The 70,653-nt window shown below is 40.2% G+C and overlaps 5 protein-coding genes across 5 annotated transcripts; 2 read left to right on the top strand and 3 right to left on the bottom strand.

Annotated features, from left to right (window-relative positions):
* The first annotated feature begins 19,271 nt into the window (after positions 1 to 19,271).
* Positions 19,272 to 22,085, top strand: marcksl1b (MARCKS-like 1b). The gene is made up of 2 exons (XM_008421405.2): positions 19,272 to 19,575; positions 20,576 to 22,085. The coding sequence occupies exons 1-2, from the start codon at positions 19,498 to 19,500 to the stop codon at positions 21,140 to 21,142; spliced, it is 645 nt and encodes a 214-aa protein (XP_008419627.1). The 5' UTR covers positions 19,272 to 19,497; the 3' UTR covers positions 21,143 to 22,085.
* Positions 22,086 to 27,994: 5,909 nt separating this feature from the next.
* Positions 27,995 to 36,429, top strand: hdac1 (histone deacetylase 1). Its single transcript, XM_008421404.3, has 12 exons — positions 27,995 to 28,152; positions 29,921 to 30,033; positions 31,056 to 31,173; positions 31,258 to 31,332; positions 31,471 to 31,609; positions 32,818 to 32,959; positions 33,037 to 33,129; positions 33,209 to 33,317; positions 33,396 to 33,776; positions 33,851 to 34,006; positions 34,693 to 34,738; positions 35,633 to 36,429. The coding sequence occupies exons 1-12, from the start codon at positions 28,104 to 28,106 to the stop codon at positions 35,658 to 35,660; spliced, it is 1,449 nt and encodes a 482-aa protein (XP_008419626.1). The 5' UTR covers positions 27,995 to 28,103; the 3' UTR covers positions 35,661 to 36,429.
* Positions 36,430 to 37,080: 651 nt separating this feature from the next.
* Positions 37,081 to 40,168, bottom strand: eif3i (eukaryotic translation initiation factor 3, subunit I). Its single transcript, XM_008421403.3, has 11 exons — positions 40,027 to 40,168; positions 39,652 to 39,744; positions 39,479 to 39,566; positions 39,310 to 39,375; positions 38,990 to 39,139; positions 38,262 to 38,389; positions 37,944 to 38,054; positions 37,760 to 37,849; positions 37,611 to 37,684; positions 37,413 to 37,505; positions 37,081 to 37,329 (listed from the first exon to the last, which is right to left on the bottom strand). Exons 1-11 carry the CDS (start codon positions 40,027 to 40,029, stop codon positions 37,248 to 37,250), a joined length of 978 nt encoding a protein of 325 aa, XP_008419625.1. The 5' UTR covers positions 40,030 to 40,168; the 3' UTR covers positions 37,081 to 37,247.
* A 2,194-nt stretch (positions 40,169 to 42,362) lies between these two features.
* Positions 42,363 to 50,031, bottom strand: txlna (taxilin alpha). Its single transcript, XM_008421402.3, has 11 exons — positions 49,876 to 50,031; positions 49,335 to 49,535; positions 48,989 to 49,231; positions 48,805 to 48,896; positions 47,949 to 48,119; positions 46,913 to 47,107; positions 46,697 to 46,816; positions 46,536 to 46,610; positions 45,795 to 45,887; positions 45,618 to 45,713; positions 42,363 to 44,716 (listed from the first exon to the last, which is right to left on the bottom strand). The coding sequence occupies exons 2-11, from the start codon at positions 49,531 to 49,533 to the stop codon at positions 44,399 to 44,401; spliced, it is 1,602 nt and encodes a 533-aa protein (XP_008419624.2). The 5' UTR covers positions 49,534 to 49,535; positions 49,876 to 50,031; the 3' UTR covers positions 42,363 to 44,398.
* A 477-nt stretch (positions 50,032 to 50,508) lies between these two features.
* Positions 50,509 to 66,449, bottom strand: kpna6 (karyopherin alpha 6 (importin alpha 7)). The gene is made up of 14 exons (XM_008421401.2): positions 66,296 to 66,449; positions 63,375 to 63,508; positions 63,191 to 63,283; positions 62,946 to 63,045; positions 59,950 to 60,044; positions 59,733 to 59,864; positions 59,549 to 59,637; positions 59,308 to 59,407; positions 58,670 to 58,833; positions 58,496 to 58,574; positions 58,064 to 58,189; positions 56,834 to 56,961; positions 56,545 to 56,729; positions 50,509 to 55,644 (listed from the first exon to the last, which is right to left on the bottom strand). Exons 1-14 carry the CDS (start codon positions 66,297 to 66,299, stop codon positions 55,457 to 55,459), a joined length of 1,617 nt encoding a protein of 538 aa, XP_008419623.1. The 5' UTR covers positions 66,300 to 66,449; the 3' UTR covers positions 50,509 to 55,456.
* Between the last annotated feature and the right edge of the window lie 4,204 nt (positions 66,450 to 70,653).

The following is a 70,653-nucleotide window of genomic DNA, read 5'->3' as shown; positions in this document are numbered from 1 at the left end:
GATGGATGGATGGATGGATGGATGGATGGATGGATGGATGGATGGATGGATGGATGGATGGATGGATGGATGGATGGATGGATGGGTAATTAATGGGGAAAAATCTATAAACTATATTGTGCATTTGTAAAGCTAACAAACATATTGAAATTATAGTATATCCTTTGTTTTCATGTTCAAACTGATGTAACTTTGTTTTTTTCCCCCTCAGTTTATATCATCTATCAGCAAATTACCTCACTCCATAATCCTCCTGGTGGCAATTACACTGGTCCGCAAAATGGCGTCGCCAGAGTCAATTATCGTTCAATAGGAATTTAATACTTTTTTTTGGAAAATTGTATTTTCTGTTGCATATTCATTACGCATATTCACAATGCAATACTTGGATGTTTTTTGAATTCTAAAAATGAAAAAGTGTGAAAAATCCAAAACTATAACTACAACTAAAACCAAAGAAAATTGCACTAATAATAACTAATGAAAACTAGCAAACGCACTCTAAAAATCAACTAAAGCTAACATGTCACAATGAAACTACACCAAACTATAATGACGTCTTTGTGAAAGGAAACAACAGATCTCCACGGTAACGTAAACTTTTCTTTTTGTCTATATTAAAAATGTCCCGTTAGTGTCCTTTTTCTGCTTGTTATTAACATGCATCTAGAGGGCTTTTTTTACTGCTTCCTTTAATATATAGCTTTCCTCCCATGAATCCAGGTTTTTTTCCCTTTATTCCACGATGCAGGACTGCCTCTCCTCCCCCATCAAGCAGAGCCACGCATATTAAACAGCACGAGCTAAAAAAGAGAGAAAAAAGAAAACACATATAGATCCTGAACAGTGTATTATATTTGTACACCTGGGCAAATTGCACACTGGATTGTGTTTACTCTACCAGCCCGTTTCAACCCGAGTCTCAGGCATCGCAGTTTATGGCACCAACAATTGGACGCGGGCAGCCATTTGAGCAGAATTAGGTCAACACTTCTCCACACAACACCCCTCCTTCTCATGCTCTGTGTCTTTTCCTGATTACTAACTAATTTCTTCTTGAACCGTGTTATCGGCTCCCTGTACTGTATCATTTACAGCGGGGTTAAAGTGCAACGCCGTGTAACGTAACACTTATCCGAGTGTTTCAAACTGAATTTCAGTAATAACAGTAATCATCACCGAGAGCTTTTCCAGTGAATTCCTCTACTGTAATTTATTTATTTATTTTGTAATGGAGTTTTTATAAAATGAAAATTGAAAATCCATGATTTATGACGGAGGTGTCGCTTTTCTGTGTGCGACAGTGATTGCAACCGGAACGCGGCAGGCAGGCAGAGTCGTGCAGCCATCTTACAATCCTTTGATCGCTCTGTGTTTTCAGTCTCATCCTTGGGCATGCTGCCTTCCCTCCCCCCACTGCTCCATGTGCCAGCCTGGAGGCTGCGCTGGGAGCGCAAAGCCTGGATGTGTGTGTGTGTGTGTGTGTGGGGGTGTGTGTGCGTGTGTACACTGATGCCAAAAGCTGCCCGTCTACTGTAGCTCTTTAGGCTTTGCTGCATTATGTCAGGGCCGCTGACCTTTTCCTGTATATGCTGACCCTTTAATGCTTTGAACTTACTGTTATGCGGACTGTGCCATAAACGGTTCTGTAAGAATGACTGATGAGACAACACAACACTCGATATTGGTTCCACCAGACTGAGACAAACAAGATTTTCCAGGGAAAATTTGGAATCAAAATATTTTGCTTTTATACATAAATGTTTCCTGAATTAGAATCTGTCTTTTTAAATGATCAATCATCAAGTTTGACCTGCTTCTCTGATTAAAAAAATATAACGAAACACTTAAATACAAAGAGGTACTCTCAAAATATTGAATAACAAAAATTATGACAAATCATCTTTTTACAACACCTGAAAAACCACGAAACAAAATTAAAAAAAGAAGTCCTACCTATCCACCCATCCATATTTGATGTGTATTGACAGATTGATGGCAGTTAGTAAAATGTAACAACTGCTACTGGTTTTCAGCTGTTGACTGTGTGACACGTTTGTGATGTTTTTATGTTTCCATAGCAGTTTGAACGGCCTGCTTGCTGAAATTTTCCATGCAAATAAACTTGATTGATTAATTAAGAAAAAACCAACAACTAAATGATTGAAAAAAAATGTTTTCACAAACTAAACAAAAGCCGTTTTAACTCTAACATCTTTTTTTTTAAACATACAACGGTATGTAACATTTTTTACAATACAGTTTTTACATACAAAGTTCTGGTTGGAACCATCATATTTGTGTGTTTCCAGTACACCAGTAAACGCGACGCACAACAACGATGGATGACAAAGTCGTTTTTCTTGGCCCACTGGGGGATGTGCCAAGTCTTGTTTGTTTACAAGACGATCTGATGGTACGCTGGAACAGACAGGTGTGCTAGTTGTGCTAAAAGTAGCTAGCCTGTTATCAAAGTTAGAGCCTAAGGTAGCATCTCAGTGCTAAACATGTAGCAGCACCACAGACATCCCCAATGCTAATGTCAGCGTCTAAAGTCCCTGAATGGTCAGAGGTTCCTAAAACAGTTGAATGCTGAATAGGCATAATATCACTTTACATCAGTGTGATAGTTGAATAACCTAAATAACAGATTAAAAACAATAAATATATTTTCTGTTGAGCTCATATGTGTATTTATTCAATAATTTAGCAGCAAAAAGCATTTCTGATTTGAAAATGTTGCACTCTAGGAAAAGGGCCAAGAGTGAACTTATACTCTTCTTTTCATATACACCAAATGCAATGATGAAATGTTGCCTCTAACAACCATAAATGTACAAAGACCCTCCATTGACAGAGTGCCCAACACTCTGCCTGGCCTATTTTTCGTGGGGAGGGGGTGGCATCCTACTGGTGTCTCCACTGGTCCAGTGCTAAGCCACTTGGAGTCGGTCGTCTTCTTCAGAATGACCTGTCACCAACTCTCAGACGGGTTACACACATTGGCGCTTTGTCAGCGTCGCTTGGCTTCTTCACATTGCAACACACTGAAGACTGTTTTGAAACACAGTGAATAATGTCGGAGTGTTGTGAACTTTTTAAGACTAACAAAACTGATTGTGTCTAAACCAGCCAGAAGCCAAAATGAATCGGTACAAAAAGATAACCCGTGTTGAGTTTTAGTAGCCAGTGTGGGTTGTTGGGGCAAAAGTAAGTTATTTCTCGAGAGCTCATTCAGCCAATTTGGTGCTTCATTCTTTAGAGGAAATCTGATTTGTATCTAAGTGGAGGTATTGTTCCTGGAGGAGGACTGTAGCAATGATGCCACTGGTGTCAACAATATGACATTATTGGACATCTTGGGAAGGATCCATTATTGGCTCAGTTAAGTCTCATGTTAAAGCTGCAGTATGTAACTTGTTTATGTCTTGACAGGACAATATAAGGAAGAAAATCTGTGGAAAAAAACTGATTTCCTCTGTCTTCTCCCAGTACTAACTGCAGAAATGCCCCACTCAATCAGAAACAACAAATCAGAGTCAGGAGGAGGGTTTTAGCGCTGTCAATCACTCTCATGCTAACGCCCTCCCACTTGCTCTTTGCTAAGCTACAGCAGGTTCACTACAGCATAGCCTGCCACCAATGCTAATGCTAGTTAGCATAGCCACCACAAACGGTTTTCCCATAACAATAAGTTGTTTTTCCACCATTAGCACATTGAGCAGCGAACAGGAGGATGATTGACAGCCCTAAGGCGGATTGGTTGTTTTTGACTGGGAGCGGTGCATTTTTGCAGACACCAGTGGTGGTGCTGGGAAGAGGTGGAGGAGCTGGATTGTTTTTATCTGTCTCATACTGGTGTGACAGATTTAATAAATGTGAAAGAAAAAAAAACAACATATTTTTGTAAAAATTACAAACTGCATCTTTGATGCTGTAAATTTTATGTTTCCCTCTCCCTTGGGATACTAGTACTGATACTGTATTATTTAATATTCTCTATAGTTATCTGTTTATTTTCTAACCATCCATCCATCTAAAGGAGAAAGATTTTTACAAAATACGAAATGTCCAAGTACTGATCAGGAAATCACATCGTGACTGAGTTAAGTCATACCAATTTCTTTCATTAACAGGTAATAAAATTAATGTTTTACATCCATCCGTTCATTTTCTTCACCTGCTTGTACCTGTTCAGCTATCACCAGAAGAAAAGTGCACCCTGGAGAACTAACCGAGTCCATTACAAGGTTAACCAAGAGACACACAGGATGGACACCACACACACACACGCACACCCCCACACACACACGCACACACACCCACACACACACACCTACACCATAGCCCAATTTAGAATGAACAGCTCATCAAATATGCATGTTTTGGAACCGTGAGGGGAAACTGCAATACCTGGAGAAAACATGTATGGGCGTGGAAAGTAGGAGAGCAGCAGAAAGAAAAGATTAAATTTACTGTTGCTCTGCAATCAGTTTTAGGTAAACAGGTGTTGTCATACGCCATGTTGTAAACATCTGACTATCGCCAACTCTGATCATGGAGGCAAGGTGTTGTTTAAAGATAACATTCATAGTGATATTAAGGACAGGGCATAGGTTGTAAGATAAATCTCTAAACAAACCATTCCCCTGCACATAAAAGTCAAACATGCCCACTGGAAGCACTGTCACCACATCTCAACTATATTTAGACATCGATAGAAAAACTTTATACAGATGGCCGGTCATAGATTTTGAAGTTGTTCGGATGGAAGGCAGCGTCATCTTTCTTTTCTTTGTCGTTTCAGCAAGACTTCTCTAGGGAGGGTCGTTTCCTCAAATCTCCACTTTGGTTGGAGTTTTTAGAAATGATCTTTTTTAGTGACGGGGTCTTTGTGCAGATGAAAGGCCAAAAATGATTTACGCTTAAAAAAATTTCATTTTCCCAAATATTCGGCTTCATTTGGACTAGGCCTAAGTTTTCTGTGTAAGACAGCCATCTTGGATTTTAAGTTTTTCCCATTTAGAACAGGAAAATGTCAACTTTTGACTAAAAAACGGAACAAAACGGAGGTTAGACTGTTGGCTCCATGCAGGCTTATTGCTTGGGGCCCCCTGAACACACTCACTGCAGAACTGTAGGCGTGGTTTCTTGGATTTCTAACTTTTACCGTCATCCTTGGTCACAAAACGTGGCTATCTAAGTACAGATTGCCATTTTTTAGTATCTATGCTTTAGGTCTACTTCTTATTATTTTATTATGAACACTGGAATTACTCATTTTCTCTTTTTGCAGGCTTACAATTAAAAGTACAACTGTGGAAACTCAACTCATTTCCATTTTTTATCAGACTATTGAGTCTTTTTTGTTTTGTTTTGTTTTGGGGATTTTTAGCGTTTTTACACAAGTGCATAAAACATTCTCATTTAGACCCTGGAAGTACAATGAAAGAATACAATACAATTTTTAATGTAGAGCACCACTTGTTTTTATTCTCAAACCCTAGTTGTTGAGCTTTGAAATGTCAGATTTTTAAATGTGTGTTTAAAAAAAAAAAGGTCACGTTATCATCATTTTAGAAATGAGATTTTTGATGATTCTTCTGAACCTCATCAGGTTTTTCTTGATGTTCGAGCTTTCCAGTCCCAACATGTACACAATACCTAATTTAGAAAGCAAGTGGGAGCAAAGGTTGTGAAACCTGGTATTTATGCACTGGCATTACGTCGCTTCCTCCACTGTAACGACCTTTACCAACACACAGGAAATTAGAATAAAGAAGTGACAAAGCGTGGTTTCCAGACTCCCCGGCTGACTAAGAACGAAAATCATGTAATGTGTAAGTAACTCTTGCCTATAAAAGGTCTCTCTATGTAGCATAAGGTAGAAAGAAGTAAGTCCGGTGAGTAAAAGGAGGATGTATTAATTTGCATGTGTCAGTGTGAGAGTGCATGCGTGCATGTGTGCGCGTGTATGCGTGTGTGTGTGTGTGTGTGTGGGTTTCAGCAGGCCCGTCAGAGCCACTGGCAGTACAGCTGCAATATTAGTGGGTCAGTGTGCCATCAGCCCATTCATCAGCACTTCTCCCTCTTCTCTCTGCCTGAATCTCCCCTCTGACTCACCACACATCCATCCATCCATCCTTCACTACCTACAACTCCCTCCCTCCATCCCTACCTCCCTCGCTCACTTGAGAGTTCAAAGTGTTCACAAGCGGAGTGTTTGAAAAGTTCTGAATGAATTCCTTCAAATTGCCGTCACCAAATGAGGTGAGGTAAATGCAAATGTGAACGGCTTCCCCTGATAAACAGGAAATAGCATCACCCAAGTCTTTAAGTCCTTCATTTACCATATCGTTAATTTGCCGCGTAAATATTCGAGAGGCTCTCGAAAGCTTCATGCACCACAACGTAGGGTTCTTCTAGGCACAAACATGGCTTTTGATGTATGGTGTGTGGTTTCATGGAGCAGCCAGAGCTGAACCACTCCATCACTGCCTTCTGTTGCTAATTTGGTCTCCTCTTGGACAAAAAGATGGATTACTTGCCTCAGCACTTAGACAGACCCAGATGTTTTTGTTTTTGACATGTTTGAGTCCAGGTGGGCGGACTAGCACGTAGCTGGCAGCTTAACATCCTTCTGTCCAGCAGATTCACCCAGTGCCTTCGGTAAACCTACCCCCACTTTTTGCCATTGCAACAGCTGGTTACCATGGAGACTGCACACAGACTGGTGGACGGACATTACTCCTGAGCAAGGAGTTAGATTGGCTTCCTAGCTAACAAGATGCTTGGGTGTCATAATGGATGATGTTTTCAAGTAATTGTGGAAATCCTCCTAGTAAAAAAACTCTTCAAACAGCTAAAATACAGTTTAATATGATTTTATTGAAATAAAATGACAGTAAGTTATTTGCTGCTTATTGTATGTGACTACACAAAGATTCTGTGATTCTGGTTATGAAATTCAAGGACTTCAATAAGCTTTGAAAAACAGACGAGGCAAGAAGCTGGAACGATCCCATCTGGTGCAGTTACTGATTTACCATAAGAACTGTAAGAGATTTTAGTGTTAAAGAATTGCCACATGTACAACCAGACACCATAATCAGTGGTTTCTTGGGGGGGCTGTGCTATCATCAGGCAGTTGCTGGAGCACCTGACAGTCCGCCAAAATGGGACCGTAGTCTGCAGTCATCTGATAGGGTCACATTTTGGTGGAACTGCTCAGAGGTGTAAAGTATGGATCTTAATGTTTTTAATTCATCCTTTGACTATTAATGTACATATATCATTCATTCTTAGTTGCATTTTTTAAAGGTAAACAAACTTTTTCAAGCTTACAAGCTAATATGAGTTCTGGGGTGCTCTTGGGATGCTAGCATACATTCTGGGAACAATCTGGCCTGCCATAGCTCTTTATGTGGCCCTCTAGACTCCAAATTATGTAAATACATCCCTCCAGTTTTTCACAAATCTGCAAAATTCACACAAAATCAGTAGATCCTCACATTGTTTCTGATTTTATTGAACATTTTTCTCAGAATTAGTCGAAAACATTGGGTTTAATTGACTGCTGCCTCAGCCTTTCTTGACGTAAAGTTACAGTCGGTGATCAATACGGCAAGGAATAAAAACAGTCACATTTACCATCATACATTAGTGCAAATATCTTAAAAATTCCTTAGAAATATTTCTAAATTAGCACCACTAAATCTGTGATTTTGATTACAAAAAAGAAACAAAAACAATCAAAATCCTTGAGGGAAAGCTATTTATTAATATCTTAACAGCTTTATGGGTTTTATCAATACATTCTGGCTCAACCGGCCCTTTCAGAACATTCATATTTTTGATATTTCCCAAAATGAAACTGTGTTTGACACCCCTGCTTTTCGTGATTGGCAGGTAAATGTTACTACTGCCGGAGACCATGAAGAAGACGGTAGGAAATGGTCAGAGGATGATGATGAGGCGTGTTTTTTAATATCTTATCCCGTGAACAAATTTATTCAAGTACGATTTTAGATGCATTTTTTTCTAACAGAAACATCACAATTGCAAAATTGTATTTCTTTTGTTTTTTACATTACATTTGCAATGAAAACGCAGCTTAACCCTACGCTGACAAACCTGGTTCAGACAACGGATGGAAGATGTGTTTATTGTTGTTGCAAAATAAGTGAAAATGGCATCCGAAAGGACCGGATACCTCAGCTGACCACTCACTCTCGTTTCGCTCTGGTTTTGATTCTAATGTTCGCTCTGTCTCCTGCAGGATGGGCGCGAGAATGTGAGGCAGAGGGGAGCAGGCAGAAGAGGGGGAAAGAGACGGAGGGGGTGGATATGTTGTTCAGCTCCACTGAATGCACTCACATGTATGAAAGAAGAAGCATTTATTTTAAGACTCTCGCGTGGGCGTACACAGATTTGAAACACACACACACACGCTGCAGAAGTGAGAGCTCACAAGCCCAGAGATAGGCCTGACCTACCTTCATATCAATCTTGTTTTGAAAGCTGCTGAAATGTTGCTTTTCCTTCCAGCTCCTGGATCCTATTTTTGTTTTTTTTTGTTGTTTTTTTTTTCTCCATACCTTAGTTCGACAAAAGCATTACACATTTCCCAACACACACAAACACGTAGACGGATACAGGAAGAAAAGAAAAGAGGCTAACCACAAGAGGCAGGCACAGGAGTAGGAAAGCAGGCAAAGGTGGGTTAAGAAAAAAAAAAACGTGAGAGATTCACTTCTGAGCATCACATCACACAATAAAAGTCTACTTTGTTGTGTCAGCAGTGCCACAGTTATTATCTGGTAGAAACTGTTGTCATGGTAATAAGGTCAACGCCGTGCTCATATGTCAAAAAGGATTTATACTGGCTGACACCATTTCCAGTGCTGCATGTGCCAGGAGTGTGTGTGTGTGTGTGTGTGTGTCGTGTTTGTGTATAAATGATGTTAGGCAAAGACAATTTGAATGTTTTAGTTGATTTTGATTCAATTTAAATTGCAACCCAAATGGCATTTTTACATTTAATAATAACACATCAAATTTATATAGCGCTTTTTAGGACACTCAAACGCTTTTCCAAAGGAAAAAAATAAATCGTTTCCATGTTGTTCAGCTCTGGAAATGCCAGAATATCGTTTAATTTAATACAAAATCTTCTAAATTTTCCTCCCCTGCAAAAGTTTCATTTCAAAATAAAGGCATTTGTTTCAAAATAAAAGAAAAAAATGGGAAGTTTCTCTTGCTTTGTTGTACTTTTTTGTGATATTTACACTGTGATTAATGTGTACGGTGTTATCAGGAAATCCCCTGAGAGCTAACCGCTGATCAGAAATCAGCAGTGACAGAGTAAGCGTGAGTGTACAGAAAGCGAAAGTAAAAAAAAAAATTGCTGCGCCATGTGGAGCAATATTTGGATTGTAAGTGGAAAGCACCAAACACTACCCCCTCTGCTATACACTAAGTAACATGTTAATGTGACCTACTTACATTTATCGCAGCCCCACACTCCACCTCCCCTGTTTCCATACTTCTTTGTTGTTTGCCCCCAGCCTCATCCGCCCCCCACAACCCTACATCTGACCCCTCTGACACCCAGTCACAGAGAAAGCTCACAGCTACTCGTCATTATTATTTTCTTTTCCACTTCTCTCTATTTGCTCAGCTTTGACATCTGTCAGCTCAAATGGTAACCCATATGCTATCTTGTCCGCAAATCGTCGCAGGCAAACAATTTCTGAAATAAAGGCCGGCTGCGATTAGAAATTGATAACTATCCAGAAAAGCTGTCGGTGTAAATTATTTGTTCTAAAAATTCACAATTTTGGAAAGTGATGCTTGCAAAAAGAAGAAAGCTAACTCCACTTCCACCTCTTCTTCTCCTTCCTCCACTGTCGCTATACCCGCCCAGTTCTGCTTGTTTCGCTCGTCCAGTCCGACTTGTGATGCTCATCCAGAGACAGAAAAAGCTGAAAACAATGGAGCCTTTGGCAGACGGAGCTCAACCACAGCTCGGCATTCAACGCCACATAAAGCTTCATTGACTGTGGTAAGACAAAAAGTGTAGTAGTGGTGAAACGGGAAAGAGGGGTGGGGTTGGTATCAAGCATAGCTGAAGAGAAGTAGCTGATGTGGAGAAAAAAACTATTAACTGAAGGCGTTGGTAACCTGGAGATCACCCGATGAAAGGGTGTTAGTGGGTCAGGGCAAAGGTCAGGGAGAACCTGGAGGATACCCAGAGGCAGAAATGTTTCTGTAGATGTGACTAGGAGAAAGCATACAATGGAGACAGTAACACCGTTCACAAAACACTTCTAGCCAGGACGGAGATGTCTTCTGGACGCTGTTCCGGCTCTGATCCGCCAACTTGAGTAGAGACAAATAACTGGATTTATGAATGGTCAAGGCCTCCGCACACTGAGGCCTACTTCCCTTAGATTAGGTCCATGCATACTCAACAAGTCTGCGCAGAGGTACATTTTTACGACTGCGTACACGTTCTTTTGTTGCCCAGTAGACGGTGTTCAGATCAAACAGTTTTTTAAGCATCACCAAGCTGATAAGGTTGAGAGTTGGTCCAACCAGTCGCAAGAGCGCAAATTAAAGGTTCCCGGTTGCTGCCCTGGTGGAGATGAAATGGGGGTAGGCCCCCAACTAGCTCATCAAAACTGCTAGCTTCCATTCACAGAAGTATGTGGGTAAAGTGATCAGTATTGGCTGGCAGATTTAAGATGGAAACACATCCAAGATGGCCATGGTCAAGTCTGTCATTTAACCCATTTGACTGTAGTGAAACAGAACCAATCCACAATGTTTTGTTTCTTCATTTGGTGTAAAGTTTTAAAAACCAAGAAGGCCAGTGATGTTTTTTGCCCTTTAGAACATGTGATGTTCCCAACAAATTGTATGCCCCACATTCATTATTGCCTCCTTTTTTTTGTTTTTGTCGTTTTTAAAGGTTTTTTTCTGGCTCTAGTGGCCTTTATTTGATAGTGGTCAGACAGGAAAGTGGGTTGTGACAGAGTTGGAAGACTCAAGCTGCCTACTTTATTCTAACATTTAATGGAAATGTTATTGTCACTTTTCAGTCTTAATTACAAATTATTTTATGCACCTAAATACAAAACAAGAGACCTAAAGAAGTGGCAAGTAAATTAGCTTTTGTTGTTGTGGTGAATGCTTACCTGTGTGAATGTAACATCATAGTTTCAGTTTCTTTACCTTTTGATGCATCACATCACTACTAGCTGATTGGAAACTACCTTTCTGACGTCGGCACACCAGAGCAATAAAAAAAAAAAAGAGAAAAAAAAGGGTAGTGGCAAGTTAGGTTATTTCCCCTGAAAGGCCGGAGGGTGTCTGAATGTTCACGAAAAAACAAGGTGCATTACTGATGGCATCAGGAATCCCCTTTTTCTCTTTCTGTTTTGGTTTAATCATTCCTGGTTGGACTGATTTCTACCTGCTTAACTTCATATGTCAAAGACCATCAAGTGAACAAAGCAATACTCTTGTGTTCTTTTTGTTCTGTAAGGTTTGAAACAAACATATGAACCTCAGCTGGGATTAACTTCACTTTAGCTGAGGTTTGTGGTTTGGGGTCAGTTTGCCATTTGACTAATTTGTACATCCATTGATGTTTGCCCAGTCCATCAACAGACCTGATACCCGGGTACTTATAGAGCATGCAAGTTTATTTCCTTGGTGAGTAGGCACATTTAAGGAATTATTTAGATGTAAAATTCTATACATTCTCAAATCTCAGAGTTTTTGTGAATTATATTGTCAAAAGACTGATTTTGCTTCTGATCCCTGTTATCAACCCTGATTAAATAAATCAGAGTGACCTCTCGTTGGTAAATAATGTTCACTGTTTTTCTACAATAAACCATGGGGGTTGTAGAAAAGGATCTTAAATAATCCTCTGTAAAAGTCTCCCAACTGTTGGTACAAACTTACACAAGGTCAGTGTTGCCTTTGTGATCTTTAATTAAAGGCTCTTTTCCCACTCTCATTTTTCATAGCTGATCTGAAGCACAGTGGACTCTGTCGTAAACTATGGAGCAACAACGAAGCTGTTTCATGATTTCATCCAAATTCTCTCACGTTATAATGAGTGTGTCCCCTGAACTTTTCCTAAATGCACATAAAATGTTAAAATGAGTGCCAAGAAATTGAACAAGGTGTCAAAGAAAACACAAGCTGCTGCTGTTTAATGCTTAGCTTTACCTTAGCCATGATAAATATTCTTCTTTGGAGCTCCACCTCGCAATCAAACTCATGTACTCTAATGGGTTAATGGTGGAGAAATAACTCACTGTTACAGGAAAACAGTTTATCAAACGTCAGGACTGGTCGTGGGGGAGACGTGCCCTCCTCCCACCCCACAAGATGCTGCCCTGGGCGGTTGCCCATGTCGCCCATTTCAGAAACTACCACTGGAAGTACACAAGATTTTGACTATTTTCATGATTATTTACCCCCATGGTTGATGACAACACTGATCAGAAATGAAACAAAAAAAACACTCATGCGCAACAGTTTTACTAGACTGGTTTGAAATGATTTGCTCAGGCATATCAAAAGGAAGTAGCACGTAATGAAATGAGGCCCTTCTTACACCAGATATTGAGTAGATTATTGAAACTGACTTTTAAGTCATCAATCGTCAAAGAAGGTACAAAACCTCTTTGTACCTTAATCGATCTTACCTTGATTAAGGTAAAATCATTTTGAAACTTTCCCAACCGCTCACTTAAGTAATTGGGGGCTGTATTCACAAATCTAAACCTCTGATTCAGAAGTCTTTCCTTCTCGTCCTGACCCATTTGTAACTTTTTTTTAGCCTTACTATGTGATTCAGAGGACCTTTACCCCCTGAAGTTGTGCAACTGTGCTGCTATGTGGCAGGGAGAGGTTCTTAATGATTATTTGATGACCTCTTATCACTCTCCCCCTGCCACACCTATCACTATTATTCACATCCTGAAACTCCCTCCACCTCTCCGACTCCATCGTCTATTCCTTTCTGTCTTAAGGGCTGTGGCTCTTTTAAACAATCGACCCCCTCCCTCCTCTGTCACTCCACTGCAAAAGCACAAACGCTTACCAAGTAGATTCTAGTGCAAACATCTCGGTACACCTGGAATAAGACGAAATTAACTTACAAGTAACTTTTCAGCCAGATGTAGGACATTGTTTTAAGTAACGAAACGAGCTCCTACACCTTGCTGAAAGTTTACTTGTAAGTTAGTTTTGTCTCACTTCTAGTGTACTGAGATGTTTGCTCTAGAATCTAGACCAAAAAGATTTTTTTTTTCCAGTGCGCACATTCTTTTCTGCATCTATATTAACTCTGCCACAGCTGACGCCCTTAAGCTTTGTGCATGTTTGTGCTTCTGAATGATCCATGACTATATATGAAGGAGTTGTTCTTTGTGCCTTTCACCCCCTCAAGCCCTCCTCCTCTCCCCCCCACCCTTACACTTACTGGTCCCATGACAATGCTTCCCTTAAGCACACAGACGCACATTACACTGAAGAAAAGTGTCAAGTGTGATGACAGGAGACGAGAAGACGACGAGCCCGCGCCCCGTCACTGTCCTCCGCACCGTCGTCATTAGCATCACACAGAGGCTCAAAGTTTCAGGGAAAAAGAAGAAAGGAGCATTTGATCCAAGTGTAAAAGAAAAAAATAAGACGAAGTTAACCCTGATGGCGTCTCTCCAGCTGCTCCATAACCCCCCCTCAGGCCTGGGTTACTTCAGGCGTTGTGAAGAAGCCCATTCACAGCAGAAGATGGCTTGAGGAGACGGGAGGGCCCTGCGTGCCTGGCATTCCTGAGCGCACAGAAGACACATTATTATGACATTTGCATGGCCAGCTCAATAGATACAGCGTGATTTTTGAGTGAGCAGAGACGGTCTCCGCCATGTGACTGCAGTGAGGTGAGGGTAAACCACAAGGAATCAGAGAAGGAGAGATTATAGGAAGACCATGTTTGAAGCACCCTGCATGCAGCCACGTCTGCAAACAACACTGTCCCCCTAATGCGGATGATTAGGAGCAGACTTTAGTAACTCTTCTTTTTCATCTTCTATATCATTGCATGACGGTGGCTCCCAAAGTGACTCATAACCCTCAAGTTCTTCCGGAGTTTGTCATGTTGAAACCATGAACTTCTATTGCGTTCTTTTGAGGACTTTATGTAACAGGAAAATATTGGGATGACATCAGTTTCCATGTTGGGCCACAGATTTTCTTTTGGATATAAGTTCAGTTTTGGTCTTACCTGGCAATTCCGCTCTATTCTTATCTCTCTTCAGAGTTTCGCCTGGGATTTGTCCAATTGAGCTGGATTTCTCAGGATGTATTTCATCTGGGCCAATCGGTGAACAGAAGGAGGAGTTGTGAACAGTGATGTTGAGTTTCTGAGCTGTTTTAGAATTGTAATTATAGAGTTGTAGTTTGGCAATGACAGCAAAGGAAGTGAAAGGAGCTATTCAGCCCGTGTTGGCCACACTTCCAAATTTTGGCCAATTAAAGTTGAAACAAGGGGAATGTTTAAAATGTTTTATTCTACATACTATTATTTATAGCATACGCAATTTCCGGTTAGCTTCATAGCGTAGTTTCCTACACAATCAAGCTAACACGCCACATACGTCACGACCAAATGTTAGCTGAGGTAAAATCAGATCCAATCGATTAAAACTTCCACGCCTCCAGGAAGCAATCGTTTCTCAACAGCTGAGGGTCCGGACCATCTTTACGAAGCAAAGCGTAGAACAAAGGACAGATTTTTTTTCCAAGCTAGTTTTGATCTGTTTTGAATAGAGCACTTTGTCTGCACGTTTGCTGTGATCCCTGTATGATTTGAGTAAAACCGCAGGGTTTCTTTCAGCCTTTGGCTTCTTCTCGGCTAATATTTAACTTGCCAAACATGTCTTTCACCTGAGCTACAGGTCTCTCCAGCTCCCCCAGAGTCACAATAGGCCTGATATGGCTGAGGTTTATAAATTACGTACAGGTGGATTCCGTTTACAGGTTAGCCTGCCTTTGAAGGCAGTTTGGTCCAATGGCTTTTATCTAAGGCAGGCAGAGTAAAAGGGGTCAAACTCCCCTTTTACTACCTTTCACACAGTAGTTGAATTTTGTGCACTGAAGTGACAGAATGCACCCACAGCTGACTCGGACGACGACTTCCCCTCGGAGTCCTGTCATCTGCCACTTAATCACCAGAAACTGGAAGTCAGGAACTGAACCCAACCGAGAAATCCGTCCATTTATATCCTGATGATGTCAATGATGACATCATCAGGCCAGAGCCCCAGAGAAATCCTGGGGCTATGGGTTATGTTAGGTTGATTCCAGTGTTATGAGACCAGGTGTGACCAAATTAACCAGTGTTGCAATGAGACCTGTAATCCTTTTTCTATTTTTCAAACAGAGGTAAGCATGACGGGGGAGCATGGTGTGCTTGAATTCCAAACTACCTACAGAATCTACATTTTGGTTTGTGACTGTGTGTGTCTGTGTATGCCATCATAGAGCAGATTTGGAAAATCTAACAGTTCTACAACAAATCAACTTCCGAAATGCTTTTTTTTCCTTCTTTTTTTTTACCAGAAAAATAAAAACTTACACAGAAAAGAGTTTTCTTATTGCAGAAGTCAGCTATGGTCACATGAACTTTTGCAATAATCTTGTACATATAGCAGTGCTAAAAGTGTGACTTGCCCTGCCTTGCATTTTTGACCTAACCACACTATAACCTATAACCCAGTTTGGTTTTTTTTCTTGCAAATTTTTTTTTTCATAATTGCACTAAAGAACGGCACCTTTGTCTGTAATCTGCGTCACATCAAGCGTAGGAAGCCACCTGAAAGCCGAGCGTTGGGACCGGCTGCTGAAATGGCACATTGCTCCTCCACGGTCTCGCAAAATCAATTAGGCTGATTGGTTGCAGTGAATATCAATTTGTGGCACTGAAACACTGAGGTCTTCTCCTGCAGTCAACTGAGGGGGCCTTGGAGCCTCGGCGGGTCGTGTCGAACGACATGTTTGGATGGAAGTGATCAGATGGAATGTGCGTGATCATCAGATTGACATATTTTGCTGCTGGTATGTTGTTGACAAGAGGGAGACAAACAACACGTCCAGTCATGGAGACAGCGTGACACGCTCTCGGCCCCAACGCGCAGCCTGAGCCTCCGTCGGACCTCGGAAGTGTTCCCATTCCCAGAGTCTGGACACAACATCGGGCAATAGGTTAGGCTCTGTTCAGGTCAATTTATTTGGATTTCAATTCACAACAGGTGATCTAAAGAAGAAAGAAAAGCTATTTAAATCCAATCATACGTACATTCAAATTTGTTTGAACACTGCATTAAGTTCAGTTTTCAAATTAGGTTGAAAAGTTTTCTGTCTAAGACTGGGGTGTCCAAAGTGCGGCCAGGGGGCCTTTTGGGGCCCTCTGCAGGATTTTGGGCGGCTCCTCGACCTCATTTCTTGTTCTAGCACACCTTGTTGACAGAGATGTTCACTTTTTCCATCTATTAGGGCAAATGTTCTTTTTTTAAAACAGATAAATATCTTAGATAACAAATATATTTCTGTTTATAAGGATATCTGAATAAGGAAATAGTTAATTGCAAAAAAAATTTGAAACTGTGGCTCGGTGGAGTATTGGTGTCATAATAAAATTACAAGAATAAAGTAATAATTTTAAGAGGATAAAGTCCTAATAATATGAGAATTTGTTGTAATAACAATACAAAATTGTAATGAGAATTAAATCATAATGTTACAAGAATAAAATTGTAATAATGAGAATAAGGTCATAAAATTCAAAGAATAAAGTCTTACAATAATAAAGTCAAAATAACAATATAAAAAGTCCTAATATGAGAATAAATTCGTAACATTACAAGAATACTGATATTATATGACTTTCCTTTGTGTATTATTTCTACTTTATTCTTGTAATATTATGATTTTATTCTCATGTTTTTACTATTTTTAGCGTAGCCCTAATATTAATTTACTACCCTTTTTATATATATAAAAATCCTACTATTCTGTTGATTTAAAAAAAATTTATATGTATTTAAGTTTATTATTGAACAGACACAATTTAAAAGGGTACAAAAAGTTTGTTTTATAAATGTAAAACAAATTTTGTTGTGGCTCCATGTGCTTCTAACTTAACTATTATGGTCCTCATGGCAAAACGTGTGGACACCGCTGGCCCAAGGCAACCCAGCAGATTGCGTTGACTCATTGACTTGTAGCATGTAGCATGTCCTGAATGTAGCATGTAGCAACAGTGGACAATCTATACACTGTACTGCTAGACAAACGGAGGTCAGTTTTGCGGTTCATCTCGTCCTTCTGGTGGCCTTCAGCTTGTGTTTGGAGAGAAAATCCCTCTGTTCCAGTTGAACTTTTCACCTGAACACACAATTACAATCCATGTCTTGTGTCAGATGTTTTTGTCCGCTGGTCTCATGGTGGATTTTGTTCACTTATAGTCGATGATTTCCATGCCATGCGATCTCGCTCTTTGCTCATGGTCAGTCTGACTCGGTGTCGGACGCGTTGTGAGCCGTCGTTGACTCTGACTGCAAGCGTTTCCAGAAACGCGTCATAAGAGAATTTACTGGAATCCTCACGATCTGCTGAGTCAAACTGAAATTAAAGATGTGAGCACGTTCAGTGATGCCAAAACCAAAAGAGACAAAACCATTTTCTTGCTTATGGGTTAATGAAAAGTGAAACAGTTAAAGTGCTGTGTGTTATGTAACACCTTTAAAAAAGAAAGACAGAAAGAAACGTATCACAGTGCAGGGAAAGAGAAAATGTGTCTTTAAAGGAATAGCTCAAGATTTTCTAAGCTTGATGTGTTGGTCCTGGAGGCTGACGCTAATGGCTGCTAAGTTTACTGTTTCCTTCTCAAATATCTCCATGTTCAAAAATGTTATAGTACTCCATTACAAAGTGACTTTATGAGCCTTTAAGTCATTTCTAAATTAGCATTGGGCAGTTAACTACACAAACACTGAAGATTGTTTATAGGAGAAATGGAGGTTTTGAAGGTGGTGCACCACTAATTATATTCCTGTGTGGAACCCTGAATGTGTCAAACGATTCCAGTCAGAATAACTACATAAGATGGTGTGAAAAACAGAGAAATAGTGTTGATCTAAGCTACCTTTGAATTTTACTCTTTTCCTTTCTTTAAAATTAGGCAATTGTTTTGATTGAAAAAAACTTATCATTTGCATTTTTAAGTACATGTTTCACACAGGACAATCATTGGTGCCGCAACACCTCCAACCTCTGTTTCTACTGTAAATGATTTTCTACTGTAAAGCACTTTTAAGAGTGGAGAACCTAACAATTAAAGAAGTGCTAGTCCCTCTTGAAATAACTGTTAGCCTTAGCCCACGTAACCAACTGAAGTGGATATAAATCAAGACAAAAAAGAGTTATTTATTGCGCATAAGCTTATCGCCGCTAATGACCTTTGAGCAGAAGCTCCCTCAGTTAACCAGCAATACAACTTCAATCAAAAATTTAAGTTTAGACTACTCTCCTATGAAAATGCTGAGTTTGCCTCCGCTGACAGTAAATTGCTTATTTTTAGATTTCAATTCTTTTTATGTATGCTGTGTTTATTATACTGCTGGAGTGGAAAGCTTTGATATATGTATTAGCATATTATAAACAACAATGATGATCAAGGAAAAAGAAAGTGAATCATGAAAGCCAAACAAGGCAAGGGTAACTTATTTGTGCACCACCAATCACATAAAGGGTTATTCAGTGTCTTGCTGAACAATAGCTGAAGGAAGGTGAAGAAAATGACATAAGAAACAACAAATTTAAAATACAGGAGCAAGTCAGATTCCTGTAAGAAAATCAAACAGCTGCTAAAATGTAAGGAAACTAAAATTATGACAGTCATACATTTTTTAGCATGTTATTTTTCTTATATTTATTATTATTATTATTATTATTATTATTATTATTATTATTATTATTATTTGAGTAATAGTAATAATAAAAAAACACTAATTGATTTCATTGCTGGGGGTCCTGTAGCGGGGTGGGGGGAAATAAAAGTAGTCTTAACTGATTGGTCAGGCTCTCTTGACGTCCCTCCTTACTAGAACAGTGATTGGCTCGATTGGCGTTAAGCCTCGCCATGGGCGGGGCCTCGTGCCTGTTGTATGTTGAACCGATGCGTTCGGCGAGCTGTGAATTTAGAGGGTCTCTCTCCACCGGGGTGATAAGACAGCACACTTCAACGACGGAGGGGACGTCGCTGATATTAGGAGAAAAAAACAACAACAAAACAACACTTTTCGTCAACTAACCGCTGGATACATAACTCGCCCTGGGACTGGATTAATATTAAGTCGACTTTTTTAGTTTTTCTTTTTAATTTGCTTTAGAAGACACCCGAACTCATCGAAGACAATGGGATCCCAGACATCCACTGCCGCGGAGGCGAACGCTGCTGCCGCTGATGCTGCAGCTGTCAAAACCAACGGACAGGTAGCCACTCACAGCTTACTACTATTCACTTTTTTTGCCTTTTTTCCCCACCACGAAACATCTGTGCGCGTGGATAGAAGTTGAATTTCTCTCATAAAATCACCTGTTTGTTCTTCTTTTCTTTTTTTTTGGTCGAAGTTCTGTCGTTTTGGGCAGGACAGGTTGGGGGCGGGGAGCTTTTTGCTGTCTGGCATCTTCACCCCAAAAACTACCAAATTATCGTAAAATGTTTGCTTTTATGCTTGCAATAGCGTAGATTTGACTGTTCGGGTTTTGAGGTTAGTCTGTGTTTATTTGTAAATGAAGACAAATGCGACCCCCCCCCCCCCTATCTCCATTAACGTGTTGGATACAGTCAGTCAGGCTTAAAGGGGAGGGGGTGGGGGAGCCTGGATGCACGTAGACAGTCTACTACTCCTCCCTGGTAAAACCGAGCCGACTATTTATTTGAATGGGACTTTCCTTGATATATTCAACCTATGAGTCACATTCGGTGTACCCTTTAGCACTTTACTATAGTTATGACTTTACTATGAATGTTAATTATACAGGTTCACCTGCTTAAATAAATTAAGAGAAAAAAAAAATTGACACCACCAACGGTTCTGCCGACGTTTGGTTGGTTCTTGTATTTTTTTTAATTATTCATTTTCTTTTATATATGATTTTTTTAAAAATTCTGGATAAAAATGAGCATAAAAGCAGTACATGTGTTTTCATATTTTCTCTGAGGAGACGCAGCCTTGTCTTTGTTGAGCCACTGTCTGTCTGTCTGGTACAGTCGACTGTCTGGTTTGTGATGCGCTGCCGCCGCCTATCGTCAGAATAGAGTACTGCAAGGCGTCGCCTCGCAGCCAGGCATGGTGGTTTATTAATGAGAGTAAAAAATATGACAAAGAGCTATTTTTTATTATTTGTTTTCTTTCAAATTGAAGAGATATCACTTGTGGAAAAAATAATAATAATTCTGATTCCCCCTTTATCATCTTGTCATCGTTAGGAGAACGGACACGTGAAAACCAACGGTGATGTCTCCACTAAGCCTGACGGGGACGCCGCCGCCACCAATGGTTCGGCCGAGGCAGCCAAGGAGCCCGAAGCCGGGGCAGGAGGCGACGCCATCGAACCGGCGCCCGCCGCAGATGGGGAGGCCGCCAAGCCTCAAGGCGAGGCCGCTGCCAAGGAGACCCCCAAGAAGAAGAAGAAGAAGTTCTCCCTGAAGAAGTCCTTCAACATTAAGCTGAACCTGAAGAAGAGCAAGAAGAGCGAGGCTGTGAAGGAGGAGGCCGCCGCCACCGACGCCGCTGCTCCGGCCGCCGCCTCTGAGGAGAAGCCGGCTGAAAACGGAGCCGCTGCCGCCACCACCACTGCTCCCACAGAGGAGAAGAAGGAGGAGGCGAAGGAGGAGGCTCCCGCCGCGGCCGAGGCTCCGAAGGCGGAGGAGGGGGCGGCCAAGGAGGAGGCACCCAAGGAGGAGGCCAAGGAGGCAGCCGCTCCGGCCCCCGAGGCCGCCAAACCCACAGAGGAGAGCAACTCGACCCCCGCCCCCTCTGAAAAGAAAGAGTGATTGTACGTTGAGCTCACGATGAACTGGGTGAACTGTTTTTCCAAGAGAGAGAAAGAAAAATTTAAGAGTATATATATATATATATTTATATATATGTGTATATGTACACATATGTATATGGATATATGTATATGTAAATATATACACATGTATGTGAAAGACTCCTTCGACGTGCCACTTTTCGTCATGATAACAAGACGACAGACTAGATTCACTAGATCACCTCCCTGGTTACAGCTCGACATCTGGACGTTGGACTGGGTTGTTTCTGTTTTTTTAGGAAGCGGGTCGGTCGCCGTGCGGAGAACTGGATTTAACCGGGCCGGAACGCGAAGTGGAGCCGCGATTGGGGTGAATGAAAGATGGACGGACGGAGAAAGATGGAGCCGAGGCGTCTTTTCCTCAAAACAACCACAGCTGAAGATGCCTCCTAAGCTGAAGGAATGAAGCTAAAAACGATACTAGGACACCACCACCACTTGAAATGACTGTTAAATAGAAGAAAAAAAAAACAAAAAGGAAAAAAAAAAAAACAACAAAAAAATGTGAAATCAGAAAATTAAAGAGACTCGTCAACTTTTTACATTCCTATATTTTAACCCAAATTTGAAGTATTTTGTGGTGTATTATAGAGAACCATCTTAAAGTTTCAGAGAAGCTATGTCTCGTTTGTTAAAAAGAAAAGAAAATAGACAGTTTTGATTTTTACCGTACTATGAAAGAAGAAGAAGAAAAAAAAAAAAAGAACACTTAAGCTTGCTATGTTCACTGTTGCGGTTTGATATGATGCAGAGTTGTTTATCTGTCGTGTGTGAGCCTGAATCTGCTTTGTCTCTGTAAATACGTTGGATTGATTTCTGTTCTTTATTTTGCTAATGTTGACAGATGTTACTGGTTTTATTGTAAAGTTGATAATGGTAAATAAATGTTGGGTACCTGCCTGTTCACGTGTCTGTACAGTTATTTTCACCTTGCACTACGGTTCATATAGTTCCCACGATCAGACAGGATTCGGTTTCTGTCGATGTATAATGTTCTAATTTTCCACCTAGTCTTTACCAAGATCCTTTTCTACCATGAAGTTGAGTTGAGACCAATTTGCTTGGAAGAAGTAGTATATAATCATATTTTGGACTGAAATGATGAATCTGATTAAGTATGATTAATCAGATTCATCGTGATTCATAGATTATCGAAAACTCCTATTAATCAATCCTACTGTTAATTGGATAAATGGGTATTATTAAAGCCTGCAGAATTGGACATTTTTTATCCAATTGTAAAAAAAAAATCAATTACTAAAATAATTGTTAATTGCAGCCCTAATTGTCTTGACGCTTCTGTCTAAAAACGTGACCACAACTTGACTAAATTTGACCTCGGTTGCATGCTTTGACCAAAATTTAACATTTAATATACAGGCTACATTTATCGGAACCACTGGAAAAGACGTGTAAAAAAAAAAAAATCTTAAAATAAATATACCTTGAGCATAATCTCACACTGATATCTAAAAAAAAAATCAATGTTCGTTTTGGTGACATTTACTCAGTGTTGGAAGAAAGATCTCACTTTTAGAAATAATTATCACAAAAACACCAGTGCCAAGGTTTATCTCCTGTTGGCTGAACTTTTTGTTGCCATTTTTTTTTTTTATTACTTTAATCTTGCTGAAAGATCAAATAACATATATTTGAGTTTTCTGGCTCAGTAGACCAGATTTTCATTTAAAATGTTTTGAAATTTCAACAAAAATTCAGAAGAGAAACAAGCCCACATCACCACACATCCTCCACTGTGGATGTTTTTCTGTTTCACAGATTTATTCTTCGTTTTATACTGAGCTGATCTTTTGTGTTTGTTGCCAAGAACCTCAATATTTTATTTTGTAATAGTAGGATACTTTTTTGCTGGTATCACATCCTATCATTGACATGGAGGGTTGGTGACCCCAACATGCCATTCTCTAAAAAGGGCTGCCAACAGATTGGTCACCAGTGATTTTAACATATGATTCTTAACATTTTTTACCAATAAATACTATTCTTGACCCCCAAATAAAGGTTAGAGATTTTGGACATTTTCAGTACAGTTTTTGGTTTTGTTCTTGCAGCTAATATGAACTTTCAACAATCAGAGCAATATCTGATTTGTCCCCTTTGGTTTTGTTGGCAGTAGGTCATTTTGAGCTTTTAAGCGAGTAACGCATGAACACAACATATCTCCAAACACACTTAAAATCATGTGTTTTCATGTAATTGTGTGTTATTAATGCTAACAACAAAACCGTGCAGATCTAAATCTGCTTGCCTGTGGTGACTATGGATAACAATAGCGTTCTAAGAGCAAAAGTTCTGCAACTCATCCCAAGAAACTGAAAAGTATTCCTGCGCACATTAATTTCTCCCATCATAAGTATTCCTGGCATTGTATCCTTTCCACTGGCATCCAAGAACAACTCGGTTAGCTAATGATACAAAATCTTGGATAATGTGATAAAGTGTTTTCTAACTACTGTAGTGCAATCTTTTTCCAATGGAACACAACTATTCATCTTCCAGATACATCTGGAAACATGAACAACGGAGCAGCACCTCCATGTAATGACTATGCTCTTTCTGGAAATGCACAAAACAGAAAGTTCTGTTCGTTTTGTCTGAATTGTCTCCTAATGTGTGTAAAATCTCCAAATAAATACATTTCAGGATCAATTGAAGAAGATCATTTTAAAAGTCCTGACATAATGTTGGGTACATGATTCCAGAATGTGTTTTTCGTCGGATTTGGTTCGTCCAAATCTCTACCTCGGATTACCAAATCCGAGGTAGAGGTGAACCGTCCTCTGTCCCACATCTGAAGCACAGACTGGTTTACATCTGTGTGATTTCTATGGTGTGAAAAATGTTTGACGGAGAATGTAGAAATGGGTTAGGGGATGCCTTCCTTTGTCAGATGCCAAAGTAAGGTAACAAAGTAAGGCAAAGTAAGGCATCTGACAAGAGATGCCTTACTTTGGGTCTGTATTTTCAATCCTCCTCTCTCTTGGCTGGATGGATAATTGTTTAGCTATCTTGAATTGAATTGCACAATTTGACATTTTGAAAATGAATTCACTTAATGGAAACACGTCAATTTCAAACAAACTTGTATTTCAATAAGTTTCGGCGCTGAGATGAGGTTGGTTTCTTGGCTGTAGCATAACTAGCTTATTCCGCAAAACTGCAATGGAAACACTTTTTTCCCGTCACACGAATCACGTGATCAACCACTATATGTTGCCACTGGCACAAACCAGGAAGAAGATGATGACAGGAAGTAGCTGGAGGATCATGACTGTGTGATCTTAGTTGCGTTTCTTATTTAATGGAAACACAGCAATTGCAAAAATTACGTTTTTCCAACATTAGCGGAATATCGACAAAGTTTTGCTCACATTTGCAGTGTAAATGCAGCTTCTGTCTTTTGGATGCCTTGATGATTTTTTTTTACTTTGGATTCGGAAGAGAATCGTTTAAAAAGAAAACCGATTGAACCAGAAGCTTCTTTGAGAATTTGAATCAGGGGATAACAACCAATTACGCAGAAATTTTTACAAAGTTAGGCGAACGTAGCACAATGTAGCTTAAAATATTTTTCGCAACCAAATCTTGACAAGGTGGTCCCTCCTGGTTTTATGCAGGTGCACCTGGATGAGACTTCTTGTGGTTCTGCTTCTTCTTGTGTTTGAAGAACACAAGGATTCAGGGAGTGGAGACATCACCAAGGCTAATCAGCCAATCAGAAATGGAATTTTCTAAATGTGCGGCTATGCCATGTTACACACCTAAACTGAAAAAAAGGAAGAATGGAAAGTAACCAACCTCTCCATTTAGGTAAAACTATCTGCCACTGAAGCCAGTTGAAGGGTTTACATTTCAGATATTAACATATTGGTTATTATTTCAAGTTAACCTAAAGCAAAAAAAAAAAAAAAAAAGTTAGTAACCTTTACCTGCAAAACATTTTGAAACACAAAGACTTTTAGGAGTCGTTTCTCATATCATATCATACTTTTTGGCTTTACTTAAGTAACATTATCATAAAATATCACCAGAGTCTCCAGTAAAATTTCTAAAGTCTCTACAAACTGTGAGTAATTTCTCTAAATGAAGAACAAACATGTGTTACCCAGAAATGCATCAGTTTCATATGCAGCTGATGTTGAAGTGAAACTTCCTGTTGGTGCTCAACCTTCATAGTTCTAATGTTAGTTTGTTAGTCTGCTGAACCTTCTGTGCCATTAGCACGACATACACCATTTATAGTCACTAGTGTACTTTACCCTATTCTCACATATGTTTATATTTACTCTGCCTACTGTAAGTGTTGGTTTCATATGTTTCATGCTGAAAACATTTGATTTGAAAAGTGTTTTTTCTGCCTGAATTTATTTTTGAAAATGTGTCCGTTAGTGCAATTCTTTTAAATCTTTTTTTTATTACTGTAGTCTTGACAATTCCAGATACACACATGCACATCACTGTATATGTTCTGTTACTTTGTCATGGTTTAGTTATATGTTATTTTATGTGGAAGAATATAAGCCTTTCTTCTTCCCACTCCTTTTTGAGACATATGCATTCTTGTTTATGTCTAAATACAGTATTATTATTATATAAATTATGAATTTGTTAACTCAGACAATGTCTTGGTCTTACTATATGTATACTGTTGCTGTGTATATTTGTGCATATGCTTTTTTTTCCTTTTTACCTACTAAAGGGCATAATATGCTTTTTTTTTTTCTTTTATGATTTGAAATAAAGTTAAAAAAATGTGAAATGTTTGTCTGATTCTGTTATTCAACAAGTACTTATTACTTAGGTAGCCTTTTTAGGAAATACTGTTTGGTTTTGTTCTCTTCATGGCTACTTATTACTTTTACTTGAGTAAAAACATGTTGAGGTAAACTCATCCCTCCAATTTTTGATGAGCTCTGCTGGTCTCGCATGTCACATGTTGTGATGTCACACAGACTAAACAGATGTGAATTTTGTGTTGCTTTTGCGTATTTGGTTTCATTTAACTTGCATTTATCTTTGTTCAAATTGCATTTATTTGCTTGCAGTGAATAGTGAAGGCTTCACCACTGATGCTGTTAGCTCCACTGACCTCTTGACCCCCTGTGTTTGTCTCTCCCCTGCTCTGCGTTCAGCATCGCCTCCTCCCACCCCAACCCCCCTTCGTCACATTGATGGTTTTCGGCCAGCAGCCTCCTGAAAACGGATAGCTGAGCACGGCGCTCCGACTCAACTGACCTATTTCATGTGATATGATGTGCTGAGATCGCAGCTGCATTCAAATTCAGCCTCCATAATGAATGAAAGGAGGAATTTTGGAAGCTGGAGCTCCCTCTTGACTGCTCTGTTTCTCACACTCAGATAAAAGGAAGTCTTTTTTATTTTTTAGTAAAATCTTCAGACAAATAACCGGCTGACTTAACCATCCATCCATCCATCTCTCTCTCTGGGAGGCAGTGTGCTGTAAATAATTCATAGCTGCTCCAATCTGAGCCCGTTTACTGTGCTTTGTCTCTTCTATGCATAACTGTTTGATTTGCAGAGTGTGATCTGTGTGAGGCCGTCACTTTGTCCATGCTTTTATCTCTCATACAGCAGGGACGGTGTCTGCACACGTTTGGAAGTTGGGTCGTACACGCATGGGCCTGTACTGCCACCTATCGTCTGGAATATGTATCTGTACCAGGTTCTGTAACACTAGTTGGATGGGTTGACATTTTCTTTTAAGGAATATACAGAAATATTATTAAGTCAACTCAACTGGATGGGAATTTGATGGGTAGAGGTGGAGTCTCCTGTTTCGGTCTTCCCTGCAATTCTTAAATTGAAGTGAATGTTCTTTTCTCCCACAATGTGCTTGAATAGGTTTGTCAGTTTTTATTTAATTTTAAGGCCAAACATTTGTTTTCTCCTACTAATAATTTTGGTTTTATAATACCTTATAAATGGATTCATTCCTCTTAAATATTTTCACAGTTTGTCTTATCCTTCTGACAGATGTAAAGTGGAAAATGAAGGATTAAAATAAAAAACAAAATCTGAAAAGTGTGTCATACTTTTATATTCCACCCCATTTGAATATGAAATTACTGTATTAGTTTAGTTGTTTTCTTTTTCTTTTTCTTTTTGTTTTGTTTAATTTGATTTTTGATTGTGTTTTTTTTTCTCTCTTTCTTTTTTACTTGTGTGTTGAAAGGTTAAAAATGACACAAAAAATAATTATTTCACTATTGTGAGAAGATGTAACTGTTTCTGGGCTGGACTAACCTTCTAGGTTTGCAGGATCCTGACTATGTAACGATGTGTGGCTCCATTTAATAACTTAGATGCAGTTTTCCATTAATTTTGCATTTGTGGTATACGAAAACAAACAAACAAACAATGTTCAGAAATATTAGTCAAACTCTAAACATTAGACCTCTGTCTTGGAGGTTCTGGTCTTGGCCTTGCACAATTTCAGTCCTGGAAGAATGGCCTTTGATGGATACCATCGATTAAAAAAACAATAGATTACTTCTGAAGTTTTCTGATTTTTCTTCTTTTTTTTGCAAATCATTGCATTGCTCTGTGTTGGTCTGTAGAATAAAACCCTGATGAATTATATCAAAGTTTGAAAAGGCTTAATAGGCATAAAAACTTATTCAAAATCACTGAAAACTGTAAAATTATATCAATAAAAGATGGTTTGCTGAAGGAGTTTTGCAGAAATATTCAAGATCATTAGCGGTGGAGACCCATTGTTTAGTGTTGAGCTGATTCCTCGGTGGTCCTCGGTTTGTATTCCGGCTCCTCCCACTGAGGCGGATAAGCTGCTGTGATTGGCTGAGAGGAGCTCCGCGCGACCTCCCCCGTGTAACTGAGAACCCGGCAAGCGGGCGAACCAGTGGGGTAACTGGTGTAAAATGGCGCTGTCTCAAGGAACAAAGAAAAAAGTTTGCTATTATTATGACGGTAAATACTTCATTTGGACATTTTACTCGCTCTCATATTCAAGTGTCCTTTACGGCGTGTAAAACTTCGGGGTTTTATTTTTCCTATGTCAGGGTTTTAAGTGTTGCAGCGCGGTCCAGCTCCGAAGCCGGTGTTGGGGAGCTAACGTTAGCTTGCTAACTAGCTTGTTTTAGCCGTGCTAGCTATTAGCCCGAATTCCGGACCCTGTACGTTGTTGTCTCTTCGGCTTCATTTTTGGTCACTCAATATTAAAACAACTTTTCATAAATTATTAAAGCCTCCTATGGGGGGTGTATTTGTGCATTAGAACTATGATGATAAATGGGGAGATGAGGCTATGCGGTGATAATCAGTGTTCCTCCAACTCGCTAACAACTTCCGAGAAGTGAGGAAGGATGCGCTCTGCTGCTTTAATTCGCTTCATCTTCCGAAAGGATTTGGGGCAGGATTAAACCATATATTATATACTTGTACTGGGAATAAGTATCGTTTAAATACTGCCTGTCATTGTACTGTTGCGTATTCACTGTTTTAAACTGAATGAACCCCGCCAGCGTTACATTTGCGCTGACGACTGCATTTTTGTCCTGTTTATGATTGATCGTTTCAAGCCAGTTTTTTTTTTTTAAATAAGCTGAAAAGTCCTGTTTGTACAGAAACGTCTGATGTTACTTCCGTATTCCCATTGTGTCGTGTGAACGCATGATTCGGGATGCTCATGAATAATTGAAGATGGATCTCATTTGGATGCGCATTTTAATACTCCTGTGCACGTAAGATACCCATTTCCTGTGATCTGCACGATAAATCGAATCAGATTTGCGATATCGGTGTGCGCAGTATCACAGTAGCAAGAATCCGCTTGGATTTGTTTCAAAGAGGCGGCATGCATTGACTATGCTTAGCTGGAAAGTATTTTGGACATTGCATAATTTTTCCTAATGCAGGCGCCTTTGGTTTTCATACATTTATTTAGTTTAGTTTTTTTTGTAGTTGGAAATACTTGCAAAGAGGTTGTTTTTTCAGCCAGCTGACCAAAGATAGGAAGGGGAAGTGTTGGATTAATATTATGCACAGCCTCAAAACGCAAAAAAACAAACTGTTCTTTTGTATTTTTTGGCATGTAGTCATAACCAAAAGTATGAAAAATCTTTAGCTGTATAAAACCCAAATTTTGCAACACTTCATATAAGTTGATTTGGATACTTCATGAAGTTCAGTATCTAAAAAAGTTAATTGTTTTTTTTTCAGTACAGTGAGTAGAATATAAAATAAAACACCAACTCATGTATGAATGGATTGATGGATTTGTCTCTTAACAAATTTTGCTAGGTGATAAATTGTCCCAGAAATCATTGTGATAAACGATAATATTGTTTTTGAGACCATTCTTAAGTAATGGTAATACCATAATAATTCAAAGATCAATAAACTTTAAATTCTAATGAACATTTAACACGGGAACTGGACGACATTTAATATATCCAAAATAAATAAACAGAACGTCAGAAACAACAAATAAAATGACCAATGAAGTCTCTAAACAACATTGTCCTTAAAAATGGATCTAGTTGGGAACAAAAAACAGACTGAAGACTTTGTCATCCAGTTTTTAGTAGAAACAGAGGGAAAGGAGAAAAAAATGATAGCTCATTTTAATCAATCATTATTAGTTTTACTGCGACAGGCGTAGTTGCCCAAAAAAAAGCTTCTCTTTTAGCTTCAGAACATTGGATGCTGACCAACCTACCCTGTTTATCTCCTGCAGGTGACGTGGGGAACTATTACTACGGCCAAGGCCATCCCATGAAGCCCCACAGGATCCGCATGACACACAACCTCCTCCTCAACTACGGACTCTACAGGAAAATGGAGATTTATGTGAGTCAAACAGAAATGTTTAATTTTAGAGTACAAATGTAACGCTCCAATTGGGCATACTTTCTTTTTCCTGCCATCTAGACATTTAACATAATTAACTTATGCAATTAACTTGGTTCCTTAAAGCTTTTTACAAAGAGAAACGGCTGCTTGCATCATCCCATTTTATTTTTTTGTCTTTTAATACAAAATCTTTTACTAATTTTTTTTTTTTGTTTTTACACTTGATCAGCTGTTGGTGTCTAATAAAATAAGAGCAAAGGAATGCTTGAATGGAATATTTGGTTAAATAAAACAATCTTTTTTTTTATTGTATATATATATATTTACATTATTTTTAACTAGTTTTCTTTTTTTCTTTTTTTGTTTATTTTGAAGTCTTGCAACAACATTTTGCTCAGTATGTGTGGTTGAAAGACAATAGTCTGTGTCTATGTTCCCCATATTATGATTAAACACTGCCATCAATAATTTATTTGACTTTTCTGTTGATTTTTAATTTCTTTTGTGCCCTCTTCTGATACAGACTTAAGCTGTAGGGATGCTAAAGCTAAAGGAGGTAGTTGAGGTCTTTGATTTGATGGAAAAGTGATGAAAATTGAAGTTCATTGCATTCAGCAACATCAGTGTAATGTTAAATAAAAACTACAAATGGTTCAGTTTTTAACTGCTGGTGAAGAAAAACAGGATTGGATTAACAAAGAACAGAAAACAATATTTGTTGTCGTAACAATGATATTTGGGCGCAATTCTTTAGATACTTAAGACTAAAATAATCACTTGTATTGCACTTGTCCATCGATAAAAGTTAACATAAAGCTGTGCTAGCTTATAGATATAAAACTAAGGCACTGCTTCAGACAGCTCAAACATTTTCTGATACTGACTTGAGTCACAAACCAAAAGGTTCTGTGGTTTCTATCCGTCACGATAGTTTTTTCTTTAACAGCTACTTTCCATACATTTTCAGGACTGTATGAATCTTTACGTCAGTCCTAATTAAATTTGTTTTCATCTTTCAGAGGCCACACAAAGCCAGCGCTGAAGAGATGACCAAGTACCACAGTGACGACTACATCAAGTTTCTGAGGTCCATCCGTCCAGACAACATGTCTGAGTACAGCAAACAGATGCAGAGATGTGCGTCCGGTTTTCTTCTCCACCGTCTCCTGCTGCTCGCCTCACATTCACTCAGTCAGATTCTCTGCTTTCTTCTTCTTACAGTTAATGTCGGAGAGGACTGTCCAGTTTTTGACGGTCTATTTGAGTTTTGCCAGCTCTCGACTGGTGGATCAGTCGGTGAGTTATCTATCGTAGATGATCCGTCTTCTTCTCTAATAGTCTTAAGTATCATTTCTAGCTTGATTTGCAGATCGTTAAGCTGAGCGGAGGGAGGTTTTTTCCTTACATTTGGGTCCAACTCTGTTTTTGTTTCAGCTGGAGCAGTGAAGCTGAACAAGCAGCAGACGGACATTGCCATTAACTGGGCTGGAGGACTCCACCACGCCAAGAAGTCTGAGGCATCCGGCTTCTGCTACGTCAACGACATCGTCCTCGCCATCCTGGAGCTGCTGAAGTGAGTCCAACACCGCTCTGCTGCTTCTTTTGCTTCTGGCTGCTTCTGTTTTTCATATCATGTCAAGTAGGATACCGATCCAGAGACACAGCTGAATTGACTTACATTTGTTTTTTAAGTAAATGTACTGAATTACAACTTGATTTGATTACACAAGTACAGCACACTGAAATACATCACTAGCTTCACAACTTTGGTCAAACATGTAAAAACAACTTTAATTGTTCAGTCAGTTCAATTAGGAGTAGAACAGCCAGTGTAAACAAGTGTTCAGGTTTCTATTAGTGGTAGAAACTTGAACATTTAAACACATCATGGTGGTGGCAGCATCATGCAGCGTCATGTCCATCATGATGGAAAGCAGTCAGGTTTAACAGGAAGAAGCATGGAGCTAAAAACACAGCAATCCTGAAAAGAAAACCTGCTAGTTGCTGCAAAAAAGAATTGAGACTATAATGGTTTGGGTCAAAGCATGTTCATGTGTTAATGGCCCAGTCAAAGTCCAGACATAAATCCAACTGAGACTCTTTGACAAGAGTTGAAAACTGAGGTTAAAAGTTGATCTTGAGCTGCTTTGCAACCAAAATTGAGTTTTGTGGCACTACTTGTTTGTCGAACGCATCGAATCCCAAAAGTTATTAGAGTTTCTGTCAGATTGGTGTTGTAATCTGACAATGTGAAACTTTAGGTTACTTGTTTTGGTGAGAGATGGAGGCCTGCAAGGACAATTTTACCTGGTGCTTGAAATTTCTTGACTTTAATTGAGGTGTTTTCAAGGTTTGGAAAGTCATTGATTTCTGTATAAAGTCAGAGAAAGTGATTGATATCCAAACTGCACAGTTTTGTAATAAAGTGCAATCAATTAAAAGGAGAAATTTGGAAAATGTTATTTGCAGTTGAAACTAATAAAAAGACAAAAAAAATTCTCACTATCTGAAGTTAAATCAGGCTAAACTTGTTAGAATCTAGATTCCAACAGTACAGTCTAACTAGTCAGTTAGAATCACCAAAATTATTTCTTACCCCACTAAATGCCACTTTCTTTCTATATTGTGTTTAATTTGAGTATAAAGATAATGTACCTAAAAAGATTTCTTTGGATTATTTACATTTATTGAATAGTATTCATAATGGCTCAATGCTCCAGATTTGTCCCTCCTTTGTGTGAAGTTGGAGCAGCATTGACCTGAACCCTGTACTCCCTCCAGATACCACCAGAGGGTGCTCTACATAGACATCGACATCCACCATGGCGACGGTGTGGAGGAGGCCTTCTACACCACAGACAGGGTCATGACCGTTTCCTTCCACAAATATGGGGAATACTTCCCTGGCACTGGAGATCTGAGGGTGAGTCTCAGAGCGTTTCTCCTGGAAAACATTTCAACACGTTAAAAACGTTAATCCAACCATTTCAATGTGTGCAGGACATCGGAGCAGGAAAAGGCAAGTACTACGCCGTAAACTACCCTCTAAGAGACGGCATCGATGATGAGTCTTATGAAGCCATCTTCAAACCTGTGAGTTGTTTTGCGTTTCAATACCTCTAATTCCTCAAATGAAGTTTGCTCGTTTGATTAAATGTTGTTTTTGTGTTAGATTATGGCTAAAGTCATGGAGATGTACCAGCCCAGTGCTGTGGTTCTGCAGTGTGGAGCAGATTCTCTTTCTGGAGACCGACTGGGCTGCTTCAACCTCACCATCAAAGGTGAGACAACGTCTCAGAGTGACGCTAACTTCCTTTAACACGTTACAAATTCAACTATGTGTGCATCTCCTCTTAAAGGCCATGCCAAGTGCGTGGAGTACATCAAAAGCTTCAACCTACCTCTGCTGATGCTGGGCGGAGGCGGCTACACCATCCGCAACGTCGCCCGCTGCTGGACCTTCGAGACGGCCGTGGCCCTGGACTCGTCCATCCCCAACGAGTTGCCCTACAACGATTACTTTGAATACTTCGGGCCCGACTTCAAGCTGCACATCAGCCCGTCCAACATGACCAACCAGAACACCAACGAGTATCTGGAGAAGATCAAGCAGCGGCTCTTCGAGAACCTGCGCATGCTGCCTCACGCCCCCGGAGTCCAGATGCAGGCCATCCCCGAGGACGCCCCGCACGCCGACAGCGGAGACGAGGACGAGGAGGACCCCGACAAACGCGTCTCCAGTAAGAGATTTAACACACACACACACAGGCGTTGGATTAGTTCGTTAGGGGGCGCTGATGATTGTCTGTTGCAGTCCGGGCCCACGACAAGAGGATAGCCTGTGAGGAAGAGTTCTCAGACTCTGAGGACGAGGCCGAGGGGCAAGGTGGCGGCCGCAGGAACGCAGCCAATCACAAAAAGGCAAAGAGAGTGAAGAAGGAGGAAGAGAAGGAAGGAGAGGAAAAGAAAGGTAAGGCTAGAGCAGTCCTGTTATCTCTTTAGAAATGCATGATATAAACAGTAGAAAAAAATATAAATTTGGCCTGAGAAAAAGACCTGTAGTTTAGTGGCTAACAGCAGCAACGCCTGATGATGATGTAACCATGTGGAGTTAAAGCTGAGCAAGAGAGAAGCAACATGGCTTCAGGTTTAAACTACCACTGTCAGCGTTAACACCTGATTGATCTATAAAGCTTGACGTGTTAATATCACATAATGCAGATTAATCACATGACCTATTTTGACCTAAAAGCCTCTAATGGAGCGTTACCATGGTCACAGCAACAAAGTTGTTGGCACAAAACGAGTGAAAAGAAGAACAAGGAGAGTCAGACTGATGTGCTTTAAAGAACAGCGATGAACGTTTGGATAAAAACAAGCTAGTATACAGGCGACTTATTGCAGTGATGAATATATATCAATATATTGACTGGACAATATTCTGTCTGTACATTTGCTCATTTCATTTCTGTTACCAATCTATATGATTCATTTATTTGCCATTGTCTTTAGTACATTTCTGTCATGATACAGATGTTAAACTCCATTAGCAATAGTGTTTAAAAGGTCTTAAATTTGAGTTAGTGAAACCTGCAGAAACTCTCACAGTGGTTTTGGTTTGTCTTCTGAGTTGATAACATTCTGTTTGTTTCCTAGAAGTCAAAGAGGAAGAGAAAGAGGAGGAGAAGATGGACACATCTGGGTAAGAACCAGTTAAAGCTTCTCCATATTTAACTGTCCATATCGAAAAGTTAAAGCACACACAACCAAAATCATTTGTTTCCTTCTTTATAATTTTGGGTACCGTATTTTCCGCACTATAAGGCACCTAAAAACCTTCAATTTCCTCAAAAGCCGACAGTGCGCCTTATAATCCGGTGTGCCTTTTATATGGACCAATATTGAACCACAACAGGTCTAACAACTACAGTAAGCAGCCGCCAACTTCATTTTCGCCCGTAGAAGAAGTGCGCTGTGCATGCTGGGATAGTTGTCAGAACGCTGGTTTGTTAATAAAGTTTGATAATACATTTAAAGCCGGGGGGGGTTGCGGGGGAAGAGTTGCGGCAGCGTGTTGATTGTTCTGTGTTACACAGAAAGCAGTTGGGCACAATATCGTAACACCGTGAGTGAAACAATGACTGGGGCAGACAACTATATAAAGTACTCAGGACCACTTCTTTACAAAAGTGGATGTGTAATAATAGAAATCGGCAACCCAAACTGAAGCGTCTATTCTATGCGCCTTATATATGAAAAAAGTTTTAAAATAGGCCATTCATTGAAGGTGTGCCTTATAGTGCGGAAAATACGGTAGTTTCATTTTACATATTTAAAATATTATGACAGGCTTAGCTGTAACTTATTGCTGTCATTGAAATGTTTTATTTAACATATTTACTTCAAAAAGTGAAGACCTGATCATGTGGTGACATGGATGTATTTTTCTATAGGTCACATTTCTGCACTAAGAATCACTTTTTATTGCTCTTTTGACTTTCTGATTTTGTTTTGAACTAGCTGTAAGCCAGTCTTGAAACTGAACCAAATGAACTATATTCCAATATGTGATGTCTGATCAATGTTTGTGTTTCAGACCAAAAGAGGAGATAAAGACAACTTGAAGTGATCCTGAGGGAGAAGTGTCCGTCCTGTTGTCCTGAGCCCAGATTCCTGTTTTCCTCCTGCAACCAGAGGATCTTTTTGTATTCCTGTTTTCCTTTGTTCCTACAGACAAACCTGCTTTCCATTGTTTACACGAGTTGAGCAGCAGGTGGATGGGATGGAGGTCAACCCCACCCACCTGCCACCCACTGTATGAGATGTAAAATTCCCTCCAACCCCTTTGAGCTCTTTGTGGACATCAGGTTTGCTGTGATAAGAAAACTGTTTCCATGCTGGAATTTCTGATTAAAGCCTGTCTGTGGGGCCTTCCTGTTTGGTTTTTTTTATTTGTAAGTATTTATGAAGCATCAAAAGCCCGCCCTAGGCAAGCAGTTCCACCTTACCGTATACTCATCAGTGAATGCATGCTTAGAATCATCATCTCACCTTCAGCATGTACATATTTCTTAGTCTCTGCCCTCCACCAGTCCTGACTCTCTGCTCATTAAGTTATTTTAAATCATGAATCCGGTCGGCTCATCCTCCCAGGAATATCTGCTCTGTGAACCCGTTTCCTTCCTGTGCTGTTTTTATGTTTGCGAGTGAGTGGGACCCTCTCCAGAGGCTGATGTTGCTGAGCAAATGACTTATTTAGAGATTTTGTATCATTTTACAGAAAAGTAGAGAAAGCCAGTGAGGGGCTTTCAAAGTGTGGCTGGTTGGAGTTGTATCCTTGTGAAATGTGCATTATCATATCTTTGTCATAAAAAAATAAAGAAAACGATCCAATTGTGGTCTTTTGTGTATATGCTCACAATTACAAATATAGTAATATAATAGTTGCTTAAGAATGTAAAGACCAACCATGTGTCAGGAAAGGCAGAATTTTTTAGGAGTAACTACACCTAAAAGTCATGGAATGGGATCAAATATTGAATTTATGCTACAAAATAATTGATTCTGTATATATTTTGTCACAAATGTAAACATTTATTTCTCTCTCCAGACCTTAAAACACAATTTTCATTTGCTATATTGGTAGTGTACTGTGATTGTTATATTGGTCACCATAATGCCAATTTCCTGTTTTGCAAGTGTTTTTCACTCGGAGCCAAAATGGTGACAAATTGAAGAGTTTGTGCTTCAATTACAGTCAAGATAAAATCTTTTTCACATTTACCGTTTTCCTGACATGCTTCTCTAACTCCTGGTTGTTACATAAGTTAACTTTTTGATGCTGCCACAACCTAATGTTGCTCACTGTGTGACATAAATGTGGCTCCTAGTCCAGCTAGTAGCTAAATGATCTATGTATCACAGGACTGGGAAAAAACTGGATTACTACTTTTCATCGCCAAGAAACCAATTTACATTCTAATTTAATATTCAGTTATAAAACCAAAATGGATGTTTATACGTTACAACAAAAACAAACCATCCTTTCCTTGACCTTATTTTATTGATAAGATTTGGAGTTTACAAATTAAATGTGATTACTGCTGGCAAATGTTAAAAAGTTTATAATTATAGTTCAGTACAAAGCACTGGAGGCGAGTGATGTTTTCCTTTGACTGGATTGAGTGATGTTAGCTGAAAGGGTTGCTTGGTTACGCCTCCAGCTCAAAGTCAAAGTAGTGTGGGTCAAAGTAATGAATTCGTACGTATCCGTCTTCTCCTCCACTGCTGTAACTGTAACAACAGGAACATCAAGCAGTTTGTTACGGGGTTGTTCTGTATTTTTAGAAAAAGTGGAAGAATTAGTCAGGCAGTACCTCTTGCCGTCGGGATGGAACGCCACACAGTTGATGGGGCCAAAATGACCTTTGACCCTCCCAAACTCCTCCTCGTATGCAGCATGGAAAAACCTAAGTGCAGAAAATTACACATCTAAGTAATAACTCCTTCAAAAAACATATTTTTCTTCCTTCTATCAACTTTAAACATGAACATAACTTCAGATTCTCTCTCACCTCGCCTCAAACTTGCCGATCCTGGTGGATGTTGTGGTGACGTCCATGGCTTCCTGCCCTCCTCCCATCACCACCTTAACCAAATGCTTAGTCAGACATTGCCATGACAACAAAGAGATTGACCGTACTCCATAAGAGTCATGTCTTACATGGTCCATTATAGGAGAAATGGCAGCAGAGTTTACAGGCCTGTCTGTCCTGAATGTCTTGATGTGATCCAGAGAATTGGAGTCAAAGAGCTAAGAGGACAACATAAGAGTTAGTGTTTAAATGTACACTTATTAATGTGTTTAAACTTATTAATGTGTTTAAACGTATTAATGTGAGTCTCACTTTAGAGGTGTTGTCTTTGGAAGCAGTGATCACCATGGTGAGATCGACGGATGTCTGGATGTCATTGATCTGCCTGGTGTGCTCCTTCGCCTTCTTCAGAATTTCACCAGACTGGAAAAGATCACAGCCCAGTTAGGACAAAACCACGTCTACACTAGTCCTTTTTTCCCTTCTTTTTTCTCTGTATTGTAAGTTTTATACCAAAAACATACTGTGATATACGTAGTTATTGCCACACATCACAGTAGCTATCATATGACTTTTATGGCGTATCTACAGAGGTGGGCAGAGCCTGATGTAGTTGTGTTGGCGTCGAACCTTAGCACTGAACTGGTTGATCTCTCCGTTCTCATGGCCTGCGATGACGAACTCCCCCAGAGCCCCCCACACCGCGCTGGTTATCTTGCACTCACTGCAGGGGACGGACAGGTACGGGTTGTTGTCCTCTGCAGACACACAAGTAGGAATGGTAGAAATAGTAAATTATTTAATAAAAATCTGAATTCTTTCCCAACAGTAAATATGGGTCAAAAACCTTTTTTTATTTTAAGCAACATCAGTCTGGGAGCTTGGTATAAAGGTTTGTTTTTTGTTTTTTTTGCTGATAACGATCACATGGATTGGATATTAGTAGCATTTATGGTACTAAATGGAAAAACCGGCAAGCACAATGTAGCAAGAGGACTGAAAAACCTATCGGTTACAATATTTAACAAATTGTTAACAGCAAGATGAAATTACACACACAGTCAAATAAATCTCACAACACTGTATTGAATAATGTCAGGAAAATAAGAAACACTCAAAGTCAAACTCGGGTAGCATTTAAATAAACAAACCAATATTAAGTCATCAAAACTGCCTGAGAGCATGGATCAATTAAATAGCCTCCTGCTTGGATAATTACTCTGACTTTAGAATGTAGAAATATCCTTAGCTTTGACCTACGTATATTACATTCTCCTTGAGGATCAAGTTTAAATGCTGTTTTGGTGAAGTCCAGTTGGAAAACATAACCGTGTGTGTGTGTGTGTATGTATCTGTACCCATCTGCTGTGGATCTCTCAGGTCAAAGAAGTTCAGGAAGCACTGGTAGCCCATCTGCTTGTCTGTGGAGAACATGATGATGTTGCCGCTGAAGTCGAAGCCACACGTCCTGACGGCAGAGTTGGTGTTGAGGAGAGCCAACTGTTTACCTGCGGAGAAACACGCAGGGTGTCACAAAAGGAGAAGTAACCATACCTTTACTTTTCTCTCATCTTTGGGGGAGGAGGAGGGAAATAACCAGAGAAGTCGTCACATTCCTCTAGGGTTTCCTTATGTTAGCTTTTAGCATCCAGGAGGAAACCTAGCCTTGCTAGCTTACCGGTCTCACAATCCCACAGGCGACAGCTGTTGTCTGCTGATCCCGTCAACACATTCTTGGTGTCCCCTGATGAGAAGTTAAGAAAGCAACACTTTCATACATTTAGCCATAACATTTTCCATCAGAGCCCAGAGAGGCGTAGAAGCAGGTCCTCGTGATGGAAGGATACAGTCGCAGTCAACACACCACACCGCTCCAGTGTGTCCATTATAGGTGCCGAGCCTTTCTCCGTTGACAGAGTACCAAACGTTGGTTACCTGGAGTGGAACATCACGTGAGATAAAACAGCTGTATCCCAAAAGTTACGGAGGTTACACGAACGCAACACAGGTCTGGACTCACCGTGTCTTTGGCTACGGAAAACAGCAGGTCTCCTTCTCTGTTGTACTTTATCTGAGTGATGGACCTTTCATGGCCCTGCAGTAGAATGGGTTTCTGGGAACACAGAACTCCGGGTTTAGCATAAGACCTAGTCTTTTACCACAGGGTGTGTATTTAGGCTAGATAAGGTTAATTTAGCTCAACTAAACCGCTAAGCTACAGCGCGACAACATCTCCCATTGCCCAACTATAAATACTCCTACTAGCAGCTAGTCTCCTTCGCAGCTAGCGTTAAAGCTAAGCTAACGCTAGCCGAACTAACGCTGGCAGATACAGAATGAAAAAATAAATAAGACACCCACGTGTGGGAATATATTTCCTGGTAAATATACTCACCATTTTTGCTGGCTAAGCGCCGTCAGTCTGCTCGGTTTATTCACTACGCGTCCCGTCAACAGAGAAAAAATTAACACTCGTGTGTGAGGCGCCGGAGCCGCAGCGGAAAAGGAATTAGACGTCATTCTTACGTCAAAAAGCAACATGGTGCGCCCCCTACCGTTAATAGGTGGTAGCGCAACCCGGGGCACCAGGAGGGTCCAGGGGTACTATGACTATACTATGACCATATATATATATATATATATATATATATATATATATATGGGTATCTCTTGAATTGCTACAAAATAAAAATGTATTTCCTTCAGCCCACTGGCTTTAATGTTGACACCTTGAGATACCATGAGGCCTAAATTCTGAACATCATGCCATGGAGTGCATCCCAGTTTTCCATGTCTGGCATATAGCCATTCATTTTAGCTTTTAAACTGGTTCTATTGATCCTGTGTCCAGACAGGGATAATCAGTAGCCCAGCATCATGACCTGTTTGTTCTGAAGATCCTGCAGCTTCCACTTCTCTTCCTAACATGGCGCCTCCTCACCCTGACTCTCATACTGACAGGAGGAACCACAGAGCTCTGTTAGGTTAAAGCTCATCTTCTGAAGTTGGGATATTTTTCCTCCAACAGGTTCCAGAGGAATCAAACCAGATGTTGGACTGGATTTTATTTCAATGTCATTTGTGAATGTTAGCTTCTCATTTTCAACAGTGGAGCTATAAAGGTTGAAAAAGGTTATTATTTTGGAGAAAGTCTCATCAACATCAATATTTCCACTAAATAAGAGGCAAAAAAACAAAATTGTTTGATGAAGGAAAAGCCTCTCAGACTCTGAGCCCGACAGCACCAAACTATTTTTTATATTAGACAATTAATTTAATTTCACACCATTATCGCGGTAGAAGCCATTTGTTTGTTAAATACTTAATGAAACATATTTACCGTGTTTGATGTTGTAAATAACTTATACTCACGAGATAATTAGTTCAAGTTTGTCGTTTATTGAATGTTCAGAAACTACAGCGGCTGTAATGAGCCAAGACAAAGGAAAACAAAGATAAAACAACCCGAACAGCTGATCAACTCTAAAACACTCGCACATTTTTACTCTCCGTCTCTCTCTGTCATTTAAACACACCCGTTGCCGTGGCAACCTCCTGAGCGCCACAAGCCGACCAGAGATTACGTTAAACACATAACATTCAGTCCGTTACGATATCAGGTTTTCAGGCTTGATATTTATTTTGCGATCATTAATAAGCGCTAACCTGAACACAGTGGTTCATTACAAATCAACACACAGTTAATTTTAAACTCCTGCTCTGTTGGTTATTTTGGTAATGGAACCGAAAAGCACAGAATTACGCAACACCTTGTTGAAACAATAATCACTGAGATTATTATTGTTGTTGGGTTCATTAATTTGAACACGTTTAGTTGATTTTTTTTGTTATTTAATAAAGTTCCGAACGTTTTAAGCGAGTCAGAGGAGGACGAGCTGGTCTCAGCGTCCTGGCGGCGTTTAGTTTGCCGAGATCGACTCAAAACCTTCCGCGATCCACGTGTTGCACCGCAGCTCTAGCAAAGCAAGAACAGTTCAGAAACAACATGAAATGAGGAAAAAGGTATTCATTAACTGATTATGTTTTAGATTGTTCTTGAAGAACTAATCAGTCAAGGCTGATTAGTGGGTGAACTCACGGCTGCACAGTGAACCCGATTCTTTTTTCCAGCAGACAGCCGCTCCTCTCTCTTGCAGGTGCTGCTTTCCCCCGCTACATCTTTTAGGCCGCACCCCCACTTTCACCCCTGGGTGGATCACAGGGGGAGCAAGTGAACCAAACCTAGGCTTTAGTCCGCTGTCGCGGGTTCAATTCCCATTTGCCCCATGTCCTTCATTTCCCTCTACGCCCTTCTTCCTATCAAGTTAGACGAATAAAGGTCACTATAGTGGAAAAACAACAACTTTACGTTGTACTGTTGCCTAATACTTCCATACATATTAATTATTGTGTGGACATCTGGGGACATTTTTACAAACATGTCTACGTGCTTCAGGGGAAAGTTACAGGAATAAATGCATCTGATCATTGTCAAAACAAATTAAATATCTGTTAGATTCCACACTTTAATATTTTATTACAATGTACTGCTCTTACAATAAACTCCTTCCATATTGTGTACAAAGGTGGACAACAGGAAAGTGATGGGGGGGTGGTGTCCCGCCAGACCGTCAGTTCCCGGAACCACAAAAAAAAAAAAAGCTTGTAAAACTGCATGCAGAATTGGGAATTCCAATTCAGTCAGTTTTAAACACATCAACCAGGCATTGATTAACTCAAACATACACTGCTTTTATTGAACAAGAAAAATATACAGGGTCAGATAAAAGTACTGCAAAAAAGACAAAAGGAAACATCTTTGGTTCCTTCTTATGCGCAAATGAAGTGGACAACAATGAATGCGTCCTTGTGGGACGACGGAAGAAAGGAAGCTTCGACATTTCTGGTTTAGCTGTCACCACTTTACCATAGCTACATATTCATAATCATGAGTCATACAGATGAGAAACTTGCATGTTAGTGAGTGAAACATTTCAGAAGTAAAGAAAAAAACATTACTCCATTTCCCCCCCATTTGGCTCAGTCAGCGCATCTTTCAAAAGCATCAGAAAGATGCAACGTATAACTCAAACCCAGGCGACGAGAGCAGCTCTACGTTAAGGGTCCAAATTGACCCCTCTCCCACAAGAAGACCTTCTGCTATGAAGCATTTAGTCAAGTTTTAAAGTATATACATACATAAATGGATATACATTCAAGCTAAGTGCTCGTCAGTTGAGACTGCCTTAGAATAAAACCAAGATGCAAGCGTTGCATAGAGGTACTTGAGCATTCTCTTGATTGAAACCTGATTACAAGCTACTGCCATCATCAGAGCGCGGAACAGACAAACAGACACATCCCAGACGCAGAAATGGCAAATTTAGTTATCTGAACTCTAAAGTGATTTTCACATATTCTAAACGAACCTAAATGAAACTGACTGAGAGCAGATTAAATTAGGAGAGAAGAGGGGGAGAGGGCATTACAAGCATCAGAGGGGATCACTTCAAAAGATTAAGGAGCCGAAAATCTGATTTTGAAATTCAAGGGAAAAAAATATATGTATAGTGTCATACAAAAAAAAACATAAAATAAATACAAATCTATGGAGCCAAAAACAAAAGTAAAGATGTAGCTTTACAAAAGAAATAGGGCCATGAGAAAAGAGCAAAAAAAGAGAAGAAAATTAAATCAAAACAAAAATGAAAAGTTTCATAAAGCCAAGAAAAAAGGGAAAATTTAATGGAAAAGAAAATAAGCACTGATCTGTGGAGTTAGCAAAACCTTAAATAATGAAAACCAGGAATGTGACAAAATTAGAAAAAAAAGGGGCACAAGAAAAAAAACAAAAAGGAACAAAAAGCAAAAGTAGCATTTAGACAGGAAGAAATATGAAAATTAAATGAAAAAATATGTAATAAAGAAGCAAACGAAAAAAACAAAAGGAATGCGATCAGGACATTACAATGGAGTATTAGGGCCATACTAATGACAGAATAAAGTCATAATAATATGAGGATAAAGTTGAAATAATACGGCAAAGTCATATTACGACTTTATTCTCAAAATTTTATTTATTATTATTTTTTAAATTTTCTTAACATGGCCCTAATACTCCGCCAGGGTATTAGGATCATTAAAAACGGACCAGGGTAAAAAAAAAGAAAAAAAAAGGCAGAAAACAAAATAATAATAAAGGAACAAAAAGTAAATGCAGCATCCAGAAGTTTCTAGAAAGAAAAGTCAAAACAAAAAATAAAAAATGTATGCAGCCAGAAAGAAAAAGAACCCTCAAAATTTCCCTTATTAATTCTATAGAACCTTCAGAATGTTCCAGGTTAGAGATGTTGTGTCGCACAAAAAGTAAGTGAATGTGGTGTCTTTTAGAACGAAACCCTTTCCATTACACAATCACTAAGACAAAACCCCGAACACACACAGGCTAACAACCTATTCTCTCCAACAACCAGTTTGACTTGTGTCAACCCAAACGGCTCCTTAAGATCCTCTCTGGTCAACTTATTAACACCAGCTGCACATTCACACCCTAAAGTTTGAAGTGAATCACAAGTTTCTACTGTCAATCCTCTCAGAGGAACTGCTGAGTCTTGAGAGTGGAGATATCAGAGTGGAAAGACACAAGCTAACAAGCTAACCGCGCTGTTAGGAGCTAACTGTTGTCGTTCCAGCAGAGGAGCAGCGTCTTGCAGGCTGGTGGTTTGAACGTGGAGGGGGAAAGGAAGAAGCGGTGGGCGGCCCCTGCTTCATTCCAGCGCAGGAAGAGGGGGCAGCGGCCCCGCCTCTTCCTGCGGGGCGTCTGTGTCCGGCCGCGGGCTGCAGTGACAGGAAGTGGAGTCTGCGACGGGACAGCTGCTGGGCTCCGGCAGAGAGTCTGTGGGCGGGGGGGAGGGTGAGTCGGTCCCAGGGTCGGAGGCGGGGGCCCCTCCGGTGCCGCTGTCCCCGTTCAGGTTCTGGACCTTCTTCTTCAGGTCGTTTCGTTCCACTTTGAGCGCCCGCCGCAGCTTGTCAAGCCGCTGGACTTTACCCTGAAGCGCCTCAAAGTCCTGGTCCCGCACGGCTTTCTGGAGACATTCACAGAAAAATATCCGTCAACTTCTGAGTTCATTTTCACACAGATATTTTTGGAATCTGTCAAAATCAGGATTTTATGCTCATACATTAATATTTCTTGATGTAAATAATATCTCAGTAGCGCTGACCGTGTATTTTGGGTCATTATTGACTATCAGTTCAAATTTAAATGTGTTTTCACATCTGACAGTCTGGTACACTTGGGGGAACAATATTGCAACATTTGTCCCATTTTCAGCTGCACCGTGTCAAACGAACGAAAACCTTTGAAAAACCTGTTCCCCTCCTTGCCTGTGAGGGCGCTGCACCAATAACCACTGAAGACGACAATGAGCACGACTTCCTTCTTTACAAAATCTAAACAAAAATGGAATGGCTTCAAGCATTAGCGGTTGTAGGATTTCTCTATCATTGTTGGTAAAAGCCCACCAGCCATTTCTCCTGCTAGCGCTTGACTCATGTTTATTTTGGTTGCCATTTACCCAGAATGCCTTGCGCTATAGTTCGCTTCCTGCTTTTGGAGCGGTTTCTGGTCTGCTTGGCATTCACATATGCATTCGAACCACAGCATTGTTCACTTTAACCAAATGGAGATTTGTGTTTTTAGGTTTACCAGAGTTTGCTTTATTAGTCTGCATCATTCAAATACCCATTCATGCCTCCACAAACAAACTGCACTTTCTACGCAAACTAACTAGAGTTTGATTAAAACGGACTAAACAGGGCCGGTGTCAATGCGCCCTTAGTTCCAGCAAGAATTTTCTGTATTGGGCTCCAATCAGACATTTTGGCATCACTGGCTTTCAATACAAACTCCTCCAAAGCAGCATAAATTCTCTAATATTTATTGCTTTCTTTTCGATAAAATTGCAGTCATAAAAAGAATTGTACCTCCTCAGCCATCTCCAGCAGAGCCTTGTTGCTGCTCTCCCACCTGGAGCGGTACATTGCCGTCTCCTTCTCCAGCTTTTTGATCTTTTTAGTCATCTGTGTGCGAGACGAAAACAAAGAGTGATGTTAGAGAACGGTGGAAATAACTCCAGTAACATTTCTGTTGAGGTTCCACACCTTTTCCATCTCTTGCTTAAAGGTGGTGAAGACTTCGTTGCTCTTAGACAAGGTGGTCTGGAACTCCTCGAACTTTTCCGTGTACAGCGACAGCTAAGACGACACGGCAGCCATAGTTAAAGAGCTGAATTCAGGGTTTCTACAGTTTTCCCATAGCAAAATTTAAGCAATTTTCAAAGTAAGTTCTAAAATATGACAAAATATTTTATACGCCTGACTGATGAACAAAACACTAATTTCACACAAAAAAAACTCCCAATTTTAATACCATCATCACAACTTCTCTCCTCTATTCAACCCTACGTTTTTACCAGCGTTTCATTGTTTCACTTGTATGATGAGCTCAGCTGATGTGCAGTTACACCAGGTGTTTGCTAATTGCTGCTGGCTAGTCTGAAGGAGCTGAGAGGGTGATCACAGAAGCTCAAAATATTGGAAATGGCAGCCATCATATATTTTGCACATCTGAATGGTTGCCAGGGGAGAGTAAAGGATTTCTCAACCATGCATAAAATAATGAAATCAACACTCCATGTATGTTTTTGATGAGGGAATAACATTATAATATGATGTGAAGCTCAAAGTTGGTTTTACATAATATTGCCCCTTAAACCCAATATTTCAAAGAAAACACAAAACAACAACAAAAAGCGTATTGGTATCAGTACGGGTATCAGCAATACAGGCCTTGTATTTACTAGGTATCTGATCGATATGTTTAGTAGAAAGTTGAGGCCAAACCTGCTGTTTGAGGTGAACCTCTTGCTGCTTCATCAACTCGCATATCCTCTGAGACTCCACAGCTTCCTTCAGCAGCTGCACATGTAAAACAAACCGTAAACGGCGAGTTCTTTCAACACCATGAACAGACGCGTATTTAGTTTCTCCAAAACGGCGCTCACAAAGTCTTTCTCCCGGTCGTGGTGTTCCTCAGACTCCTTCAGCATCTCCTGCGCCTGGTGCAGCTTGGCGTCCACCAGCTGCTGCTGCAGGTCTTTGTGCTTCACCACTTTGTCTATGTGCTGTTTGTCAGGTCACACACATATACACACAGTTCTCCGTGAATAGAAGGCGGCTTAAAAAAGCCGAACGCAGACGTGAAGAGGAGAGGTCCTCACCTCTTCCCGCAGCTTGTACTGCTCGTAGAGCTTCTTGAGTTTCTCGGCCAGCTCGGCGTTCTCCTGCCGCAGGCTGGCGTTCCTCTCGTTGTGCTGCTCCATCTGAGCCTGGATGTCATTCAGAGTCACCTGGAAGTGGGACGTCACCTCCTTCCTCTTCTCCTCCTCCAGTCGGGTCCTCTGGATCCCTTCCTCCTGCGGGGGGAGGAAGAGAGTTGAAATTCATCAAATAATTAAAATGAGATTGATAAGTTCTGTCCTCATGATTTTTTTTCTTCATAATCCATTTTATTTATGTTTTCGGTTCTGCGTGGGGTTTTTGTATTTCTGTTTTATTTATCGTCTCGTTTTATTTTGGATATTTAAAATGTCTTCCAGGTCCAGTGTTAAATGTTTTTTCACAAAATTAGAGTATTGATTTGATTAGTTTATAAGAAGGCGAACTTACCAAAAACTCCAGCTCTGTGTGCCTAGAAGGCGGAGCTAAGTCCACTCAGGCATTTTGCTCAGCTGAATGGTTGCCATGGAGATTAAAGGATTTCTCAAACATGCATGAAGGACTCAAAGCAACACTCCACATACATTTTTGATGAGGGAATAATATTATAACATGATGTAAAGCTCAAAACTGTTGATTTTACATAACATTGCCTTTAATCTTGTTTAAAATGTAATTTTTTGGACAGATGTGGTTTTGTAAAAAATTTAAAAAGACTATCACCTTAACATAGACCTCTTAAAATGAGTTTTTCTACATTTTTACTTTTACTGTATTTCTTATTTACAAAATTATGTTTGTTATTTTTGTATCTTGTTTGTTTTATGGGACTACGGATGAAAATGGGCATTTTGCTAACATTTTCGTATTTTTGACACTGTTGCACGTTCATTAATAAGCACTCTACCATTTCATTATATTACTTGAAAATGGTTTCAAAACACCAATATCATTTATTGCAATCATTTCAGGGACAAGTTATTGTCACAGGTCTGGAATTACTCCTGCTGAGCCGATTTAAAGCGGCTGGCTTGCTACCTTGAGCGTGCGGTTGTGTCTCTGCAGTTCCCTGCAGAGGCTCTCCAGCTTGCTGCGGGCCAGGATGGCCTTGCTGTGCTCATTCCTCAGGGTGTCCTTCTCCTGCACCAGCTGGCTCTGTTTCTTCTGCAGCGCCCTCATCTGTTTCTGGGTGGTACGATGCTCTTCCACCTAAAAAGAGCGATTAAAAATATATGTTTTGGGTTAATTCTTGTAGCAAATGTTTAAAAATATAGATATTATTTAATCAGTTCCTCCAGGATTTTATGATTGTTTTTCTGATTTTACTTACAGTGAAAATGACTGATTTTGTGGAGCTACTTTAGAAATACCTGCTTGTCCAAGGAGGCCAGTGCCTACAAACAAGAGCGTTGCTTGCTGTTTGCAAACTGGTGTGATGCGAGAAAGTGTTTCACTAACATCAAAACCTCATCCTAGTGGAAACAAGTTTTATTGAAACACGTGAGGTTTTTCGAAATTGAGCGAATTTATCTTTGTCATTCCAATCTGCGTAACATCATGCTCAACAGGAACGCAGCCAGTACTGATGAGGACTGAGCAAAGGCTGTCGATGCTCTGTATACATGTGATTTCTAATACAAATATTTTTGTTCATTTTAAATATATTTGCAACAACCAAAAGTAAACATTATTGAGGAAGTTTGTATACATTTTCAGGGAAAAGTTGATTTAACGTGTTATAGAACAAGGCAGACAGCGAAGTCCTGTCAGTTCCCTCTGGATATACTGTATTAACTGCAGATTACACGTAGTCTGCAAGCAGAACCTGATGTTTATGTATATGTTTTCTCTATTTTTAATATCAGGAGAGCACAGTTAAACCGTAGTCACTCACCAGGTCGGCATACTTTTTGCAGAGGCCTGCCAGCTTTTCCTCAGGCGTGCTCAAGGTGTTCAGAGTCTGCATGAGGAGTGTGATCTCTTTGCCTGCATCACACAAACATCATTTAAATAGAAACAAAAATTTTTGACAAATCAGATCAGCTGAAAGAACTTTCTTCAAGCAGTCTGTTTCCTACCGAGGCCCTTCACTTTCTTCTTCTCCTGAGTCTTCTTCTGCTCCTTCTCTGCTCTATTGACCTTGCCCTCCTCCGATTTGTCGTCTTCCTTCCCTCCAGTCAACCCGTTGAGCACCAGGCTGTGTGACTGGCCATTGAGCAAGGCACCGGCGTCGTCCTGAAGGCTCTCCCGGCAGTAGGTGCTGAGGATGTCCTCCAGCTGCCGGCTCAGCTCCTCTGCCATGTCGCACTGAGACTCGGCAACTGGACACAGCAAGGGGGTGGGGGGAGAGCGTTTTTAAGTCAACCGGTAACTATGGCAACCTTTAACAATTTCTACATTGAAATTACGGTCCTTCATTCCCACCCTCGTTGGTTTGTGGAGGACTTTTTGCGCGTGGGCTCTGTGATTCGGCCCTGTTGGGGCTGTTGCTGTCCGAGCCGCCTGCAGTCGCGTGAGCCGCAGGTGGAGCAGCAGGTGGAGGTGCCTCGGAGACTTCACCTGAAGGTGGAGCATCCTCACTACCAGGACTGCTGGGAGACTCTTCCGTGTCTTGTTTTTTCATGTCTAAACCAAGAAAACGAAACTATAACAAAAAAAAAACCCCGCAAACTTTTGAACTACAGTCAGACTTATCGGTTTAGGAGAACATTTTGCCTCAAGACTCAGAAGCTTCGAACCAAGCTAAAAAAAAAAAAAAAAGTCAAACTAGGATTATTCCCAAGTAATTCAAAGCAAGAGCTTTCAGTTTCCATTTCAGCACAGGCTAACCCTGGTTAGCAGCTACATGTAGCTCAAACTGCAACGAGAGCAGCGTTAGCTTGAGACAGGAGCCAGAAACGATTTAAAAACAGAATAAACACGGAGGGCTTTAGATACGTCAACACTGTGATACACCGTTCCTTACCTGAAGAGTCCAGAGAGAAACTGCTAATGTTATCTGTGAATAAGCAGGCTTCGTTACCAGCGTGAGGTCTGTGTTGAAAACCTAACTTCCGGTCATAACTTTGGATTTCTGTTCTTCGTCGTGCAGTTCAAGGTTCAGCGGGCTGCTTGGCGCCCTCTGCAGGGTTCATTGAGTTATGCTCTAAATAATTAATGCCGTTTAAGAGGGTAAAAAGAATCCTCACTTACTAGTTTATTTGAAAACAAGATTCAGTAGTTTATGGAAATTAAATTAATAAAATCACTCCTCAATGAACAGAAACGTTTATTCAATGAAAATAAAACTATAGTGAAGTACAGTGGTGTTAGTTGTCATTAACAACAACTAGGTCAGGGTTCTTATGATCTTGTCAGAGTAGCTCTTCACAACTTTGGTTGGAAACATTAAAGACAGGCATTTCTAGGTCTCGTAACTATCGATTTGAATCAGATCTGGACTTTCACTGGGATATTCTGATACAAGCATGTACTTCAATCTGACATCTTTTTCAGAACCACAAAGGTCATACTTGCCCAAACTGTAGCAGTTTGTCTCTCCTCAGGTCCAGTTTCCCTTCCCGTCACAACTCGCCCACAAGAACAAATGACATCCATGAAAGGGTTGAAACATAACTTTATTTGTTTTGTACAGTATTTCCTCTGAACAATGTTAAATTCAATACAGTTTCTTTACATTTCTAATATTGTTGCAGATTCCTGTATGCGCCGTTTTTTTTTCCTTTTTTTTTTTCTCTTCCATGTTTATGTTCGTGTATCATGTTCAGCTGAAGTGTGGTTAGGTTCTCGTCACTCATTCATACCGTCGGTAAAGTCCAGTCGAGTCACAGTATACAACATGGTTAATTTGGAGCAAAAAAGAAAAGTACTGACCGGGAAAAAAAAAAAAGAAAAGAGGAAAATAAATAGAAGAGACAGAAATGAGGGGACCGGAGCAGAGGATGCATCAGGACTGGTTAGTGATGGCATACAAATAGGATTTTACAAACGAGGAGTATTGTAAACATTTGTAGCATAGACGTCGAGCCGAGCCGCGGCGTTAGATTTTCATAAAGACACCAAAAGCGTCCAGGACGGAAGACAAGTTAAGATGTGAAAACTTTTTTTTTTTTTGAAGAGGTTTTGTTTTTTTTTTAAACTCACTCCCATATTAAGTAACAAGTTTCCTGATCGTGCAGCCTGACTGAAACAATCAAATATCCTAAAAATGATAGAAACCACCACATCTAGACCAGGAAAAGGAGAGAAGCAGAAAGGCTTTTGGATACTCGCCTCCTCTTCTTCATCTTTTTTTTAACGCTTTATTCATCCTGTTACAAGTTCTACTGAGGCTTTTTTTCTCCACTTCTCAGAAGTGATCAGAATTGTAATTGAATCCCTGTCAATGTATCAGAACATACATAGTTTAAATTATAACACTTTAATGTAAATCGCTGCACTTAAAATTATTTTTTTTCCTGAATCTCCACAGTTTAATACTCAGGGAAAAAAAAAAACAAAAAAAAAACTAAACATCAAAAGTTTCCCTCTGACCTCAAGTCACATGAGATCAGGTTTGTATCTTGTCTCTGAGATTTAAATGCAGTCTTGGGAATTAGATTCAACTGAGCTTAAATTTGGGAGGAAAAAAAAGAAGAAAAAAAGAGCTTTTTCTCTCAGGGAGGGACTGAAAATGCTGCGATGAGGACGACAAAACTTTGGTAAACTAACTGGCAGTGAGATTGGTGCCTGCATCAGTCTGCTATGATGGTCATTTCTAGTTATGTTATTTGCATCAAGTGCAGCTATTTTCGACTTTTCGTACAATGAACGGGGACGTCGGCTTGAGCTAAATGCAAAAGGCTAAACACCGGTCTGAACAGAAACCGGTGGTACAATTCCAAACAGCCATGCAGCAGCTGAGCTACACGCAGCGAAAACCACAACAGGAGTCGTAGAGAACGTCCAGAAAAACATCAGTTTTATAGAGTCAAGTCAGTCCCCCGCCCAACCACCCACTCCCAAAACCCAACCCAGATAATTAGACATCATTGTTAAAGAATGCCACCTTAAGAAACAATGGCAAATCATGTAACTTGAAAGATAAGGAAAATAGAGCAGCAATGGTTTGCACAAAAAACATGTGCACATTCAAGTAAATAAAGATATAAAGAAATAATCTACGAGTCAAAGACAGAAACGCAGGATCCTCCAGTCTTTGTTGGTCGGATTGGCACTTTAGTGAGCAGGAGTGCATTTTGATTTTTAAGAAATATAAACTTTTTCTCTCTCTCTCTCCTTGATGCAATGATTTTTTTTCTTTAATATATATATATTTATTTATATATATTGCAATTCTGGCATTATATTTGTAGGCCAAGCACAGAATTGGCCAGGAAACCAAAGACTCCAGGGTCTAAATGCTGCTCTACACTTCTGTCGGGTAGAGGTAAGATGTTGTTGCTTAATTCATGATTCGACTTCTCGCGTCGACCGGGAGCACTCGTTTTCTGCGGATAAAACTCGGCACAGAGTCATCTGTCAGATCATGTTTAAAACATCTTGCAGAATTGGTGCTTAACGTGGCGAAAGGCAGATGAGAATCGCCAGTCAGAGGTTTACTTTTAATAATTATGCGCACAAACGTCACATTAATCTTGGGGTTTTAATGCCTTTGAAGGATTGCTTGCCCAAGCTGGGATGATAATACAAACAAATTGGATTCTTTTCAAGTTGGAATTTATTGTGGATTTTCTGTCCAGGCAGGTTCATAATTATACATACCGCCTCCTACCAGTATACTTCTTCAAAAAGATCTCTGAACAAGATGAAAGTCAGATGACTCGTCTGGGCAGAGATAGTCATTTTCAATGACAGATGCTAATGTTTACACTGGCTAGCCAAGAAAGATGCCAGTGTTTCTTAGCTAACCAAGAATGTTCCATCTAGCTTGAAATCCATCTTCAATCTAGATTGAATTAGCTCACATGGATGAGCAAATTCACTGCCAGGAAAACAGAAAAATGGGATTAAAAAAAGCAACCTTCAAATATTCTGCCAGTTGTGCTAGAAGCTTGTTAATGGCGACAAAAGGCATGAAGTTTTTCTGCAGCTTGCTAAAGGTTAAGTTAGCCAAGTGCAAAGGGGAGCTAAGGTAGGGAGGTATATGTATACTTCTGGGTAGAACTGAGACTGCCTTGATTACACAAGAACTTAGTCATTCCACAACTCAAAAGCATTAAAAAGCCCCAAATTAATTCAACGCAACCACAGTGAATGGATGAAAACCTCCAATTGCAACTATAGATGATACAAAAATAGTTTACCACTTTGGGGTCCCAAGAAAAGTCAGAATAATCCTCAGAAGATTGTTTTATTTGGTTACTTTAAAGAAACCTGATTGTGTTCATCTTCCAAACATTTGAGTGCTTCAGTAATCCACAGAACAGCAGCGGTTCCCTTTCCTCCCCTCCCGACTCTGATTAGGACATATTCTTGATAGAGTCAATAGACCTACTCCCTCACACAGCACCTGTCAGTCAAAACTCACACGAGCACACTTCTACTTCATCTACAGCGCCTCGACACGGACCAGAGACCGGCCTGAACAGAAACACAGCCAATCCCTGGTCAGCGTCAACTCAGCTAATCTCAACCATCAGAAGTCCTGTGGCTAGAAACAACGACAAGTTTCCATAGCAATAAGCAACTCTGCATTTGATCAATTCATTCAACAAATTATTTACTACAGAATAAATGGGAGCTAAAGAAAGTTTGTGCTCAAAAATGAACATTTTACTACTCCTTTTTTCCCCCTTCTTCTTAATGGAAGCTAGTTTTTGTTTCTAGTCACTCATCTGTGTTTCAGCTGGTGTTGTATGCAAGTGTGCATGAAGTGTACGCAAAGATATATATTAATGCAAATACATCAAAATCCAAATATACTTCTATTTAGATATTTGAACTTTTGTTGCAGTTAGGCTTGTCACTTATCTTCAGAGCTATCTCCCAACCCTCCAGCTGTTATTAGACCCACACAGAAGCAGCAGAATTGTCCTGGCTGGGCAGAGGAAGAGGCTATTTACATGAACAAAACACCCACACGTAAGCACAACTGTCCCATGCAAAAAGTCATTAGCGGTTGTCATCTCCATTCCTCAAAGATATAGTGATATTGAACGCCAGAGGCTATTAATCAACTCTACCACTAAAGAAAACACCACCGTGGTCACTAAACTATCACTATTCACACCACCTAAGGTTATCATGTTAGAGTCCAGCTTCTTCTTTGAGCCCCGCGTGTTGTTTTACAAGGTACGTTTCACCCCTCTGTACCAACAGGTTGAGCTTGGCGAGGAATCCTCTGTGGCTGCCGGCAGGGTGGTAAAATACCATGCAGAGACCCCCAGAAACCTGTTCACACTGCAGGGGGCCGGGAGGTGGGGTTCAGTTGAACCACTAAACTATGAAATTTTCTCTACTGCAGAAGGTTTTTCCACCTTCTTTTTAAATACAGCCAGATAGAAAAAGAAGTCCGGTTTGCTGCCAGCGCAGCAGGCTCTGCTGAACCTTGACCCCCCCTGAACTCGGCCTTGTTTAATAGATCACTTCATAATTCAAATGTTATTAACACAGCAAACAATGAATATAAGGATATTTAAATATCCCGCCCTCGAAAACAAAAACAAAAACAAAAAAAGTGGATTTTTTTATGGTTAAAATAAAAAAAACTCTTAACCTTCACCAAAATCCCAATCACAGTCCTTCCTAGTTTCAATTTATTCTGTTACCTCTCATCTATTCCCTCCCCACTACAACGTAAAAGTCGTCCCTTTGCTTGGGTGGCAGGTTTAGGCCAGCCCTAAGCCTAACAATTAGGGTATTTCTTTATAGAAAAGAAAACAAAAAAGACTTTCCATTTACAGAAAAAGAAAAATACCTATAAATAAGGGTTAGAGGTAAATAATAAAAGCTAAAAAGGGAGGGGGAACAAAAAAAAAGAAGGTATGCCTATGCTGCATTGCACAAAATCAAACTGGTGACACAAACTGGACGCCCCCCGTTTGTGGACTGCGAGGGGATGCATGGGTAATCCAGAAAACAGGAATGTCCCACTGGTGAAGAAATTTCGATAAAGATCCTAACTGGTTGCTGCTGGCGACCGGAGCTAAAAGCTACCAAACGGCAGGAAGAAGTCCTTGTGCACGTTTCGAACCGCTTCGGGTTTTCAGGTGATCAGTTCCCCCAACTTGGTTATTAGTTTGAAAGAAATGCTCCCAATGGCCAGGAAAAGAAAAGAAAACAAAAAAAAAAAAACAAGTCTGCCCTGTGCGCTAGTTGTCCAACTGGTGGGAAAGCATGGCTGGAGAGGGCGGTTTTAGGGCTTAAGAGGGCGACAGTTTGAGCTTTCCTCCAAAGGGCGGGTTTGTGTGTGTGTGTATGTGCTTGGAGAGATCAGGCGAGAGAGCACAGTGGCATGACTCGGGCATCATGGGGCCTTCCACAAAATGGGGGTGGCGGGGGAGTATACAGAAGGGACAGTGGGTGAGTGGTGTACTTAAGAAAACTTAGAGCTGGAAGCCCTCCATTGGAGCTTCTTGCTGAGGGAAGAGGAACTGCTGGTTGGCCTGGTCCACCTGAGGAGCTAGACTGCTGTCTTCATCCTCCACCCCGAAGTAACGCTCGATCAGGTCAAATGCCTTCTGGTAGATCTCCTGGTTGTCGTGGCTCTGGAGGAACTCAATCTTGTCTAGTCCTGTAAATAAATAAATAAATATAAAGGTAATTTTATTTATATAGTACATTTTCAGCAACTAGGCAATTCAAAGTGCCTAGTTGCTGACATAAAGTCTCAGGAACTGGGTCTTAAAATCCTCTGGATCTTTTTGTTCTAACTAATAGGTTTGATTTCTGTTCTGGGTTGAGTGTCTAAAGTAATAAGTAAATGTAAATATAGGCAAATAATAGTGAAAAGCAGAAACTTTGCCTACAGTAAGAATTTAGGTCATTCTTAATTGGTTGAGATTTTAACTTAAATAAAATAAATCATAAAATCTTACAGATAAATTGAGAAATTGTCTGCTTTTTAGTATTGGGCAATTTTACAAAAGATCGGGCAGAGCAGGCAGAAATATCTGATCATTTACAGATTTGATTTGTGAATGAATTGTTCAGGACTACTAACAACAACATTTTTATAGCTAGTTCACAGGGAAACATTTTTAGGTCGATTTCTGTCCTGATTTTCTCCTTCCGACAACCTTAACTGCATTTCCTCAGGTCACATTGACATGTGGCAGGAGGAAATCACACCCTAATTTACAAGACTCTGAAATCCTCTCAAAATAGTATAGAGATGAGATAAACGATTTAAATTGGAAGAATTTACTTAAACAGCAGAATCTATACATTCAGTCTATGGTTGTATCTACAGGTTAATGTCTTATTGGAAATTGTCTATAAAATCTAAGTGGAATATTTCTTAACTTTAGTCTGAAATCCCCATCTTAATTAAGCTAATTGCTCTTTCATAACATGCCAGCAGACATTACGATATTCAGAGTTAAAAAAAAAAAAGGTAGCCATTAGCGAATGTCAGGATGCATAATAAACCTCCATTGTAAAGATTCTGTGTTCTTGTGAGTGAGCGGCGTACCGTAGGCCTCTTCGATGAGGCTGCAGTAGGGATTGACGCCGGTGCCGTTGTTCTCCTGCTTGGCTTCCTGCTCGCCCAGCCTCAGGATGTTTTCCAGCCCGTTAAGCGCCACCTGAACAATCTTGGAGTCCATTACGGTGAGGAGATCACACAGGGGCTTGATGCAGCCCAGGTTCACCAGGTACCTGAATACAAACACAAATGGTTCATATGTTAACATAGAGCAAGAGAGCGATCACAGGGGAAGCGGAAACGGACACAGGCGTCTCTACGTCAAACTAAAATGCACCTGATCTGCTCTGGTGTTCCTCCAGATGTAGCGTTGGTGATGGCCCAGGCTGCCTCTTTTCTGGTTCTGAACTCCGCTTTCTGCAAAATTTCAATTAGGACTGGAAAGATGTTGGCATCAATCACCGTCTGGAGAGAAACAGAGAATGAGATCATTGTTATGAGGCATGGAGCAGGAGCTGCAGCGTCTCAGACAAAGCACACTTTTTACACCAATTGGTTTTTTCTTGAAGGGATTTGTCCACAATATGATTGAGTAATATGAGAATATCTGAGATTAATATATTAAATATTCATGGAGGTGTCATATTACTGCTGTAACAGTAGCAGTGATTTCCTTCACAGTGATTAAAACACACCTGTCAATCACTGCGAGCTGGAGCATAATGTGCTTGGAATGAAACGCTGCATTACAATTTATCTGGATAATAAACCCTTTACATCGTAATAATAATGATAATCCAGAAAGGTTTGCATGATTCAAAGAAGGAAAAATGAGGGAAAACACCAAGCAGCAAACTGCTTCCACTTCACATATTTGCACTAGTTTGCATTGTCTAAATAAAGCACATTTAAATCCATTATGATTTTAATTCCAAAGTATGCGCAAATGTAAAAGGACAAAAACACAAAATCTTATTTTAAACTACTACAAACATCACTTGACATAAGACAAAAGTAACTTGCAGGTAATTTAAGCAACATATACGAACTTGATTTAAGTACATTTCTTAACATTGATTAAAAAAAAGAAACATTAGATCCACTGGCAGATTATTTTACTTATAGCAAGACATTTTTACCATAAGAGTAATAATCTGCCAAAGGATCTGGTACTTTTTCCATCAATATTAAGAAATGATTTACTTAAATCAAGCTTCTGCACATTTCTGAAAAGTCACTTGTAAATTAGTTTTGTCTTATTTTAAGAGTACCAAGATATTTTCAGTAGAAACTGCACAAATATACCTAGTAAGATTTTGTGTTTTTGCAGTGACGGCACTTGATGTGCAGAAACACACAACTCCTACCTGTGAATCTGAAAAACAGCTTTTTAAACAGTAATATTGGTTACATATACACACATCTTTTTCAATCTAATTTTTATTAATAGTTTTAAAAATGTTGGGGGGAAACGTTCCATCAAGACGGCAGCCTCACATTAACTCAATCTAAGGGACAACAGGGGTTTTCTCTCAGCTCGTTTCTGTCAGCGATGTGGAAAGGTCACCTGTATTTGCGCTCGGTTTCCAGCTGTGATGTTGGAGATGGTCCAACAGGCTTCCTTACGAATCGACTCCTTAGGACTGCTGAGGAGGTGCAGCAGGCAGGGTAAAGCTGAGCAGTTCAACACCACCTAAATACAACAAACAACCAGAGTACACGTGGGTTATTGACCTTGTTAAGACATCCTGGCTCTGATTGGCTGTTTTTGTATTTCTTCAGACAGCAACATTAGCTCAAGGAGGAGGTGGAGATTGATCTTTCCACAGACAATCTCTCATATTACCATCACAAAATAGTGACTTGTAAAAAGTAGGTAATTTTTTTTTCTTCATAAAAGTTACATATTAGAGCTTTAAAGAAAATGAATCATACAAGTAAAACTCCATATTAATGTATTTTTCTTCCTGTAAGGTCTGAGCTGATTTCTGAAACAAACCTGTGTCTGAATGTCGTCTCCAGTGACGATGTTTCCGACGGCCCTCAGAGCAGGAGAGGCCACCTTGTAGTCTGTGTGCCTGCAGAGAGGAGCGATAAGTAACAGTGATCATCAGGACCATGTTGATCGTTGTTTAAGCGTGACGGAACGGGTACGCGAGAACCCCAAACATACATGAGCAGCTCCACCAGCCTCCTGCAGACGCCTGAGTCGATGACAGCCTGGATCTTGTCATTGGGGCCGTCGGAGAGGTAGGAAAGAGCCCAGCAGGCGTCTGCCAGCAAGTCTGGGTCACTGCTGAATAAGAGCCTGGACAGCACAGGCAGACAGGGAGACACCTGGACAGGACGAGTTTACGGTTGGGATTATCATTAGGGGCAAATCTAACGAGAGACTGAACTTTTTACTGATGCAGCAAAAGATTATTTTAAATCTCTTCTAAAGTTTCTGGACACTGAGATCAAGCCTGTTGGAAAGGCAACCAGACCGGCTTAAAGCGACAGTACTGGAGGACGACATGTGGCTACTTTTAAAAACAAGCAAGTGTTTGCCAACTAATTGTCAATGTTAAATAGAAAACTTCTTCAACCACAAATTTCAGGATTACTCAGGAAGATTTTAGAGCACTTTGGACATTTTAGGAACTTTTGCAGAGTTGGGTTTGATGATCTTCATGTTCCACAAATAATCAAAAAGTACAATGTTATATTTGGCTCTCAATTCTGGGTCATTTCATTGCTTCTTTGGCCAAAGGACTGAGATCAACTCCAATTCAGAAATCAGCAAGAAGCGTGTTTATGTGGAAGTGTCACCTTTTCAAAAGCAGGTGGAGGATTTTTGCCTCTGCAGAGATTAGACAGAGCCCATACTGCATTCCTAGTCATCGTCAGTCTGGTAGATTTGGTCAAAAGCCTGGGGAAAAAACAAAACAAAACACAAACTCAGACGATAACATCATGACAGAAATATGTCTCAGGCAGAAACTTGTTTGGGCTTGGTCACTGAGCAACAAAACTGAAAAAAAAAAAAGAAAAAGAAAATGTAGGAGCTTACAACAGCAGCGGTGTTAGGATGTTGCAGTTCAGCACATAGTCCCTGCATACCGCGCTGTCCCCGGCGATGTTACCCAACGCCCACACAGCCTGGAGAGCACACACAAACACGAGGGCCGCTTTATCTCACCGGGCAGCAAAACAACAACATCCTGCCTTAGAGCTGAAGCTGAAAAACTGGTTACTTGTTCTTGGACGTCCTCAAAGTCTGAGTTGAGGAGTTCGATGAAGATGGGCACAGCTCCGGCCTCGATGACCGTCTTCGTCTGCTGGGACGTTCCCGATGCGATGTTGGTCAGGGCCCAGGCAGCTTCGAACTGCAGCCGCACAAAAAAGAAACTATATGGTAGAGTTCAAGCTCTACATTTAAAATCCTAACATTAAGAGTTTTAATGAGCAGACCTGTAGTGTGCAGTTGGTGCTCTTCTGCAGAAACTCCACAAACCGCTCCACGACGCCGGCTGTGTTTATGACCTCATCGATCGGTGGGTTGGGCTCTGGAAATAAATATTAAAGTAAAAAATCATTATTAGAACAACCACTTAGTTGATTTTTGATATATTATTTTCATGGTTTGAAACTGTGCTACATAAACATGCAACATGTTGTAACTGCAGTTCCAAAGCCATGACGCTACGCAGCATCAGCTGGTGATCTCCATCTGGAAACAGAAGCAGCGTTTACATTTCCACATCCTGCTAGTTCATTAGTTATTTGGAGATTTATGAGTAAAAATGCCTTAGAACATACATTAATGGCTCAGCAGAAAAGAAATACTGTATTAAATCACAATGACTGTAGTAAAAAGAAACAGCAGCACACATCAGATCAGAGTATTGTGACAATGATCGGCTGCATTTTTAATAAGAAAATATGGAATACAATCCTTCAATATGACTGATAGTCAACAAGGATTTTATACTTTCATTTACTATATTTTCCACAACTTGCATGTTTTTTTTCTTCTCTTCATTACATTTTTTTTGTAACTTGTGCAACTTATACTCTGGAAAATATGGTGCTTACATTTATCCGTTTTTTGACATTCACAATATTTGTAATGTAAACTTAATTTGGTCAAAAACAGCTCAACTTGAACTTTAAATTTTAGCCTTTTGTGTGATTCAAAGGCAGCATGACTTAATGAGCTGACCATAATATTTATTCCACTGTAAGCAGATAGATGAGGATTTCTGAAGTGAGATTCTGTTGGAACCAGTTCATATTATAACTGCGGTTTAGATTAGTTGGTTCCAGCCCCAGGGCTGCGGCTGGTTTGGGAAACGCCATTTTAAATCGACTGCAATTGAAAATACATCAACAGTTTATGTGAACATCACTTTATGAACCTTTCAACTGTTTTCACCTTGGCATTGTGCTGCCGTCAGATGGTTCTAAGTCAAAAGCATTTCAAAGTGACAACAGTTCTCCAGTGAAGTGGAGGAGTTTTTAAAGGAGCAGTATTATGTTAAATCAACTTTTTGAGCTTCACATAATATTATTATTATTATTCCCCTCATCATTGGATTGTTGCTTTGATTCTTTCACGCATGTTTGAGAAATCCCTTAATCTCCCGTGGCAACCATTCAGCTGAGTAAGGGGGCGTTTACACGACAACGATCCAATAAAAACGGCACTTTTGTTCCGTTTTTGTTGGATCGTTTACATGATAACGTTCCCATTACGATCTGTGTTTACACAGTAACGGTGCACATCGAAAACATGTAATGCTCTCGCTGCGCCTAGTTGGTGCTAGGTTCTTTGAAACTTTGAAAGTGCACATGTTTTTAAAAAAAAAGTTGTACTTGAAGGCATGTGGATTTGCGTGAGAAAACATGCATTGTGTGCGTCTGATTTAGGGCGCATGCAGTTGGAAAAAGTGGGATAACTTTGCTGAAACACCTAGTTTGAGCTTTCACTGTGTCTGTAGCGAGCCCCGGACTGGAAGCTGTTTATTGTTTTTACCTTGGAATGGCCAACAGTCTGTTATTCCTATATCAATTTGATAAAATAGAAAATAGAAGTTCCCGCACGTCCCATATCCGTGTCCTCTGTTAACTTTTTCAGCAGTTAAAACAGTTTAATCCGTTGCTAACAAGTCGTAACTTGTTTTTCCGAGCCGCCTTCAACCGCAACATGAAAGCTGAGATGCTCGCGCTGGGGGTACACCTGTGAGGCAGCGAAGGAGACCTGCTCCTGCTGCTGCGCAGGTGTGTGTTAGAATCATGGCAGCAAACCAGCAAAACATAAATAACTGCACAGTTTTTTCCCCGAACTAACCGACTGAGTTGAGTAAAGCTGTTGGATGCAGGTGATGATAGCTAAAAGAGGCCTAGCTAATATCAACACAGAACGTTAAGCTTGTTTACAAGTAGCCTGTATGCTACTGATGTTGTTGCCAATGTTCAGCAACGTAGATTCATTTTGTCCCCCCAAAATAAGTCTGTGCCCCTCCTGTTAAACCCGTCTGGAGCCGGGGCTGGTCCGTAGTTCTCTAGATAAGAGCGCTGAACAAGCAGCCGTGTATTTTGCCACCTGGGCGGTGCGGAGCGGTGAAGAGACGCTGAGGGAACCGTATCTGACGGGGAAACAGTAACACCAGCATTGTGAGTAGTTTCTTCTTCTTCTGTGGATTGTAGGAAGCAGCTATGTTTTGCGTCATACTATGCATGAGCTGGGGATTCTCTGGAAGAAAAGATCCGTTTTCTAGGTTTACACGACAACGGAAAACAGTACGTTTCAGAAATATCGCACTCTGGAACCCGTTTTCAATCTGTGCCGTTGTTAGAGAAAACAAAACAAAACGCAACAAAACTCTTCCGTTTCCCCCCGAAATCGTTGTGTAAACGGGGCCTAAAACACCTGGATGGACCAAGTGTTCAGCTCCTTCAGACTAGCAAACGCCTGGTGGAACTGAACTTCTGTTGAGTTCATTACAGAAGCTACTGGTCAGTGAATGCTGGTTAAAATGTTAAAGGGTTAATAGAGGAGCCGTGTTATGACTTCCTGAAGGTGGAGTTGGAGATTTTAAAGAGACAGAGGCCCAATTTCAAGGCATTAAATTACAATCTCAAATGTATTTTAAGTCATATTTAACATATTCAATATTTCTATAACAACTGAATATAACAGTTACTTGACTGTAAGAGGGTAGGGGTCTGCTTTGGTCTTGGTTCCACTAGAACGGGCTACATGCTGTAGGTGAGGCCCACCTAATCTGGATTTTTATACTTATTGAGGCCAAGAACGTTACATACATCAGGTAAGAGTCACTGTTTACAACTTACTATCAGAATCTGACTTCAATAGTCCTGAACTGTCTGCTTTATTTGTGGTTAAATGCCAAGACGCAATACATTTCTGCTTGTACCACAAACACACAACGTTCTGTACAAACCTTTGGAAAGTAGTTTTCTGAACTTTTGTGTCGTGGCGAGCTGAAGCTCTGGGTCTTCTGAAAAAAGCATGTCCACCATGTCTCTGGTGATGACTCCCTCCTAGACGAGAACGAGCACAAACACTCTGAGTGGCTGAGGCCCTCGGCACCGAAATCACTTCTAACACCAAATCGAACATTATCAAAAGCCTCAAATTGTTTGAGGCTTTTGATAAAAAGAATCATTAGGAAAATGAGCCACTCACTGTTGCTGGAGAGTTGAGGTACGAGTCCACCAGCGGACTCTCGAACATGACCTCCTCCTCGTTGAGAACGTCCACGTTTCTCCTCTTGAAAAGCTGCAAACAACCACAGAGTCAGAGAGTCATCCTGCTGGAGAAAGGCTTAAACCAAGAAACAAAACAATAAAATCGGACGAGGGAAACACACCTGCTGTTCTCGCTTTTGTTTCCTGAGTTGGATGCCCTCCTCCTCCCTCCTGCGCCTCATCTCCTCTGGATTCAGTGCTTTGTTCTTGTAGCGGTTCATCCTGTAGTTGTCCTTTGCCGGACTGGCTGACGGTTCTGACGGCCCAGAGAGACACAGACATGAGGTCAAGACGTCAGCTGGGAACTGGTATTGTATCGTTCATCATTTATTGCGATATGTTTATCGTGACAAGACTTTTGGTCTATCCTTGCCACTATAAACTCCAATTAATAATGTTAAAAAAAAACTGTCTTTGTTATCTGGTTTGATAGTTTTACCATTTTCTCCAGTATTTGCTCAAAAGTGTCAAATATAAATAAATTTGGTTAGTTTAGTGATACAGATCACACCTCTTTATGTGACTGCTGTCCTAGAGAAGAGCATTACATATGGGCAACATTTGTGTTTTTAACACAGTTACAGTGATATAGTTACGTAAAATAAATGTGAGAAATGGTTCTTATAATAATAACATTCACTTTTATAGCCATCACAATGGCACCGCAAATATTGTGATAAAAGTCCACTGCCAAACTACTAATAAAAATAGATATATATATCCCACAACATTTTTTTCTTTTTTGTTTGACTAGTATTCAGAACGTACCCAGACTCTACAGATGTGCATCCCGTTTGTTTAGTTTACATATTTAGTTTACTTCTCCTATTTTTCCTGCTGTCTGTAAATTGCCTATAATGCTTGAAGGCAATACAGTTAAAAAAATTAAAAAAAATTGTAAGGAAGTATGAGTAAACCTGAGACATTAAGTTTGACTTCATCTGTCCCGCTCAGGTTTCTAATATTAGATAGAAACAGGTCGGAAAGTCTTGCAGAAATTAGCTTAGAAAGAAAAAAAAAAAACAAGTTAAAAATAGACACATGAACATAAACTGCTGCTAGCAGAGAGGAATTTAATTTTTAATTTAATATATTTTTGAGAAACGTGCCAAAAAAGTCTCAAAAAGACCCCTCTCCCCGGCTACCAACAGGGTGTCCTAAGGTTAAATATTTCAACAAGCTCTGGAAATTGAGGTCACGTTTTGTCCAAGCAGCCTTGTAAAAGGTGTGTTATGTGGGAAGCAGATGGTGGAGCCGCAGGGATTGACAAACACCAGTAACAGCTGGTTGCTCTCATTTCTTTTTTTTCTACGGAAAAAGGTAGCTGGTTTATATTCTTTGTGACAACTGCTTGGCCCGTTTGGGCAAGGTGGAACAAAAATAGCCCAGCTGGGAGTTGTGCGTCTGCACTGGAAATTCCCTGAGACCCCCAATGGCAAACAGGGACCCCTCTGGGGTAAGCAAAGCAGAAAAGGGGAGGGGAACTGTTGCGCGTTTGTTGACTGGGCTTGCTCATGGCATCGCCTGGCTAAACCGAGAAGGAAATGACAACCATGAAGCCAACAAAATCTCTGAAATAAATCAGACGACATGCACAGTGCAGCAGAAAAGTTGACTCTCAGTTTGGGTGAAGCACTTTTATGCAGAGTGTTGTAACTTTCTGGATTCATATTTCCACAGTTTCAGCTCTATAAATCCTTTTTATGCAAGTATACGTATACATTTTAAATTAATACGAATGTCTTCTGTGAATTCATTGCTGATCTGGAAGGCTTTTACGTAGGGAATTAAAAAAAAATATGAAAGGGAGGGAAGGGAAATTGGACAACTATATAAATGGAAGGAAGACAAAGTGACAAAAAGAAAAAGAAAAATGTCGGGAACTCTGGAAATACTACTATTTTCGTATGCTAATACTTTTCAGAGTGTGCGGGAATCCTGGCTGTTGTATGATTTGGCATTTTAGTGATGAGATCATCAACTATTTCTGGGATTATTGAGCGAGAGCAGCAGCTTCATTTCCGTTAGATTACACATCACGATAGTGTCTTCAGATTATATTTAAACACCGACTAACTGAACCAGGCAGTTTTATCATCCTTATTTAAGTATTTACCAGAAATTGTGCCCTGAGGTATAAACACAAGCCGTCGTTAGCTCTACCCTCCGACTTCTAGCCTTACAAAATACAACATAAAAATATGCCAGCAGCGTATTTTTGTGGATTTAAATGAGATTATCGGTCTGAAGCCGACCGAAAACCTTGCAGAAAACACACGGTCTTATTATAACCCGACCCCCAATGTTGTGTAACTGTGCGGGGTCTCTGGAATGAGGCTGAATGACAGAGCTAAGGCACCTAAGCTAGCACACATGCTAACACGAATTTTTATACCTTATTGCCCAAACTACTGTACTTCGCCAATTTATTTAAGAACGACGAGACATTTGGCGACTCCTGCTTAGCGCGGTGCATTCACGGGTTAAATAGCTTGTTTGGGTTGTAGATAACAGTCTAAACAAATACATGTAAATAACTTGATAACGTGGTTCTCGAAGCTTGTTTGTACATAAAAATGGGAAGGTAGGACACAAAAAATGTAGCTACAAAATTGACGATAAGAAGGAAATATCTTCACGAAAATGCTAAGACCTTTGGTTAAAAACTACGTGGGTCATTGTAATGGTAAAGCGCGATGCTAACGTTGTTAGCACCTAGCCAAGTTTTCTCAAGTTAGCTTCTCAAGTTAGCGCTCCGTTTTTATCGTTGTTTAAATTAAACGTTTACAACTTGACTAATACCTCTTAACAAGTTTAAAAGTGTCACCAAACCGAATCAATAAATGGTCGTTCACTTAACCCCAGGTTAAAACGCCATAAACAATTTCCAACTGCGTGCATACGCTACATTATTAGCTACAACAGCTAACGTGTTAGCTAAGTAGCTACACTAAAGTCACAGAATTATTTTCTAATTATTCCCTTCAACTACACAGAAAACACTTCAGTCACCTGAACACGTTTAGATACAAAGACGACTTACCCATTATGGTGTTTATGTTTTAAGTATAATAAGCCGTGAAGATGTATACCAAGTTCAAATCCTTTTCCCCACTGCTAGCTTTCCAGAATTTGCTCCAGTAAGCAATATGTCCGCCGGAGACGGAAACATTAAAATATAGAGTATAGACTTCCTGCCACCAGAGGTCGCCCCAGTACCACAAACATTGGTTTGACACCAAGCGACAAATTTAAATGACAATTTCTTTAGTGAAATAGGAGCTTTAGTTGTCAGAAACACAATACATTAGCATTACATTGTTGTTATAAAGTAAATAAATTGTTAAATAGGTCATAGACCTTTTATGTGTTACAAATACATTTGCAGTACAGCTCATTTAACAATGCACTAAAATAAATTAAATGACCAAAAACAAGGTAATTAAAATCAAAACAAAAACAAAATTTCTGAAGCAGATGATTTTTGTTAGGACGAAGACTAATTAATGGACACAGAGACAGATACTTTCACAATGAGACCTGGAATAAAGTCAGGAAATAGAAGTACTTCCTCAAACAATAATTTCTTTTCCATATCTATCTAGATCTGTATAGTTCAGATCTGTAAAATTCACAGACTTTTCCTAACTTTTCTGAACTGCACAGGAACCCTGATGTTCAAATCTTAAAGCATCTGTGTACCACAAAAGATTACATATTTTATAATCTCCGGTGTCTCTCTTGTCAACATCTGGAGTTGTCAGAACCAGGAAACAACTCTTTGAGGTACAGTTGTTCAGCAAAAACATACATTGGAAAAAGTAAGGATTACCATTAGGTATAGCTGTTGAAATCAACCACCATGCAGAAATTTCATTTAGCAGGATGAACTGTCATAACAACGGTATTCTCTAAGGCATTTCATAGCATTCTGGTGACATCAAAACACATTGGAGTCTCTAATTATTCAGAAATAGCTTTAGACAAGCAGAAATTGACAAGCTGTTTGCTAAATGTGTCCAATGTCTTGATGCAGTATACAAATAACCTCATTAGATATGTGGGGCCATACACTTATATACAATATACAATTATTCATTGTTTTCTTGTCTTTTTCTTTTGCCACTTCAAAGCACTTAAGTATTAGAGAATAAGCAGTAGCTGAGGGGTTCAATTCTGGTCAAGGATCCTATTATATCAGTGTTGGGAAAATGACAGACACATCCAGACCAAAATGGGCTCAGTCAGTGATGCTTACAGGCTTTTTGGCAGCACTTGCACAATCAGCAGACAGACTAAAGACGTATAATGTCCAACTACTGTAGCAGTGCCAACATCCTGCTATGGGTCACCTTTCGCATTTTAGTTTGACAAACTAACAGATTTAGCTGTCACTTCCTCTGGACTCGTTTTTCCAAGGCTGACAATAAGAAATGTTGCCTACTTAAGTGACATCTTCTCTTTTTGTGAAAACCAGCTTAGTGTTCAATAATGCTGACCGAGACTAGAAAGCGGGCCCACATCACATCTATTTAAAGTCTACGCACCGGGTATCCCTGAACTGCTGTTGAGGAAGAAAGCAGGTTCTGTGTAAGCAACTCAAGAACAAAAGAGAAAGATGTTGAGGAATGCTGGAATGCTGGAAAAGCTGGTATAACAATGTCGCCATTCTCAGTAACATGATATCTGTATCGATGTGGGCTGAAAGGGCACTCAGAGAGGAATAAGCTAATACACCAAAAGAAACATGCAAAGCCAAATTACAGTTTGTAAATGCTGTCAGGAACAAACACATTGATTTTGTGCAGTTGAAGTGTTTGATCTTATGCATGTGGAGGGAAAAGTGGGGAGCTTGAATGAAAAGTACAAGGGTGGCAACAGACTGTTGTGGGGTGTTTATGAGGCTGGAGGGACTGGTGCACATAGCAGAAAAGATGGCATAGTCCTGATTTCAGTCAAATGGTAGAGCTGAAAAAGATCCTGTCAGCTTGGCATCGTACAAACCTGATTCTGTAGGTTTAGAAAGCGAGTCATCATTTTCCTTCCATCTCATAATTATGCACTACTTTGTGTTGGTCTGCGACGTCAAAGTCTATTGAAAGGCACTGATGGTGGTTGTAATGTGAAGAAGAAATAGTACAAAGAGGGTGAATATTTTTGCATCACATTTTATCAACAAAGTACACCAAAACCATGACACTGCGATATGCATTTCTCTTTTTAATGCACAAGTTCCATGAGGCGTTATAATAATCAATCAGTCAAACTATAACTGCTGTAAATGTTGCAACATTCTTAGAAAAGTCAAGGTTCCTCACACCTACCGCCCTCCGTCCTGCTTCAGATGCCTCCGTTTCTGCTGTATCTCCATTTCCTTTTGATTGCAAGATGCACCGTCAACAGCCACGGGTCCCCAGTGTTTGTTTTGTGTTCTTTTTCCTTCTCAAATTGAAAGTGACAGAGTAATACAGGTGAGGTGCATCTATGGTCGATTTGCTGGGAGCAGGAGGTGGCAAATTACGGCACCACATTGTGATGCAGCAATGTCCTGTGACATGGGTCCCCAAGGAAGCCGGGTGCGCGCCCGGAGAAAACTTTAGGGGGCAATGTTGCACAAATGAAAGAGAGAATGACTCGTGTCGGGCCGGATCTCTCCGCCGCTCCAAAGGGTGTGTGAGGTCAGATCAACTGTAGCATAAACTGAGATAGTTTCTTTGCAGCCATGTGCAAACATTGTAAAGGATCCGTGCTCCCCGACTGTAGCCGGATTGTGCTTTGCTCAGCAGAGCACCAAGGCTGGAGCGCTCCCCCAGCCCCCACGTCTTCAAGCAGGTGCAGTGGTGCAGAGATGAATCAAAAGCCGAATAGCAGCTTTTTTCTGTCAGTATCAAATAACTGATACACACCGGACCAATTTGTCCTCTGGAGTCAGGATTCAAATGCTTCTCAGATCCAGACCGCGGAGCCGTAGCCGCGGCTTATCACCTCTGATTTCACCGGCTCTTTTAGGAGGCCCTTTACCTTTTTTTTTTTTTTTTTTTTTTAAATTTCTAGGCCTGCTGAAGCACATCACACAACAGCCGACACTCTGCACGGAGATGCAAGGGCTCCCCCATTAGTCAATGCCACAGAGGAAAGGGTGCCTTTGTAATGAGATCACGGTAACAAAGCAACGTGTATAACTGAAGGGTTTTGAAGTGAAGCTGAGAGGGAAATGGTTCCTCTGGCTGCCAGTTCCCGCTCATCGTCATTCCTTAATGTACAGTAGACTTAATGAACAATACAATCAATACCTTCTGTTTCCTCGCAAATTTAAAATACTGTAAATTAAACAATAATGATAATTAAAAAAAAAAAAAAAAACTTCAGCAAGACCTCTCCTGCCAAACTCATTAGTAGACATTATTAGCTGTTCAAGCTGAGCCAGCTATATTGATAGACTGCATTTTCATTCACTTCAAGCTGGTGCATATCGCTGCAACAGCACAAAGAGTTTAACAATGAAGTGTCAGTCAACGAAGGTTTAGTTACATACAAATGTGTATGTGTCTGGAAAGAAAATCTCAAGATGCGACAATTGTATTCAGTCCACAGTGGGGCGGGGGTTTAAACCTCGTGTTCAATGAGGCTTTGAGATATGTGGGGGGGAATCATGTGTGACGGTGGTCTCCAAATAGATCAAAAACACTCACCTTCTTTTATCCACCCAACCAGAAATAGGTTGCAAATCAGGTCGCAGGGATGGTAGGTGCAGGAATTAAACCCAAGTAGAGACACTATGCAGATTATTGGTTACTATATTTTTATGGTGTAAAGCACCTTGAACTGGCTTATTGTTGAAATGTGCTATACTAACAAACTTGACTCCAAAGCAAAAGCTGTCTCTGCATTGTGCGACTGGTACAAAGTGAAGATTGTTTCCAGCCTCAGCTGAACTCTGCCACGGATGACTCTTGCCACATATCCTGTTTGTGGTGTTCATGACCAGAAGGCTGAGACGTAGTCATGGAAACAGATTGTCTGCTATTAGCTTTTAGCAAATTATTGGGTTCCATTGGCCTTTCCAAAGAAATTGGACTACTCTCTCCAGTCACTCTTTGCCCCAAGTGAGGATTAGCTACCTTGATTTCCTGTTCGCGAGTCATGGTAGGATGGATAGATGAGTTAGGGTCTTGTCTGCGATTTAGAGTAACCAATTTACCCATAATGCATGACTTTTGATAACTGAGGGGAAAAAAAATAAAACCAAGCATCCACAGGAGGGACAGGTCTGGACAGGTCAGTCACACAAGAAAAGGTAGCCTTGCACTCAGACACACATATATATATGTGTATATAAGTGTTGCATTTAATCTGACACGCACATGTTTGCATACTTGCTGAGGCAGCAGCTCCACCAAT

The sequence above is a fragment of the Poecilia reticulata genome, chromosome 11, assembly GCF_904066995.2.
Source record: "Poecilia reticulata chromosome 11, P_reticulata-male-v2, whole genome shotgun sequence".
NCBI classification, from domain to species: domain Eukaryota; kingdom Metazoa; phylum Chordata; class Actinopteri; order Cyprinodontiformes; family Poeciliidae; genus Poecilia; species Poecilia reticulata.
This window is presented reverse-complemented; position numbering and strand designations above follow the sequence as displayed.

Bases quoted from the DNA above. Each gene is read 5' to 3' on its own strand.
- marcksl1b (XM_008421405.2), top strand. From the start codon at position 19,498: ATGGGATCCCAGACATCCACTGCCGCGGAGGCGAACGCTGCTGCCGCT. The intron at 19,576-20,575 runs GTAGCCACTCAC...TGTCATCGTTAG, and splicing joins CTGTCAAAACCAACGGACAG to GAGAACGGACACGTGAAAAC.
- kpna6 (XM_008421401.2), bottom strand. The intron at 59,638-59,732 runs GTAACCAGTTTT...TGTGCTCTCCAG, and splicing joins TTGAGGACGTCCAAGAACAA to GCTGTGTGGGCGTTGGGTAA. The intron at 58,834-59,307 runs GTGACACTTCCA...CGTCCTGTCCAG, and splicing joins CTCCACCTGCTTTTGAAAAG to GTGTCTCCCTGTCTGCCTGT.
- eif3i (XM_008421403.3), bottom strand. The intron at 39,567-39,651 runs GTGAGTCCAGAC...GTTCCACTCCAG, and splicing joins TTTCCGTAGCCAAAGACACG to GTAACCAACGTTTGGTACTC. The intron at 37,330-37,412 runs GTACTGCCTGAC...CTGTTGTTACAG, and splicing joins TTCCATCCCGACGGCAAGAG to TTACAGCAGTGGAGGAGAAG.
- hdac1 (XM_008421404.3), top strand. From the start codon at position 28,104: ATGGCGCTGTCTCAAGGAACAAAGAAAAAAGTTTGCTATTATTATGAC. The intron at 28,153-29,920 runs GTAAATACTTCA...TATCTCCTGCAG, and splicing joins AGTTTGCTATTATTATGACG to GTGACGTGGGGAACTATTAC. The intron at 34,007-34,692 runs GTAAGGCTAGAG...TTTGTTTCCTAG, and splicing joins GGAAGGAGAGGAAAAGAAAG to AAGTCAAAGAGGAAGAGAAA.
- txlna (XM_008421402.3), bottom strand. From the start codon at position 49,533: ATGAAAAAACAAGACACGGAAGAGTCTCCCAGCAGTCCTGGTAGTGAG. The intron at 47,108-47,948 runs GTAGCAAGCCAG...CTCCCCCCGCAG, and splicing joins GACACAACCGCACGCTCAAG to GAGGAAGGGATCCAGAGGAC. The intron at 45,888-46,535 runs GTTTGGCCTCAA...GTGTCGTCTTAG, and splicing joins AGGTTCACCTCAAACAGCAG to CTGTCGCTGTACACGGAAAA.